Source organism: Musca vetustissima, unplaced genomic scaffold (genome assembly GCF_032173495.1).
Source record: "Musca vetustissima isolate MV318-11 ecotype Yass unplaced genomic scaffold, APGP_CSIRO_Mvet_v1 utg55182, whole genome shotgun sequence".
NCBI classification, from domain to species: Eukaryota; Metazoa; Arthropoda; class Insecta; order Diptera; family Muscidae; genus Musca; species Musca vetustissima.
The window spans coordinates 13,059-85,147 of NW_026881307.1; positions in this window are offsets into that span (position 1 = coordinate 13,059).

Here is a 72,089-nt window from a genome sequence, read left to right on the forward strand (position 1 = left end):
GTTCTATATTCTATGCCGGCATAATATTTCGCGATATATGTACCCTGCATAATGGCCTCTAGAGCGACTAGAAAATCTGACAGTAATAAAATTTTTGTTTCATTGCATCTCCTAAATATCACATCAACATCACAGATTATAGGCGTCGTTCTAGAGCATAACCGAATGTTCATGTACAATTTCAAAGCGTTCAGTGCGACATTTCCGCCCTCTAATACTAAACAATATCATAACACATGGACACGTTTAAATAGTTAATAGTTGTGGACAGGCGGAGGGACACACATGTTTACATCGACTCAGCTAGTGTAGGATGACTATTTCGCCGTGTTACAAACTCTTGGAGCTGCACAAAGCCCTTATAACATATTTATATAGGGTATAAAAGAAGTTAGGAATTTAAACTTTCCCAAAACTAATCGGGGCTAAGTAGAAAAAAAGGATATTTTTACGATCCAAGGACCCCGAATGACAAGCTGCAGGCACTTCAGAAGTAACATTTTTTAAAGCCTTCAATATACCAAGAATTCAGCGGACCATATATAAAAACATGACAGAAGAGCTAATCAAACTAAACCCCAATATCGACCATAATTAAAATTTGAGTACCATTTTGTACCTTTATTCTCTCATAGAACGTATTTTCAAAAATACCTGAACAGAAATCTAGCTCTATACTTAGCACCATTTTTTACTTTTTGTGCTCTTGTAGTTCTTATTTACAAAACTAATTCCAAATTTAATTTTTCATCCAATTCCAAATTTTGCCAAATTTATTTAGTACAAATTTTTATCCGACATCCGACATAAATTATATTTCCAATTTCAGGATTCAAAATATAATACATATTAATACGAATATCCCAATCTTCCTACATAACGCAATTTTACACCCCAGTAGTAATCCTAATTCAAAATTTTAAGATAGATTCTATCGTTTCACACACTTCCAGATCTCTGTTCGCCAAATACAAATGGTATCATATTTAGTACGGGTCATTTTTGTAGTATATTTAAACTGTCATTACCAAAACAATAGGTGTCGTCTTTGGCCAGAACCGAATCGATATGCACAATTTTTTGACCATTGGCGCGTACTTTTTTACATATTATAAGGGGCAGATGAAGGGAGACACATGTCTAGATCGACCCAACTAGTCCCATATTTGGTGGTGTTACAAACTGTTTGGGCCCAAAAAAATTATAAAATCCTGACAACATAGTTGTGTGGGATATACAAAAGTGTACAGACGCCAACTCTAACAGTATGTTGGGTAATGATTCCCATTTAAATGTAAGTACTAAAAATATTTAAATGTATTGCAACCTTTGTCAAGTGACGACGGACTCTACACGCTTGCTACTACTCTTCCCTCCGCATTGTTGGGTCAAAGAAGGTATACAAATTAATTTGCACTTCTTCTGATAACCATTCAAGTGTATAACGCAATGTGCGGATGCAAGTGGAGAATAGTGAATATGAGGAGAAGCCAAAGAGAGCATACCGAACTAGCTCTGTGTTGAATCGACGAATTTTTTAGTGCCCAATAAATAAATTGCTGGTCCATGTCCATGTATTTGATCTGATCAATTGTTATCTTCGTAATACACGCTAGCGACAACCACAGCAACAACAACAACAAAAAATGCACACGATGATAGCCTGAATAATAATAAAAATAATATGCTCGACGTAATATTGTTATTATTATGATTGTTATTGTCATTATTATTATTACTATTATTAAAATTATAGCGTTGAAAGAGTGCGTAATACACACAATGGAACGAACGTACGAACGAAAGAGACTGAGGAGTCAAGTTCATTCATTGACAGTCGAACCAATTGACATGAAAACACATTTTTGTGCTACTTGAAAATAAATGAAATGCAACTTAACCTTGAAAAGGACAACACTGCCATGGAATGATTGCAAAGTGTATTGCAATGAAAGAGTTTGTACAAATGAGAATGGTTTTACTGATGTGTATGCGTATATTTTATATTAAAAAAATAGCCTTATGACTAACGAGGATATATGTACGTGTATATATCTATCTAAGATGTACCTTATCTAAATATTGATTTAATACCCAAAGTACCATACAATTGCAGTATATTTCCAAATCATATCCGATCGGTTTTCTTCTCCTCATGAAGGTACTTCCTCCTTCTCCATTAAACAAATTGCACTTAAACCGAAGGTGGAATCTATCGGTCCACTCGTTCTAGTCCCTTCCTACAAGGAGTCAAATTTGGGAATATTCGTAAATCTATACTAATAAAAGTGTAAAGTGATTGACTGACTTACTGACTGACTGATTTAACCATTCGTCAACGAATGGTTAAATCAGTCATACTTCCTTTACTCCATAAAGTTCCTTTGCTCCATATTCATATTCTGACACCTACATAGTTCCTTTGAATCTCTCTCTTTCATCGTTCTTTTTGTTTTCTTTTTCTGAAATTTGTATTGTAAACAACAATACAAATTTCAGAAAATTGTAATGGATAATTATACCTCCAGCCTTACAGCTAATGACGGTGTATACACTTTAACACAATGAAAATGTGCCTCATCGAAATATTGGTTCTACACCCCATGTTTCTTTGGACCAAATCCGTTTCAGTAAAGTTGGATTTCATTCAAACCTCGCACATCTTATTATATCTTCCAAACTTAGTTCAAATTCGAAGATGGGGAATATCGGTCCACTTCTTCTGGTACCTCCACACAGGGACTAGGTCTAAATGCGGCTATAGTTCATTATCGAACCTTACGTTCTAATTTTTTATCTCGCTATCCTCCGCAGGTGAAATGATTATAACAGAGTCTTAGAACCAAAATTAAAACGCGTAACAAATCAGATAACTATTTTAATATAAAAAAGGGGGTTATATGGGGACTACCCCAAAAAGGGGGCGAATATTAATCATTTTTGGTAGGGAGATTTGTTACCATATACGACTACAAATACCAAATTGCAGAAAATTCGGTTGATAAACGCGTTCAAGAACCCCATAATTTTTTGTGGAGAAATTTATTACCCAATAGGAACCCAATATAGCAAATTTCAACGAATTCCGTTGAAAAACGCGGTCAAAAACCCCAAAATACCGAAAATTGAGGGGTACCGTTATATGAGGGGTACCAGAAAAAATTGACCTATATTTATAATTTTTAGTAGGTTTATTTGGTACCCAATAAGAACTCAAAGTACCAAATTTCAACGAATTCTGTTGAAAAACACGCTCAAGAACCTCAAAATACCGAAATTTTGGGGTTACCCTTACATGGGGGCTGTCCGAAAACATGGACCTATATTTATAATTTTTAGTGGGGATATTTGCTACCCAATAAGAACTCAAAGTACTAAATTTCAGCGAATTCGGTTGAAAAACACGCTCAAGAACCTCAAAATACCGAAAATTGGGGGGTATCCTTATATGGGAGCTATGCCTAAACGTGGACCGATATAGCCCATCTTCGAACTTGACCTGTCTGCAGACAAAAGACGACTCTATGCAAAATTTTGGGGCTCTATCTCAATTCGTTTAGACGCTAGAGTGATTACAACAGACGGACAGACGGTCATGCATAAATCGTCTTAGAATTTTACGCTGATCATGAATATATATACTTTATAGGGTCGGAAATGAGTATTTCGATGCGTTACAAACGGAAAAACAAAACTAATATACCCTCAATACTATGGTGGAGGGTATAAAAAGAACGATCGTTCCTTTCTTGGAATAGTTCCAATGAACTAGTTCGTTCCGGAACTACCCAACTCTTGCTAGAACTCTTAATTTGAAATGAGTTTCACTGATGGTGTAGCAAAGGAATTTTTTTGAAATTCGAACTATAAGATCCGAAAACTACTCATTTGGTAGAAATGGAGCTATAGTCTTGAAATTTGAAATTAACATTACCGCCGGAGAGTAGAATTGGAATATGACGTAGTTTTGGAAATTTTTCACTTATGTGTACGTAAAGTACTAAATCGGATTTTGGTGAACCAATAGAGCTGGTATCCTCAAGTTTGGATTTTGGTTCATTGATGGGTTATAGGACTGAGCTATTTAGGAAGTTTTGGAAATTCCCACTAAAGTGAACTAAATTTGGCACAATTTACATTTTAAGTGAAACAATGTATAAAGTTTTGGAAATGGTACAAAATTTGGATTTGTGTGAACCGATTAACTCGAATCTTGAAATTTTACTTTAGCGTCAATGTTGGAGTGTAGGATTGGGCTTTGTAGAAAGTTTAGTATATTCGTACTAATGTGTACTAAATTTGGTACAATTCAAATTTTAGGTAAACCAATTGAGCTGTACAATTTGAATTTTGGGTGAACCGATAGAGCTGGAATCTTGAAATTTGATTTAGGAAGACTGATGGGATGTATAATTGGGCTATGTCGAATGTTTTGGAAATTCGTATTAATGTGTACTAAATGGTACCAAATTTAGATGTTGGTGAACCAATATAGCTATAATCTTGAAATTTGATGTTAGGATCAATGTTGAGGAGCAGGATTGGGCTTTGTAAAAAGTTTTGGAAATTCGTATTAATGTGTACAAAATGTGATACAATTTAAATTTTGGGTGAAGCAATGCAGCTGGACTCCTGAAGTGTTGAGTTAGGCCACTGTTGGGGTGTAGGATTGGGATATGTAGAAAGTTTTGGAATTTTGTACTAATGTGTACAAAATGGTACCAAATGTGGATTTGGGTGAACCGATAGAGCTGGAATCTTGAAATTTGAAGTTAGGATCACTGTGGGGTGTATGAAATTTGTACCACTGTGTACTACATTTGGTAGAATTTGAATTTTGGGTGAACCGATAGAGTTGGAATAGGATCACTGTTGAGGTGTAGGATTGGGGTATATAGAAAGATTTGGAAATTTGTAATAATGTGTTGAATGTTTTTTTTTTTTTTTGAACCAGTAGATCTGGGATCCTGAAATTGAGAAACATGATTTTCATGCAGTTTATTTCGTTGGTTAGCTATGTACATCGTTTTTTTTACAAGAGATATTTGGGTATTTGAAAAATATTCATTCAAAATCCACGCCTGGTAAGTCCTTGAAAAATATTCTTTCAAAATCCACGCCTGGTAAGTCCTTGAAAAATATTCTTTCAAAATCCACGCCTGGTAAGTCCTTGAAAAATATTCTTTCAAAATCCACGCCTTGTAAGTCCTTGAAAAATATTTTTTTCAAAATCCACGCCTGGTAAGTCCTTGAAAAATATTCTTTCAAAATCCACGCCTGGTAAGTCCTTCAAAAAATATTCTTTCAAAATCCACGCCTGGGAGGTCCTTAAAAAAATATTCTTCAAAATCCACTCCTGGGAGGTCCTTCAAAAAATATTCTTCAAAATCCACGCCTGGTAAGTCCTTCAAAAAATATTCTTTCAAAATCCACGCCTGGGAGGTCCTTAAAAAAATATTCTTCAAAATCCACTCCTGGGAGGTCCTTCAAAAAATATTCTTCAAAATCCACGCCTGGGAGGTCTTTCAAAATCCACGCCTGAAAGGACCTTAAAATATTCTTTCAAAATCCATGCCTGGGAAACTATTCTTTAGGAAATCCACGCCTAGGAGGCACTTGAAAGAATATTTAATATTTGTCTTAAATATTTACCATACCGACGGTCTCATAATGTCAAATTATAGCCACTTTGTAATGCTAAATTATGCTCACTTCAGTTGGAAAATGTGGATTGGACCATCACGTAACCAATAACGTTACGGGGCTTTTCATATTTTTGTAGAAAGATGTGGCAAGCAAAAATTAAATTTGAGCGATTCGGTTGAAAACGTGTCTAAATTTCCCAAATACCGAATAATGGGTGGTATCGTTATACTGAGACTATCCCGAAACTTGGGCGCAATAACAATCGACATTTTAACTATAACCTTGGGCTTATCTACGTACAATACCGAAATTTGAGAAGTAACCTTATATTGGTGTATACAATAAAAAAGGAACAATATTGATATTTTTATTGGGATGATTTACTACTTATGAGAACCCAATATACCTAATGTCAGCCAAGTGATAGTAAAGAGAGTAAAGTGATTGACTGACTGATTTAATTATTCATCAACGCCCAGACGAAACAGCTGAAGCTAGAATCTTGAAATTTTGGATGAGGTCACCCTTGGTCCAAAGGTGACAGTGTATTTGGCGAACCAGTAGAGCTAGAAATCTGAAATTTGGATTGAGGGTCACTGATGGAGTGTAGAATAGATGTTTTGTAAATTTGAACTATGTACTAAATTTAGTACAATTTGGATTGTGGGTGAACCGATAGAGTTGGAATCCTAAAACTTAAATTTAGTATCATTGTTGGGGTGTAGGATTGGGGTATGTAGGAAGTTTTGGAAATTGGTACTACTGTGTACTAAATTTGGTACAATTTGAATTGTGGGTAAACCGATAGAGTTGTAATCCTCAAATTTTGATTTAAGATCACTGTGGAGGTGTAGAATTGGGGTATATAGGAAGTTTTGGAAATTCGTACTATTGTGTACTAAATTTGGTACAATTTAAATTGTGGGTGAACCGATAGAGTTGGAATCCTGAAACTTGGACTTAGGATCACTGTGGGGGGTATGATTGGGGTTTGTAGAATGTTTTGGAAATTGGTACTACTGTGTACTAAATTTGGTACAATTTGAATTGTGAGTGAACTGATAGTGTTTGAATCCTGAAAAGTGGATTTAGAATCACTGTGAGGGTGTTGGTTTGGGTTAAGTTGGAAGTTTTTGAAATTCGTACTACTGTGCACTAAATTTGGTACAATTTGTATTGTGGGTGAACCGATAGAGTTTGAATCCTGAAACATGGATTTAGGATCACTGTGGGGGTGTATGACTGGGGTATGGAGGAAGTTTTGGAAATTTGTACTAATGTGTACCAAATTTGGTACAATTTGAATTGTGGGTGAACCGGTAGAGTTTGAATCCTGAAACTTAGATTTAGGATCACTGTAGGGTGTTGGTTTGGGTTAAGTAGGAAATTTTGGAAATTCGTACCACTGTGTACTAAATTTGGTACAATTTACATTGTGGGTCAACCGATAAAGTTGGAATCCTGAAACTTCGATTTAGGATCACTGTGGGGGTTTAGGATTGGGGTATGTAAGAAGTTTTGGAAATTGGTACAATTATGTACTAAATTTGGTAGAATTTGAATTATGGGTGAACCAATAGTGGGTGGGTGAATTTTGGCACTGCTGTGTATAGTTTGGTACAATTTGAATTGTGGGTGAACATATGGAGTTGGAAACCTGAAACTTGGATTTAAAATCACTGTCGAGGTGTAGGTTTGAGTTAAGTAGGAAGTTCTGGAAATTTTTGGAAATTTCAATTGTAGGTGAATTAATAGAGTTGGAATCAGGCAATTTGAATTTGGAATCATTGGTTGCGGAGGGTACTTATGGAAATAATGTGTGCTAAATGGAAAATTTGGATTTTGGGTGAATATTTAGAGCTCGAATCATGAAATTTGGTACTAAATGGTACTCAAATTGAATTTATGGTCGATGTTAATGTGTGGATTGTTTTTTCAGACATATGCAATTTTATCTAAAAATAAAATAATATGTTAATACATTATTAAATATTTCCTACATTCGCTAACGAAGTTGCGGGCATATGCTAGTTCCTTATAAAAGTGTTCCACTGTATCTTAATTAGTAGTGAAACCATTTGTACACACATAACTATGTTCATGGCGCTGACTTCGTTATATCTGAAATGTAATCTTTGCGGATCATCCGAAGCGAAACTCGAGACTTACAACAATGTTACAGATTACAAAGGCATGGTGACTGCATAGTTCCTTTTTATTTAATTTAATTGACCGCTTATTAATGTGCAGAACGATTTATTCAGCTTTAGAATCAATTCAAGAATATTTTGGATTGCCTTGATTGGTTTAATATAAAATATAGTTCTAAAATAAAACATTCAGAATAATAAAACAAATTAACTTAAACTGTCATTAATGAAATTTATATGAGTCGAGTCAAAACAGTTTCTAATCGAATTCTGGTATTTTTACTGCAATTACTTAAATGAAGTAAAATTACGTAATTAAATTTCATGTGCATTCAATAAAAAATACCAGAATTCGATTAGGAGTTGCCTTGACTCGTCTTCATATCATGCAATACAAAATGATAAACTCGCATTAATCTCCAGAATAATTAACGCATTTGAACAAAGATCTGTTACAACAATAAATGATCCGCTAGTGAGTTTACGTTACGTTCTCAGTTTCTTGTTAACTTGATAGAAGTTTTTTTTCATAAAAACAACAGCAACTACATTATCCCATTTGCAGAATCGCCCAGCCAGACGGCCTTTTTTGTGTGTTTCGCATTCAGGAAATAATTGCGATGACCATGTCTGCAATGGACAAAAAAAAGCAAGTACCGAACAAAGAATGAGTCCAGTTTAATACATTGTTTCATTATAATTTACCATGCTCAAAGTAAACACGAAGTAAATACAACCGAGAACAAGCGTTTTTGTTTGCATGCAACGCACAGAGTTGTCAGAGTTTGCAAAAATGTTTAGTAATTGGGGATTTATAAAAGTTCTGACAAATCTTAATGTATTTTGCTGGATTGAAATAATATTCTGTAAAAATCCACACCTATATGGGAAACTACAAAATTCTTTTAAAATTCCATAAAAAAAAATTGAAAAATTTTTTAGCGAGCACATTCATGATTTTTGGTACATAGGTTAAGAAAAATATGCTGATTCGAAATATGTACGCGTTCACAAATTCGGAGGCTGTGCACAAAAGTTATAGCGGTTTTAAATCTTGTATTTCAAATATAAATTAAATGAATTCCTATTTGTTGTAATTCGTGAATTTCTTCACAAATGGTTAAAAACATTTGTTTTCTTTGCATACTTGTCAAATCACATTGCATAACGGTTAAATTGTCGCAAAAAAAAAGAAATAGAAGCATGAAGATATTTGCAAATAAAATAAATTAATTTTTTAATTAAATCGAAATGTTTTTTGAATTTTCGATTTTTTTAGTATGTTTAAGACAAAACCGTATTGCCTTAATCTTCTAAAATATGCGACGCTTTTTTCTTCAAATTCTTTTAGATGATTGTTAAATATCGGTATATTCATCTGATAACAGTTTCGACTGTAAAAATGATTAAATATATTGCAGTTGGAATACATAAAAATTATCAATATTTAAAAACATGCAATTCGCGTATTAGTTGAAATCAGTTGATGCGCATGCGGTTTTCGTATAAACAGAATCAATGTCTTTCAATAATTATGAATTTTTCGATGTTTAATTTAGCGGTCAAAGTGTGCCGCTCGATGCAGTTTACTACGCAAGAACCCTAAAAATGGCTAAAAATCACGCAACATCCATACGATTTTTATGCGCATCCGATTTCAGTTAAAGGATCGGTTACGAACCGCGGATGTGCCTCCACAATCGATTTTGGATAAAATACGCATATTATTCGCGTATCGAACTATTTTCACACAGATCCGCGAATATGATAACATAAGAATGAATGTATTTGAAATCAATTCGAAGAAAAACGCGATTATATACGCGAATTTGTCAAAATAAGTTTTTGCAGTTTTTCCCACACTCAAGGTAACTATATCCGCCGTTTTATTGTGCGGAATTGAACATGAATGGGCTCATTAGATCCGACACGTAAAAGAACTAAAATCACGCGGGGTTCCACGGAATTTGAAAGGACTTTCTTAATTTTACGCACCAAATTTTCGTCTTTGGAACCCAATTGCAAAGAAACTACGGTGAGCACATTCATGAGATATACACTAAACAAAGCAAAATCACGAGTTCTACAATCCTATAATTAGTTTAGTCCATTATCTGGATGCGCATCCTAATTATAAGAAAAATTCAAAAAACACCAAAAATCCGGCTTCAAAATGTCAGCATCCTTTTTGGGTGGATGCAGTGATTATATCGAAAAATCATACATTACAACCATATTGTCCATGGGGTATTCTGCAACTTAGTCACTGATCACATGTGCGTGCGTTGTGTAGTTTAGCCACAAATCAGGAAGGATCTGAAAAAAACTCGTTGGCTTCAACACATTTTCACCCATTTTTTTACATTACCACCATCACATCTTCCACGCAACTTATTATTTATTACCAATATTTTAAGATTTTGACAAGAACACTTCATTTTATAGAAATGAATTTAAATTATATGCAATATGTTCATAACCTTGCAAACCTCAGATTCAAGGAATTTAAAAGATTTTTGTAATTTCCCATATAAGTCATCAAACATATTTTTTAAAAAAATCCACGTCTACAGAAGTTCTCAAAAATATTTTTTTTTTAATCCATGCGCATAGAAATCCTCAAAAAGTCCTCCAAAATAATTTTTTTTTCAAAATCCACGTACATTGAAGTCCTAAAAAATATTTTTTTAAATAAACCACGCCTATAGAGTCCTCAAAAATATTTTTTTAAATAAACCACGCCTATAGAGTCCTCAAAAAGATTTTTAAATAAACCAAGCCTATAGAAGTCCTCACAAAGATTTTTTTAAATCTACGCCTATAGAAGTCCTCACAAAGATTTTTTAAAAAATCCCCGCCTGTGAAGTTCTCGAAAATATTTTTTTAAAAAATCTACCCCGTTAGAAGTACTGAAAAATATTTTAAAAAAATCCATGCCTATAGAAGTCCTAAAAAATATTTTAAAAATTTTAAGTCCTCAAAACTATTTTTTTTAATCCAAAGAAATCCAAATTCATGGCTGTACTGATAGATTTCACGCAGATGCTCGTTGAAAGGGTAATATTTTGAATAAAAAAAATATTTTGCTGTTTTTTGTTTGGTGCATTCAGTTGTGAGTTACAGGGTATTAAAAATGGAAGTCAACAAAGAGAAGTCAACATTTTACAGGTTTTCTTTGACAAGGGCGAAAATGCAAACCAAGCGGCTAAAATTGTGAATAGTGTTTATGGTTCCGATATTGTAACATCCAATTATGTGCAATTTTGGTTTCCTAGATTCCATTCAGGAATTTTTGGAGTTAACGATACACCTCACACAGGTAGGCCGGTCGTCGAAAATGTCGATAAAATTGGATAAATGATCGAAGTTAACCGACATGTTAGCAGTCGCAACATCGCCCAGGAGCTAAAAATCGACTATCACTGTTTTAAACCATCTACACAAAAAATGGATTTCTTTTTCCCCAACCTAATGTGTCACTTAAAAAAAAATTATATATACAAAATTTCATTTACAATTAATATTCCTTCATTTTCATTGGTATTCCATAAGGACGACAGCCAACCCAACAAACAGTACTGTATGTGACTTAACAAAAAAAATAATATCCTTGCATTTTAAATTCCCACAAAAGGAAGGATGATATCACCAATTATTTATTACAAAAAAAACGTATAAAAACACAATCACGATTATTTTTTTATTTTCTTAGTTTTCCATTGGACAAAATCCGTGAGAATGAATAAAATAAAATATATCTTCTACCTGACCTGCCTATCCATCCATACATCAATCCATTATCATTTAAGGAGCTACAACTAGGATTTTTCAGACATACATATCTACATTTCCTTTATGACAGGTGTATTTGATTTCTTTTATTCCCTCCCTCCTTCCCGAGTCTAATCTTTCAACTACCAAAAGATGAAGAAGAAGGAGGAAGTTTGTATCATTTTTATTGTCCTGTATAAATGTAATAATGTCCTGTGTATTGTGGCGCTGGGCCCACAAGACCATTAGAATTCTCATGTGAGTTGAATAATATAAAAGAACAACAACAACATTTCTTTATTTTTTCTTGATATTGTTCATATAATAAAATAAAAAGACACACATATCCATTTTCCTGTCCAACTGAAAATCTACACGAGGACAGGTGTAGTAGTGGTTGTTGGTTGGCTAAGTGTAAGCATCTCCGGCATTGTGTGTTTTGTGTAATCTTAAGTAATTCCAGTCGTGTTGGCAATACGGCCGCCTCTACACTCTCTCACTCACATACATAATTATTGCCTAAAAATTACAGCTGATCATGCCAATCGCATATACGGAACCGCAACAACAACAACAACTGACAACAGTAGTGTTTGCTTTCAGCAACAGAAGGTGCTACCGGAGTGGTGGTGATGGTGGTTGGTATTGGCCAGCTATCGACAGCATTCATTACCGGCATCATGATGATCATGACGACATGGCGATGGGAAAGAATAGTTTGTGTTTTTGTTGGCTTTAGAGTTATTCTGTGGAACGAACGAACAGGTTGCAGATATCCATCCATTTGTAGGAATGTGTGCGCGCACATTTGATGGTCGAAGATGGACAGACGGACGAATAAATACAGACATGCCCTCACTTAACATTGTTGGAATGAATATTCATTTAACAACCGAATCAAACGAACGAGGGTGGATTGTAAATGGTTACAGGTGGTTGGCGGTATTGGTGGTTAGAAATAAAATGTGTTAATTAGTAATGGATTTCATTAACACCACTACACAGTTACGTGGAATCAAAGTTACGCAGAACATAATTATTGATAATATAATAAAAAGGGTTTTTGATTGCATTTTTAGAGTCAGTTTTGTTTCCCTTTTGTATTCATCCCTCGTTTGGATGCTACAGCGTAGGTGATAATAATAGTTATAAAGGATGTTTTATTACTAGGAATTGTGTAGTTGAAAGTGAAATGCTTCGGCATCTCTTAATTCTGATAAGACGAGATCGCATCGTATTCCTATGGGAAATTACATGATGTTTGATGACTTTCTTTTGAGAAGTACGTAAAGATGCGTATATATATATTACATTATTTCCATAAAATACTCTATAATACTCATTATTTCTATAAAATACTCTATCTATATGATACTTAACACCACTTCAAATGGTTGGTGCATTATTTACGCAAATAACTATATCTAAATAGAACCAATTCACTATGGGTCACGAATCAAATTTTTCGCAATAAATCCATTTCATCCATTTAAAGCGTTATATATTAGAAATCTGGGGACTTTGTGCTTTAAACTGTAGAATGTTATAACATTGTATAATTTCTCATATAAACTCAAAAATATAAATTGCTTCAAAAACAAACAAAAAACATGTGAAAAAGCGAACTTTGGATACCCCCCTCTATAGATATACTGACAGGTACAAAAAGTGACCTTTCTACAAACTGATTTTGTAAAGCATAATTTCAGCAATTTGTAATGAATATTTATACCCTCAGCCTTATGTATAATGAGGGTGTATACACTTTGATACAGTGAAAATGTGCCTCGTCGAAATATTGTTTCTAGACCCATCGTTTTTTGGACTAAATCCATTTCAACAAATTTTGATTTCATCCAAAGTTTGCCTATATTATTATTTATTCCAAACTTTGTTCAAGTTCGAAGATGGGAAATATCGATCCACTCCTTCTGGTACGTCCCACACAGGGGCTAGGCCTAGGCCTAAATCCGGGCTATAGTTCATATATAGTACATTACCGAACCTTAATGATTACAACAGAGTCTTAGAACCAAACCCAAAACGCAGAACAAATCCGATAACTATTTTAATATAAAAAGGGGGTTATATGGGGACTACGCCAAAAAGGGTGCGAATATTAATAATTTTTAGTAGGGAGATTTGTTACCATATACGACTACTAAATACCAAATTGCACCGAATTCGGTTGAAAAACGCGCTCAAGAACCCCAAAATACCGAAAATTGGGGGTACCCTTATATGGGGGCTACCCGAAAAAATTGACCTATATTCATAATTTTTTGTGGAGAGATTTGGTACCTATTAAGAACTCAAAAACTAAATTACTGCCAATTCGGTGGAAAAATACGACCAAAACCCTCAAAATACTGAAAATTAGGAGGTACCGTTATATGGGGGCGACCAGAAAAAGTGGACCTATGCTTATATTTTTTGTGGAGACATTTAGTACCCAATAAGAAGCCAATGTAGCAAATTTCAAGGAATTCGGCTGAAAAACGCGCTCAGGAACCCCAAAATACCGATATTTGGCGGGTACCCTTATATGGGAGCTATGCCTAAACGTGGACCGATATATCCCATCTTCGAACTTGACCTGAATGCAGACAAAAGACAACCCTATGAAAAATTTCAGAACTCTATTTCTCTATTTCTCAATTCCATCAGAAGATAGCGTGATTACAACAGACGGACGAAGGAAATGGCTAGATCGTCTTAGAATTTTGCCCTGATCAAGAATATATATACTTTATAGGGTCGGAAATGAATATTTTGATGAGTTACAAACGGAATGACAAAATTAATATTACCTCCACCTCCACCTCCGCAAAGTATCGATCAAACAATTTCAGATTTATGATCGTTGGAAGGGTGACATTTCGTAATAAATTTTATGCGATTGGCATGATCAGCTGTAATTATATTGTTGTTTTTTATTTTGTGCATTCAGTTTGAGTTTCAGGGTATTAAAAATGGAAGTGAACAAATAGTTTTTCTTTGACAAAGGCGAAAATGCAAGCCAAGCGGATAAAATTGTGAATGATGGTTATGGTTCCGGTACTGCAACAGCCAATTATGGGCATTTTTGATTCTTAGATCCCGTTCAGGAATTTTTGATGTTAAAGATGCACCTCGCACAGGTAGGCCAGTTCTCGCAAATTTCGATGAAATCGGAGAAATGATCGAGAAATGCCAAACTTAATTTGATTAATTTAACTTTTAAATACTTGAACATCGTTTTCGATCCACCATTTTTACGTTTTTCTTGTAGAATCGTAATCAACGTCCTTTTATATGTAATATTTATTTATTTTATAAACCCACTGCTCCAATTATGGCCAAAAAATGAGATCTCTGACCCATAGTGGAGCGACAAAAATTGTGTGTGGTAATGGTAATACTAAACAATATTAGAATACGTACACCCCTGTAAATATGTATATGTCCATGCTCCGAGATGTTGACTTTCACTTGATATTTCCAGCGAATTCGTGATCCATCAGCTGGCTCGCTATAATATGCCTTTTGAGCTGGGGCATCCTCATCCATTCTCACAAAATGACCTAGTCTCTGCAGCTCGATACGTCTGAATATGTCGATGTATGAGAACAGATGGTACAACTAATGGTTCCTTTGACGACGATATTCACCGTCGATGCTGATCCGCCCATCGATCTTTCGTAGAATTTTTCTCTCAAGCAGCTTCAGCCTCTAGTAGAGTGTGATTTAGGTCTGGCAAGAAGTGGCTGTATTCTTAAATTGCTTACTCAGACCATAGCAGCAACACTATTCCTCTCCGGATTTCAAAGGTCATGTTATTAGTTTGGTTTACGGTGGTACCGAGGTATAAAACATCCTTCACTACTTCAAAGATGTAGTTTTCAAGTTCCACAGTAGTTCCGAGTCTACTAGACGTCTTGCGTGTTGATACCATCAACGTGGTATTCTCGCCATTTATTGTAAGTCCTACTTTGGCAGACTCCTAAATTCGTTCTATATGTATATCTGGAAAGTGTATATCCTATTCTATATAATTTTCATAAGCTAATGCTCCCAAAGTACATATTATAGTTTACACGCCATATTAAACAAAAACGTTGATACTATAATTTCCAGCACAACTGTCAATACCAGTAGACAACACGCTCGGGAATTTTCAATTTCAATAAAACATTGTCACTTGCGTGCATGAATTCGCAGATGGGAAGTTGGCTATGCTTGGTGGCTAGATGGATCGATGGTGGTCACTTGTGTTTTTGTTTTGTTTACTCTTTCTTCGTACGACGCGTTCGGCGCAATTCTTGTTTGTTACGCTCGTTTTTATTTTGTTTTGTTTTTGCGAAAACAAAATAAACCGCTATGCCCTTGTTTAATAGTATGGGAGTGCGTAACTTTGTGCACACCCGAACACACACACTCGGTAACCACTAACAAACTAGTTCTTATCACTCTTACTCTCTTTGGCCCCCAATGCAAACAAGAAGGCTCTCCACAACATTTTTTTTAATGCGATAACTGTGAATTCAAAATAAAACAAGTCGTGGAATTCTCTCAGCCACTCACACTCTCTGTCTCTCTAATACAAAACACACACGGTAAAAGAGTTAACCAGTTATTGGCAAAAACAGCTGCTTCATTGGATTGCCTAATCGAAAAGAAAAACACAACCGATCTTCGGCTAGCGGTCCGATCGTATTATGCCAAAAAAGAGTTAGTTTCATTCAGTCGTAAACACACACACTTTAGAACAGCGGCGAAAGGTGTGCGGCAACGTTGAATCAATCGATTAAAATTTAACGATCAGTAAACAGAACCATAATGACGGCAATCGGCAATAAACAACCTGTAACACAATACCATCATCATCCAGCAAATACTTATTGCTCTCTCAGCTGTAGGGATACGGCGCCAAACACCACGCAACACAACACAACTTCTGCTTCGAACCGCTGGTTGGAATTGAAAATGTAGATGCCAGATTATTGCTAGTGTTTTCGTTCTATACCCAGCTAGCATTTGGAAGATCGTTTTTGAAAAAATCACCGTATGGAGTCTTTAAAGAGTCCTTTGGTGATTAAAAACTGATTGACTCATTTGGACGACCAAAAAGGGACTCTAAAATGACTCCTTCTTATGATTAAAAAGAGTTTTATTTTAATTACAACAACAAAATGTATAGCAGTCGCAAAACAATCATAAATGTGTGTAAAATATGATTATTTGTTCCGTTGTTTGTCATCATATTTTGATCATCTGGAGATTGAAAAAGGCTTAATCAAAAAAAGAGCATGCTGATGTTTGAAAAGTGATAAGAATTGTATATTCTCTGATCACATTTTGCGCCGATGGGTGATTAAAAACTGCTCGTTTTCTTCCAAGTACAACGGGACATTTTTGCATTTACAGAAGTAAATAGAAAATATTTCATTTATGCTCATTTACAAAAGTTAAGTGGAGGTGTTAATATCAATATTTAGAGAAGTGAAACAAAAGTATTAAAAGGTGAGTTAATGTGATTTGATAACTAATCAGCTAAATTAATTAAAGTAACGAAATTCATTATAATTTATTTCCAGAAAGATTTTATTGCAAAAAAACGATGTGCTCAATTTCTTTGGAGGTGCAGTTCGGAAGGAGCTGCAGTACGCAAGACAGCTGAAGGGAATCTGATCTAAGGCTAGCGCTGAAAATTATTTATAGTAACGGCAATCAAAAGTAAGTTCACAATTTTCAAACAAATACGTTTTTATTAAGACCAAAAATATATATTTCCTTTCAGATATTTGTCAACGGCAACGATAAAGAGGTGAACAGTATTCCTCAACAAAATTTTCTATATGTAGAAGTCAGAGTTACAAACAGAAAACGGCGGGGTAAATTATTTGTATATGTATTTGTATTAACAATATATTTGATATATTTAAAATATATTATAAAATATATTAATTATACTACATTATTTTGCTTATTTAGTTATACAAAATTAATTAATTTTTGTTTATTAATATAAAATTAATAAATGTAATTATTTTTTCTTAAATGTTTGTAATAAATAAACATTAAAATCATATCTTAATATATTTCTTTTTATTTTACGTTTATACGGACACCCGAATATTTACAAATCACGTACGAGATTTGTAAAGTCGTAAACTCTCATATATGACTAATAAACGTCTCGAATTTTAAGCATAAATGGATCAAAAAGGGCTCCTGAATGAATATATGTATGACTTATATAAGACTACAAAAAGACTCATAAATGACACAATTAGGGCTAGTAATAGATTAAAAATTATTTATAAAAAGACTCGACTCTAAAAAGTGTTTAAAACATGATTCGAAAAAGACCATTAAAACTATTAGAAAAAAGTTTAAAATTACTCGAATCTAATGCTGAGGAAGACTCATATGTGATTGGTATAGAGGACTCGCGCCGGGTCTCACTTTTCTCCCCACGACTGAGTCAATTACGATCAGAAAATGCGCGCATATTCGAGCATTTTAATCTTCCAGCAGCATTAAAAAAGACTCGAATATGATTAAAATTTTTGAAAAATGTTAGCTGGGTATTATACGATATAATGACTAAAGAAAATTAGTTCAACATTTAATACGAAGTTCTCAATCAACCTGTGAAATTAATAAATGTTGGAATTAATTGAGTAAAAACTTACTTTCTCAATAGAAGGTGCACAATTTTAGGGCGCTGCGCATCAAAAGAAACATACAACAACGACATGAGGCAGCAAAAAACATGTTAGTTAGCTGCTTCAAGGATCTCGATATAAACATAAATTAAATTGATCATGTTGTGATAGGGGGAAGGCATTCATCCAGTGTACTATGGCTGAAGTCGCGATTTTAGCGGCATAAAATATATCCCGACAAGCTAGCTTCACAAAATTTGGAGTGTAGAATTCTAATGTTAGAAAAAGTGATTTATGAAAATATAGGCGGGCCACGCCTTCAGCGTGTTGGGTATTTTGGCAATGCTGGGTTCGTTTTTGAACCGAATTGGTTGTAATTTGGTGTTTTTGGTTCTCATTGTATAGAAAATTATGAATATTATCCTAGGTAGCAAATCCTCCTACCAAAAACAATCGATACTGGTCAACTTCTTAAAGTATTCCCCATATAACGGTACCTCCGAAATTTCGGTATTAAGGGCAGTTTAGACAAGTTTTTCAACCACGTTAACTATTTCATATTTTGAATTCCCATTTCTTAGAATGACTAATGACACAAGTAGGGACGGATCGAAACTATCTGAAGTATTTTCCAAAAATATTTGTTTAATTAAACTGTGGCCGGTTAAACCATCAGACCCTTATCTTAAAAATAGGACCGATTCTTCGACATCACAATACTTAATTTTTAAATTCTTTCTCACTTCTGGAAAGTCTATTCCACTTTTGTTAAAGAGGTAGAAAAATTCCAAGCTCTTTTAATATACATTTTCCTAATTTACTGTCAATTGCGTATGGAGTATTTCAGTTTATGTAATTTTTGATCCTTAGTATTTCTGCAAAATATTAATAATTCGCTTATGAGCAGTCGTTAGCAGACAATTTTAGCTTGACATAAAACTAGGGTTTTTTTACAAACAATTACATATAAATAGTTCCGGTAACTCTTAGTTACATTTTTAGTTTTACTCCATGGAAAATGATAAAACAAAATTTCACAAAAACACAACAACAAATGTCCGAAATACAAACATTTAGCAACATATATTTTTATTGTAAAAATACTCTACTCGAGTATTCGAATTCATATCTATCAAGATTTTTTTCCAAAAATATGTTATTAAAACCGAATTTTAATTTTACGGGTTGCCAACAGTAAAAACATTTTTCGATTTTCCTTATTAGTATGTTGTGTATTGAATGCCATCAACAAATTTTAAAAAATTGTATGTTGAAAAAATGACATTTTGCCGCTAAAATGGCGATTTCAGCCATAGTGCAGTGTATTAGACATTTGATCGATCCGAGGAGCGAATATCAATTCGGAATATCAATTCGTTGTAGCAGCCAATGGTCGCACTAGGGGTACGTAATGGATCATAAAAATCGATTATTATACTCTTCAATTTGTGCCTTGATTTTGATTCAATTTGTGAAGTTGATTTTTAGACCTTTCAATTTTTGGCTTTGGCTAATAAGTCGATTTTCGATTTTATAAAACCTGTTCAAAATCGATTTTCAACTTTTACCGACTAATGTAAAATCAAAATTTTTTATATGAATTGTTGTCCGCAGGTTTTGGAATGTGTAATTTTTGGTCACTTTGGGCTTCATCATAACACAACACGGAAACTCGACGTCGAAAAGCTTCAGGTAGCAGAAACCTACTCCGTTCAATTTACCTGTTAGTTAGATGAAAGTTATCCTTGTCCCGATAATAATATAGAAGCTCAATGAAAAAGAATTGCAAACTACCTACAAACTGCAACAAAAGCAACCCTTGAGTACCAGAGAGCACCATCAAGAAACCCGTGGTAATTGCATTCAGTATGACAATATTTTTATTTTACGAAGTCATTTTGCAGTTAAAAATATATAAGACAAACTCAGAGATATCATTTGAAAATATAATACCAAACCCAAAAATATAAATATTTTCAAATAATAAATCTGGTAACTACTATTTAAAAGGTTACTTGGGGTTTGTTGATCAAACGGGGTCTGTTGGTCGGTAGGTTGCCACTGTTTTGCTTTTATTTACTTTTTACATTCTTTTTTCGGCTTACACTACTGGCGCATTCATTCATACAGCTAGCCATCCATCCAGCCAGCCAGCCATTCGATCGATCATACGAACTCCATCATCGGCCGGCGATCACCACCAACCGGCAGTAGCAGCAGCAACGGCTGCAAGAACACTCTCTCATTGGTTTGGGTTTGGAAGACTCGTCGCCAGTGTTGCCGTTTGAAAATTTTATTTCCGCCCAAAATTTCCCCAAAAAGTGCCCAAAATCAACAATTTATGCCCAAAAATTCAAAAAGTATACACTGACGTTAAATATTAAAAGCAAGGGTCCTTTTTGTTCTAATTTTTTTCCATTTACAAATGACCGTTTGTCTGTCCAGTCATCCGGTGCGCACGATGTCTTTCGAAAGAAGTACCCGATCTCATCCAAACTTAGCACATCATCACATTTCTTCCAAATTTAAATCAAGTTCGGAGATGGAGAAACCTTCTGCGTCGAAATTTTTTTCATTCTATATCAGATGAACGGAATGTCTGATTCAAACTTTCTACCTACTTTTATCAAAACCTAAATCAAGTTCGAAGATGGGAACCCACGGGTCATTACTTCAGGTCAACATTTTAAAAGGTTGTAAATATTGATTTGATGCATTGTTTGTACATGGTAATATTTCACCAAATTTGCATTTAATCCGAATATGTGGCCTCTATGGCATAACCCTTTGATAAAAACATGTACCTTATATAAAGCAAATGTAAATAATGTGTGGTCTAAACATGAAAGACCTTAATACTTATACTTAATATAAATTTTGGTGCAATTATCGGTCACAATATAATAAAAAAGTTCCACCTTGGCTATAGAGTAATTTCAAAACCTAGATTCAGGGTATATATATGTCGAAAACCGACTGAATGACCTAAAATAATACCAGGAAGCGGAGCAGAATATTCAGACGTGGCTGACCATACAATACCCTACACACAAACACTAAATATACATTTTCAGTTACGTTTGTCCACATATGAACATTTTGGTATATCCGACTACATACGTCAAGATAGTTGAAATGATTTCAAAGTACAAATTATTTATTTTATTTCATATGTTCGTGGAAAAAACATGTCCACCATAGAATGACATGATCTTCGATGCCCATATCCTCTTTCCGGTTAAATTACATGGTTTTCAGATCATACATATGGTCTATAGAGCGATTAGAATCAAACATAAACATCCATGATTTTTTTTCCCGTGTAAAGTTTAGTCTTGTTCGGGTCATAATTGTGATCTCGAGAGCGACCAGAATTACAGACAAAAGTAAAGTTTTAGATCCATTTGAACATATAAGAGTCGTCTTTGGATAGAACCTGATCCACATACAAATGGCGATTAATCCATACAAATTATAATGGACAGGCGGAAAAACAGGTCTAAATCGAATCAGCTAGTCGAAATATATCGGTGGTCTTGGAGCAATTATTTCGCAGTTTTACAAATTCTTGGGACAATAAAATTTCTCACAACATATTTGTGTAGGGTAAACAAATATATAAAAAAATTTAAATGTACCGGAAACGAAAAAATGCCCAAAATCCGCCCAAGTCCAAAATTTTACATTTTTTATGCCCATTTTTGGGCATAAATGCCCACATTCGGCAACACTGCTCGTCGCGTTCGTTGTTGTCGTCGTCGCTGTTTCAATTCTCACAGTGTGTGTTTGATCGTTGATCGCTGAGCTCGTGTGCGCGCTCGCATTGTAGCAGTCAGTCAGTTGACGAAGCGGATACGGATACAATTGTACGTGGTGGCGGCATTTGCCAAAAACGGTTAAAACAATCGGAAAAACGTTCAAATAATCCATTCAAATCAGAAGCTGCGTTCCAAACGCAACTCCCAAGTAGAAAATAAAAATCGAGGATTCTTCGAAAGAGAGAATAGCACAAAAGTTCTAAATTTTTACTGCTTCTTGCTGTTTCAATCCAATTTTTGTGTGTGCATTTGTTTATTTGTTGTTTGTGATTTAATGATAATTCTATAAGAATTGCATAGAAATATTTTTGTTGCTGTGTTTTTTAAATTTGTTCAACAAATCAGAAAAATAAAAAAGAAGAAGTAAAGAAAAAATGATAAATAGTAATGGTCTAAAGAAATTCTAATGCAAATATCCATAAAGTGTGCACTGTGTTAAATTGTATCCCAACTCCATGATAAAACCCACTACTGTTAAAGAAAAATAAATAGAACGGATTTGTGCAATAATATCCTTAAAAAGGAATTAATTCTAAAGAAAATTAACAACGACTAATTTTTGTGATTTCGACATTTAATGTTATATTTTGGATTATATTTTTAAATATTTCTAGCTGTTTGTCATTATAAAAGGTAATAATTTATTATAATAATATTTAATAATAATAATTTATTTTTAAATTATGTTTAATTAAGTTTGTGTTTTTAAAAATAACTTTTTTAATGAATGCAAAATAAAGTTATTTTTATTTGTTTTGTGAATATTTTAAAAATGTACGATTGGCACACGTTCATGCCAAAGTGCTAAAAGTGCTCGCATATAAAAAATATATGCAAAAGAATGCAAATGCCTGAATGTGATTTATGCTAAAGCAAAATAAGATTATTTGTTTATAATGTGTAAAGTGGACAACATAAATAAAAATATTATTGGATTACTTCTAGTCTCAGATTATTTGTGATTTTGTATGTTGAGGTTTCAGCATTATACTGCAAAGATGACAAGGGGAAGCTGTAAAAATAATTCGCCAACCATAACATATTTATTCACGAAAATTTCAGAGTTATTTTATATCTGCTAAAATGTATAATTTTAACAAACGAACTATAGGAAACTATTGGAAATGTTTTCACGTGTTGGACATTTTAGTTTCATAATTACTTTTTACGGGGTTATAGCCCCCGATCGATTTTTCATTGACAGGTAGAATAGAATGGACATCCCATTGTCGTTAAAATCAACTTATTTTCAATTAAATAAATGAATTCCAAAATTAATTACAATTTTATTAGATTATTCCGATAAAATGTATGCTGATTCCGATAAAATGTTAGCAATCAATAAAGCAGCACGCCAAACTGCTTTATTGAGTGCTAAATGATTAGTCATAACCTATAACCCTAAGGACAATTGTTATACCCCTAATCATAAGGTGTAGTGTATATTAAATTTGTCTTTTCGTTTAAAACACCATCAAATATTCACCGCAAGTACATATATTCCGGATTAGAAAAATCTATGTCGATTATGTCATGTCCATCAGTATATTACAATCCATATATGGTATATATCGGTCCGGTCCACAATGTAATGGTACTCCCCTAATATTCTGAAATTTGGGAAAAATAAAAATCCGAAAATGTGATGAAAATAGGTAGATTTTCGGAAATTATAAAGTTAATAAAGCATTTGTTCCGAAATTCGGGAAAAAAAACTTTAGATTTTTTCAAATGTTTTATTATCCTTATTGTAGCTTTTCTTTCCCTTGTCTCATAGAAGGCGACATTTGGACAAACCGAAACATTCCCTGACTATTTCTCCATCCGTACGAGGTTCTCTCAAATATTTCGCTGAGAAATAGTTACTTTGACAATTTTTCAAGCCAATATGTTAAAGAAATCTAAGTATCTCTTTCTCACCTCCCTCTCCTATGAACTGATCAGAGTTGCAGCATGTGACTATACTATACCCACATTATTTGTTCGTTTTCGTTTTTCCTATAAACAAAACAAAATATCATTTTGGAGTATGTGCAGATTACTCGGACAGTAATCGGAAAATAACTGTAGAACATATCGAAAATCAAAAATTAATTCTTTGATAAAATTTGTGAGGGTTTTCTTTTTTAAATTTTCCTTCAGAGTCTGAAAACAAGTAAAAACGATTTGAAGTTCGACCCGGCTGAACTTTTTATACCTTCCACCATGGGTCAAATTGTAGTCAATAAGGATGGAAAATTTGTCTAAAATTCCCATAATACCGAATATTGGGGAGTACCGTTATATGCGGGCTGACCTGAAACTGGGGTCAATATTAACCATGAAAATCCAAAATGCCGAATTACAGCCAATTCGATTAGAACATGTGTCCAAAAGCCCCTACATACCGAATATTGTGGGCTAATGTTATATGTAGGATTCCAGAAGCTTGGATCAATATAAATCATTTTAGGTAGGGAGATGCGCTATACCATGAGAACTCAAATTGCCAAATTATAGCCAATTCGGTTGGAAAACGTGTTCCCCAAATACCGAATATTGGGGCATACCATTTTTTGGGGGCTACACCAAAACATAGACCGATATATCCCATTTGCAATACCATACATCCTAACAGTAATAGCAATGTCTTTGCAAATTTTCAGAGCTCTATATTAAATATTGCGATCTGTATCGTGATTTCAACAGACATACGGACATGTGTAAATAGGCATATCATTTTGTTCTGATCAAGAATATATATACTTCGTGGTGTCCAGTGAATATTTCGAGGTGTTGCAAACGGAATGACAAATTTTATATACACCACCATATTCCGCTATATAAAAAAATGTATATCATCTTACAGCATGCTTTCATTCAGAAAATACAGTTGATTCAATCCGAAAATTAATAGTTCAAGATAGCGAGAGATATATATGTACCAAAACATGTTGAAGTCTGTGACCAATATTGGACCTAATATTGTCACAAAGTACTTTCATCCGAAATACATCATAATCAACCGTTGCACTATGGACCAGGAATCCATCACAGGTAGAGAGGTAATAAACTTTATTTATTACAAATCTGAAGTCTGGTTCAGGGTTTACAAATCACATGACACCAAAGTCAAAATTTCAAATTTGTGTGAATGTAATTGGTAAAAAAATTAAAAAATTCCTATTCATAAACTCTTACGTATGATTTTCCAAAACCTTGGATATTTTAATAGTTATAGCATCAATCGACTCCTTGAGTTATTTTCTGTCCAGAATTTTGCGAACGTCTGCCGCCGTTAATAAACTTAAGAGTTATTGCCGATAATATGAAAATAGTCGTTCAAAATTGCCCATAACATTTTAATAAAAAAAAATTAAATTGACTTCTATTAACATGCTGGTGATAAAATTGGAAGATATTAGTCTCTCCTTCAACCAAATGGCTGTAATTTGGTATTTTTGTGTTATTATGGGGTAACAAATCTTCCTAATTTTGGTCCAATTTTAAGGGTAGCCCCATATTATAGGATCCCCCAAATGTTTGCTTTTTGTGCGCGTTTTTCAACCAGTATTTTGAATTCTCATTGGGTCCGAAATATTGACAAAAATATCGGGGTAGACCCTATATGAACGGACCCCCCAGTATTCAGTATTTTGAAGATATTAAACACGTTTTTCCACCAAATCGCCTATATTTCAAATTTAAACGTACGTACATACGTGCCTGCTATTTTGTTATTATAAAGAGCCTGTAAAATATTTAATGTTTTTTTTATGTTTGATCCGGCATTTTGGATTCATTTTACTTGATTTTCAAAATCCGATTTCGAATTTGTAATTAGTGGCAATAGCTCTACAAAACGTGTTTAAAAATAATTCGATTAATTCAATTTTTAAAGAATTTCATATTCAATTTCAATTCACCCAATTGCATTTTTACGTTTTTCTTGCAGAATTATAATCAGACTCAGAAACCCCTACATTTGCTATTTATTTCTTCCAGCACCAACTACTCCAATTGTGGCCAAAAATGGTATATCTGGCCCCTTTTTATACCCGTCACCACACTGTAGTACAGGGTATTATGTCATTGTGCATATGTTTGTAACAGGCAAAAGGAAACGAGATATACACATGGTTCCTTTTGAGAATATGCATAGAATCACTTTCTGAGTCGATTTACGCAAGTCCGTCTGTCCGTCCGTCCAAGTATTTTTGTGAACAAAGTACAGGTCGCATTTATGATCCGATTTGGATGAAATTTGGCATAGGTCACTTATTTGGCCAATGACGAATCCTATTAAAATTGGGAAAAATCGGTTCAGATTTAGATATAGCTCCCATATATATTTTCGTCCGATTTAATGTTAATGGTGCACCAAAGTCCCTATATATCTTCCGATTTGCACGAAATTTGGCACAGCGCAATAAATTAGGCCTAGAATGATGTGAGCTGAGTTCCATGGAAATCGGTTCAGATTTAGATATAGCTCCTATATGTAGTTTCGTCCGATTTTATGTAAATGGTGCACTAAAGTCCCCATATATGTTTCGATTTGCACGAAATTTGGCACAGCGTAATGAATGAAGTATGGAATGATGTGTGTTAAGTTTCCTGAAAATCAGTTCAGATTTAGATATAGCTCCCATATATATATATATTCGTCCGATTTAATGTAAATGGTCCACCAAAGTCCCTATATATCATTCGATTTGCACGAAATTTGGCAGAGCGTTCTGTATTAAGTGCAGAATGATGTGTCCTGAGTTTGGTGAAAATCGGTTCAGATTTAGATGTAGCTCCCATATATAGTTTCGTCCGATTTTATGCAAATGTCCCTATATGTCATTAGGTCTAGAATAATGTGTGTTAAGTTTCCTGAAAATTGGTTCAGATTTAGATATAGCTCCCACATATATTTTCGTCCTATTAAATGTAAATGGTGCAACATAGTCCCTACATATCTTTCGATTTGCAAGAAATTTGGCACAGCGTAATGAATTAGGTCTAGAATGATGTGTGTTAAATTTCCTGAAATCGTTGAAATCGGTTCAGATCGGGTCAGATTACTGGTTTATTTCTAAATTTCCCATATGAAGGTGTAACAATTATTATTTGATTTATGCAAACTCATAGTAAACAACATACTAAATCATTCACCTATTTTTGGCGTTCTCTAGACTTTCACAAAAAAAATCCGATTCTTAAAATTTACTACGTAGTTAATTTTACCGATTACTTTCTATTCAAGTTCAAGTTTATAAACAAACCAAAAAAAAAAACGAGAAAAAATTCATTCAATACAACAACAGATTCTAAGAATTCCGAATTAATCGAATTCGAATAGTTTTTTCTCTTTGTCTAAATAAACAAATCAGCTGATGGATGTAATGTGGCGTAGATTAGTCATTGAATGTGTAGTAGACAAAATATTGTGAAATTCTTATTATCAGATTTGGTTTTGCCAATTTGCACATTTTTCTCTGTGTGTTATCAGAAAATTCGACAAGTTGAGCATTTTTATTGTTGTTGTTTTATTAGGTAAATAACTAGAAGTACAAGGTCACCTTATCATTTATTTCAATTGTGATAAGTTGTGGAAACATGTGAAATTAATTCATCAAACATTTTGTTTGGGGAATAATGGGAAATGAGAATTTTTGGATAACCATGTTAGTCCTCAAAAAATATATTTTTTTAAATCCACGCCTATGGTAGCTAATTAAAAAAATATGCCAATGGTAGCTACGTGAAAACAATACTTTTAAAAAATCCGCACCTATGGTGGCTAATTCTCGCGTTTGGTAGCTACTTGAAAAAAATAATTTTTGAAAAATCCACGCCTATGGTAGTTACTTGAAAATATTTAAAAAACCCATGCCCATGGTAGCTACCTGAAAAAATATTTTTAAAAATTCTACGTCTACGCAAGCTACTTGAAAACAATCGACCCTATGGTAGCTGCGTAAAAAAATTATTTTTCAATAAATATTTTTCTTTTAAGTAGCTTCCGGAAGTCCACCGCAAAATATTTTAATCAACTAGACGCTTATTGTAAGTACTTCAAAAAATAAACAACACCACGCCTATTGTAGGTACCTCAAAAATTTTTTTTAAACAAATCCACGCTTATGGAAGACTTTCTAAAAAATCCTCGACTATTACTTTCTTTAAAAATATTTTTTTTAATCCATGCCTATGTAAAAATATGTTTAAACCAGTGAGCGGAGCAGTATAGTCGGAAGGGGCCGACCATATGATACCCTACACAACTTCCACGAAAATCTACCATAGATTCCCTTCACGGTGGGTTGGGTTGTGATGTTCGGATTTCAATTGTGGCCTATAGACTCAAAAAAACACCAAAAATTTAAGTTTTCAGTCCAATTCATCCCAAAATTAGTATCTGATCATCGCCAAAAATTATAGCCGTAGTAGTTGACCATACCTGGATCCTCATGGGTTACTGAATACTATATCAATACGTAAGCACCTGTAAATAGTTAAGTGTATCTCCCACATCCGAGTACATACGACAATATAATTGGTATCAATTTAAAGGTCAACCACTCCTCTTGGATATAATATAAACATCTCGGGTCGATGTCCTTCAGGAGTAAACATATACGCCATAGAATGGACAGACGGACGGACACACATGTCTAGATCGACTCAGCTAGTCGAGATATGACTATCGGTATACTTAAAGGTGGGTCTAGGACAAATATTTCGCGGCGTTAGAAACTTTTGGGGCTGCACAAAGCTATAATACCCTGACAACATAGTTGTGTAGGGTATAAAAATCACACTTTCCAATATCCTTTATTTTATTACAGTCCCAAGAATAGTTGATGAGCACTGTATTGCAAAGAAATTTTGGTATCTCTATGGTGGTGGGCAGGAAAATGATAGGTCCAGCCGAACTTAAAACCTTGCATTTTATTAATTTGTTTTTAGTTTTAATTTTTCACATTGCTTCGGTTTTCTGTAAATTATTTCTTTCGTTTGTGATTTTGTACGACAATAATTTTTTTTCACGTCATAACATATAAATTGTATTCGCTTAATTTTATTTTTAAAAATATCGCAACAAATTACATTACTGAACTACATTGACGAAATCTCAAAATATGTATTTCCAAATTCTAGGAAATTAAATTTCATATCAATTTTGAAGTGCGCTGTGGATGTCACTGTTCTGGGGTTTTTGTGTTACACAATTCGTAACAGTTTTGGATGGCTTATCATTTTAGGGTATTCCACGAATTGTCAGAAGTGTATTAATAATTTTTACAAAGAAATAAAAAATGGCTTAAAATTGGAAATCCTGAATCCTTCCAAATATGTTGCAAAAAAAATTATTCTTGTCGCATTTTCGTTCTCGTGATTGCCAATATTAATATATTAGATGGGGGAAAAGAAATCCATTATTTATTTATTTTTTTGTAAATGGTTTAAAACAATTTTATGCTCAATTTTAACTCCTGGGCGATGTTACGACTGCTAACATGCAAAATGTCAATTTCGATAATTTCTCCGATTATATCGATATTTTCGATAAAATACCATTCACAATTTTAGTCTTTTGGTTTGCATTTTCGTCTTTGTCGAAGAAAAACTGTAAAATGTAGCGAATTGTTTATTTGTTCACTTCAAATTTCAACACCCTGTAACTCACAACGTAATGCACCAAACAGCAAAATAATTTTTTTACTGCGAAATGTCACCCTTCCAAAGAGCACATTCTGATGTTTGATCGATACTTTACGAGACATTTATCAGTACAGCCATCTGCCGACAAAATAATGGATTTTTTTCTTTTTTTTCCAACCAAATATTAATTATTTTATATAAGACAAATGCAACGTCATTGTCAACAGATTATAAAAATAATATTTCACCTCTAGGCTATTAAACGAAACTTCTAGTTTTAAATGATAAGCTATATATTTCAAAACATTGATTTCAAAATATTGAATCAATATTAAAATTGTTCATGAAAAAAAGTTTTTTAGAAGATTTTTTAGTGTTGTCACCCTGGAAACATTTTAATCTGAACATTTTTTCACCAAAGTGGTTACTCTTCTAAAATTCCACAATTGTACAGATAGATATGACTAAACTCCATCGAAGAGTGTTAATATGTTGTATATCACAAATTGCAAGGCGTACAGCAATGTGTAAAAGCTCAGTAAAAATTCATCCGGGCGTTTACCGGCAAAATTCAAATAAATAAAACATTATTAGCTGAGCACACCTAAGGTTCGAACCTAGGTCCCAGAACAACATAAATGTTGACACACCACTTAACGTTCTGATCTACCAAGAACATACTTTTGAATCAATGGAAACAATTGCAGATGTGTAGATAAATTATCCATCACAACAGGATAGTCACACTTTGAAAAAGGACTGTTTCAATAGTGAAGACAAATTGTCGAACCTTGACAAAACTTTGATTTCAATTCGCAGATCCAATTCCCTACCAACTGCGACATTTTTAAAGCCACATAGACCATTACGCATTATGAGCCGCCTAACCAACGGCAAAACGCGTCGCATAATGATGGGCTTTTCTTTTCATTGCAACATTTCGATCATTAAGCTCGACTCGAAAGAAAAACCAGTAAGGAAAGTAGTAAATTCGGACTGGGCCGACTATATGATACCCTTCACCACTTTGGGTATATTGTACATATGTATCCTTACAATTGCATGTCATGTCTTTCTGCAACCTATGCTAAATTTAATTTCATTCTGATAGATTTGGAGTCATCTGCGTACCAAGGGACAAATTTATGGAAAACGATGTATAGCAAAATTTATACATGATATTCGGTACGTCGCACTGCTAAAAATTCAATCTCAATCAGACACCCGTTCGAAATGCATATGGAAGCTATGGCTACATCTACACCAATTTCAAAAAAAATGCAATAACGTCATTCTGCCAAATTTCGTGCAAATCGATGGATATATAGTGACCTTGGTGCACCATTTACCTAAAATTGAACGAAAATATATATTGAAGCTATATCTAAATCTGAACCTATTTTCACGAAATTTAACACACATTGTTCTAGACTTATTCCAGTACGCCATGCCAAATTTCGTGTAAATCGAAGGATATGTAGGGACTTTGGTGCACCATTTACCTCAAATCGGACGAAAATATATATTGGAGCTATATCTAAATCTAAACTGATTTTCACAAAATTTAGCACACATCATTCTAGACTTAATTCATTAACCTGTGCCAAATTTCGTGCAAATCGAAAGATATTTAGGAACATTGGTGCACCATTTACCTTAAATCGGACGAAAATATATATGAGAGCTATATCTAAATCTAAACCTTTGTTCCCCAATTTCGATGGGGTTCGTCTTTGGGCCAAATAAATAAGCTGTGCCAAATTTCATCCAATTCGAATTATAAAAGCGACCTGTACTTTGTTTACAATTTAACATAGACATGCATAAATCGACTTAAAAAGTGATTCTATGCATATTCTCAAAAGGAACCATGTTTCTATCTAGTTTCCTATTGCCTGTTACAAACATATGCACAAAAACTTACCCTAACACATTGTGGTGAAGGGCATAAACACACTTAACAGTTTACAAGTATTTAAAATGTACGAATGTTGTAGTAGCTGGAATAAATCGATGTGTCTCATCTGCAGACATGATCTGGGCTTAGTTGAAATATTGTTATGTAAAGTTTGAGATTTATAAATTTTCAAAATTTTTACCTTTTACCAAAAGACACCATCTTAGGACAATATTCAGGCACCTGTCAACTAGCCATACACACAGACTGACATCAAATTGTCTGAAAGTGATTTGATCAAAACACGAGGAACCTAAATCTGACATTTTAAGAGGACCTTCTTCATTCTCGATTTAAAATGTTGGCGATTTTCAACCGGCTATTAAATTAAGACTTGTAAGATTAAAAAAATAATTAACATTTTTTTGTTTTGACGTTGGTTTTTGTTATTAAAGACAAGTATTTTTCGTCGACCGGCATGATTTCCAACCACTGGACGATCAGAATAATTGTATAAGTTTATAAAATATTGACAATTTGTGAGGGAGGTAACGGAAGGAGTGGACCAATGGGACCCATCTTTGGATTTGATCTAGGCTTTGTAATGGCAATGGATTATGTTATGGTTTGGTTCAAATCGAACATTCCATTATCTTGATATTGGATTTATAAATATAAATCAGAAGGATTGGACCAATAGGTTCTACCTTCAGACGTGACGATAATAGGTTGCGCAAAGTTTCGTTCAAATAGGACATTCACTCGTCTAATATTGGATTTATAATTATTGACAATATTGACCATTTGTTAGGGAGGTATCAAAAGGAGTGGACCAATATTTGCAACCGAATTGTAACTTGAAATTTTGGGTTCGATGTTCAAACTTCCAACCAAAATTAGACAACTTTGGTATTTTGCGGTGTTTGGAGACGTTTTCCAACAAAATGGGATATACTTTGGATACCCTTCACCATAGATATACTGACCTATACCGACATTTCTACAAACCGATTATGTAAGCCATAAATGTTTTATAGAAAATTATACCCTCAGCCTTGTTATACCCTCAACAGAGTCTTAGAAAAAAACCAAAGCACGGAAAAATCAAAAATTAATATACGACTACAAAATACCAAATTGCAGCGAATTCGGTGAAGAACGCGCTCAAGAAACCCAAAAATACCGAAAATTGTGGGTAAAATGGACCTATATTCGTAATTTTTGTGGAGAGAATTGGTACCTATTAAGAACTCAAAATACTAAATTATAGCTAATTCAGTGGAAAAATACGATCAAAATCCCCCAAAATACTGAAATTAGGAGGTACCGTTATATGGGGGCTACCAGAAAAAGTGGACCTATATTTATAATTTTTTGTGGACACATTTACTACCCAATAGTAACCCAATTTAGCAACTTTTAGCGAATTTGGTTGAAAAACGCGCTCAAGAACCCCAAAATACCGAAAATTGGGGTTGGGGGGGGGGGGGGTGGTACCCTTATATGGGAGCTATGCCTAAACGTGGACCGATAAAGCCCATCATCGAACTTGACCTGCCTGCAGACAAAAGACTATTCTATGCAATATTTTGGAGATCTATCTCAATTCGTTTAGACGCTAGAGTGATTACAACAGACAGACGGACATGGCTACATCGTCATAGAATTTTACGCTGATCAAGAATATATATACTTTATAGGGTCGGAAATGATTATTGCAATGAGTTACAAACGGAAAAACAAAATTAATATCCCCTCATACTATGGTGGAGGGTATAAAAAAAATTTGTCCGCCTGTGCATTTTTTTGATATTTATTATTTCCATTACATACAAATATATTTTGTATGCATATAACATATCATTTCAAAAGTTTTAAAAATAAAATATGTTCACTTCCTTCTTTCACTAACAAACAAAAATAAACTATAATTTCGAATGACATTCAAAGAGAATGTCATTGTCAACTCATTTGCCAACCGCCCAGTCATACCCAAATAACTTGATAATAGGCTTTTCTTATCTAAATGTCAACGGAAATGTGAAATAAATTGAAAAATGACCAACGAAAAAATTTGCAACTTTATTTTCGCAAGTCTTCCTGGTCAGCTGACATAGGGTGAGAGATATTTCAACATGTGCGAGATATGCTTACGAACGTTCTTCCTATTTTCATTTATAGGATAAATAGAAGAGGCCTAAACGTTAGGGAGGCATTACAGCGTAACTTCAGTAGAGCCTTAAAAATTGTTGGTCGAAAGAAATATCGATCGTCTATTCTGCCCACCTAGATAATAAAAACAATAAATGTTTAACATGGGTAATTCAGATATACCAAACTTATAAATATTGCATATTCATTGATCTTATAAGGGCAAATATTTTATCCTGTCTCTTTGGTAGGACACCTTGTTTGAACCGATTGGTTAGAAAATATAAGTAATTTTTTTCTAGTTATCAGATCTATAATAAACAAATTTAACTTGTACAAAACTTGTGGTTTCATAGGTTACTAAAATTATGGAAAATTTCTGTTAGAAACAAATAATTTGAAACTCCCAACCACTATCGATTATTTGCAATCCGATCATCTGCTTTCTAATCAATATGTACATAAATTGTGAGAATTTATTTATTTTATTTTTTATTGGTGGCACGTTGGAATCTCATATCCCTCAGTTTAAGAATCAAATATCCCACATTATCAAATGATAATGACAAGCGCGTGTCGCAAATTTTATTTATTTATTTATTTTTTTTTTTTTGTGCAAAAATCTAAAAACAAATTTGAGAACAAATATATAGTTAACTTAACTACAACAACACATTGGTTTGGGTGTTGGTGATCGCTCTAGCAACAACAATTGACAATTTTGTTGTATCAAATTTCCGCAAAAAAGCCACATTCGCTCACAGTTTACTCTCCCCGATTGGGGGTCAATGAATTCTAAATGATTGTTTATTTTACGAATGGCGTTGTTTTTGTTGCTATTACGTATGTTTACTTTTTTTCTTAATTTCTTTATTGTTGTCGTTTGTATTCTACGGTTGTTATCACTCACTACTATCCCGAAAATTGAAAACATAAAAAAGAAGGCGAAAAAACATGAATCGCAATTTTTTGGTATTTTTATTATTAAAATTATATTTGCACAACATTCACATAAACAAATTCCCTTCCTTTATTGGAGTTGTTGTTGTGATTGTGTATTTTGGGGAAGGGGGAGAGAATCCCCCAGAGGGAACCCCTCTCCCTTTTTTGCACACCAAAATAAACATTTAATAATAATATTGTGACAGAACTTTGCGTCGCGACGCAGAAGAATGAATATCATAATGATGATGATCAAATCAAATGACAAAATTGGTATTTACTTTTATTGTTTGTCGCTCTCAGTTAGAAAGTTTTATTTTTAAAACAAGTGGACTCTCTCTCTCTCTCTTCAGCATGGCAACACTGTGTTTTGAAGAGATTTGTCCAAATTTTTATTGACTGACTCATGTTATAAACATATCTGTAGCATACCTTCGACCTTTTTTGGGATTTTCAATGAATTAAAAAAAAAATAATTTTATAAAAAAATTCAAATATTTCTGTTGAATAATTTATTTCAAAAGAATTTGAAAATGTCATAAATTGAAACTCAATATCGTGTGTAGAATGGTACAATTATACAAGGTAGCTTTTGTCAGAAAGGAGAAAATACACCTCTACCTTATGGGCAATAATTGGTTTGTTCCCGTACTGCAAGAATCTACTATTTTTTACTACGATAACACATTTTTCCTTTATGATATCGAAAAAAATAGTAAAAACTCGTAGATTCTTGCAGTACGGGAACAGACCATATGTCAGCATAAATATACAAATAATAAATATACAAATATTGTAAAATTCATCTTCAAATAAATCGATTTTCGAATATAGTTTGTTATATTTTTCAAAACATTACACACATAGTCACACATTTTGCATATGACTTTGGCATAACAAGCCACAGTAAAAAACCAGTGAGCGGAGCAGTATAGTCGGACGGGGCCGACCATACGATACCCTACACAACTATCACGGAACTCAATATTTCTGCTGATGTTTATTCCGAGCCTGGGCAATATTTCGTGATATTTGCACCCTCTTGCCCGATTAGAGGTAAACACCTCTTCCTCACACTGACATATTTTCCGAATATTACGAGATTCAGTACATCTATTGTCCAGATTCCCTTCACCGTGGGTTGTGTTTTGATGTTCGGCTTTCATTTGAGGTCTATAGATCGGCTCTAAAATAACACAAACAATTGAATTTTCGGCCCACTTCATTCCAAAATTATTATCTGATCATCACCGAAAATTATAGGCGTTGTCCTTGGCCATAACTGGAACCTCATGGAACATTTCAAAGCGATCTGCGCTATATTTCCGCTCTCTAGAGTCATAATGAGTTACCAAATAATATACAAATACAGAGACACCTGTAAATATTTAGGTGTAACTCCCACATTCGAGCACATACAACAATATAATTGGTATTAGTATAAAGGTCAACCACACCTCTTGGATATAATATCAACTTCTCAGGTCTATGTTATTCAGGGGTAAATATATACGCTATTAAATACAAATTTTGTCATTTTTCACACAAAAGTCATGGTCCATTTGACCCCCTAAATATTGACCGATCTTTATCAAAACAGGCATGCTTATTCTTTGGCCCGATCCCCTTCTCCATGCAAAATTTCACGATATTGGGGCCATTATTGCGGCTTCTGGAGCGACAAAAAAAAAACCGACAAAAATTTAGTATTTGGTCCATTTCATCCCCTAAATATTAACCGATCTTTTCCAAAAACAATAGGGGTCTTCATTGGCCAAAACCCATCCTACATGCAAAAATTCGTAAAGATTGGTCCATAACTGTGGCCTGTATCGTGTTTACAAATTATAATGGACAGACGGACGGACACACATGTCTAGATCGACTCAGCTAGTCGAGATATGACTTAAAGGTGGGTCTAGGACCAATATTTCGCGGCGTTACAAACTTTTGGGGCTTCACAAAGCTATAATACCCTGACAACATAGTTGTGTAGGGTATAAAAATTGTAATTGTGTGTAGGATATTGGTATGATATACTAATGGCTATTATAATTCGAATGACAATTTTAGTCAAATGTCAATGATTCGCTCAAAAGTATCTTCGATTGCAGTGGTCTGGTGCATCTTGAGATCTTGTGAAAAGATCAGATTTAGGCAATACTTGCAAATTATATATTATATTATTATTAAAAGGGAAAAGTCGCAGACGGAAATGTAATTGTAATCAGAGGTATCTTGTACAATCGTGCAATGGGTACAACCGTGCAATGGATACTGCAAATATGGTTAATTTATAGAATAAATAAGCCATTGAGTCTCTAGGGTGGTGGACATTCTGCTAACCTGAAAATAAGGAGGGTATGTCGTCGTAAGTTTTTGATTAGATATATCATATCTAGTTTTTGATCCGGGGATTATCTACCCAATGAGAATCAAAACATGTACGGAAACTTCAAAAGACGGACTGGTTGACTATATGATACCCTTCATCACTTTGGGTACATACAAGAGATGCTCGTATGTACAAAATACTGTACACATAACAGAACTAGCATCTTGGAAGGACCAAATTAAATATGGGAACTGCATTGGCATTTGAACTAATTAAAAAAACCCACACACATGCCAATTTGAAACCTATGAAAAAAACATAAGTTCCATTTATGTATGGGAACTCTATGGTTTTAGAGAAACGGTTATTATTCGGTGCACAATTTGCATGAATACAAGCGCTAATATAGAGGGGTTACACCTACATCTGAATATTACAAAATCCAATACACCTTATTCTAAGTTCAATTTGATACGTTGTGTACAAATTCGTCACAATCGGAAAAACTTTAGTATTTTGGTGAACCATTTAGATGAAATCGGATGAAAATATATACGGAAGCTATATCTAAACCTGTACTGATTTCAATCCAATACGCTATGCAATTTTTTATATTAGGCGAACAAACATATGCTCCTCGGTACACCATTTGCATAAAATCGGACGGAAATATATGGGAGCTATATTTAAATCTAAACCGATTTAAAAAAAAAACTTCACATACTTCAAGTTGTAGTAATTTCAGTACGCTGCTAAAAATTTTGTCACAATCGGACAAATATTGGGAGTTTTGTACGTCATTCGCATATATGGGATATATATCCAATTCTGAACCGGTTTCAGTAAAACTTCGCATACATCTATCTAAACCTAATTCACTACTCTGTACATAATTTTTTCTCAATCGGACAAATATTGAGAGTTTGATGAACCATTCACATAAAATCGGACAAATTATATATTTTCGCATACATTAATCTAGTCCTAATTCAGTGCGCCGTGCTAAATTTTATCTCAATCGGACAAATATCGGGTGCATCATTTACATAAAATCAGTCGAAAATATATATGGGAGCTATATCTAAATCTGAACGTGATTCTACGCATATTCTCAAAAGGAATAGACACTCGTTTCCTTTTGCCTGTTACAAACATAAAGTGAAGTGTATAAATAGGGTTATATAAAATAGGGCGGAGCTATGTCCAAACATAGAACCACATTAAACAGATTTAGCCTGGATTGTTTAATCCTCGTTTTAGTCCTTTAGGCCTTATGAACAATGTTCAAAATATTCTGCGAGGAAGACTTATACACACAAAGAACCAGGAAAGCCATTCGCAGCTGCTAATGCGGTTAACATCTCCAAATTTTTCCAAATGTAGGCCTATTAAAATTTTCCTTTCAAAACAAACACTGACGTTTTTCTAATGGCATTAAGTTTTACTACAAATAAGTTAATAATTTTGTTTCTTCATCATAATGCCTCTCTCATAGAAGTCCTGCTCTCTATTTGCAAAAAAAAACTCTAGTAGTCGATTTTCACAATACTCCCTAGATACAAATTTTTCATCATTAAAGAAATTTTGCAATGCCAGAAAAATATAATAATCGCTTGGTGCCAAGTTAGGCCGTTTCTGGTCAATTGCAATCTTCAAACGGTCCAGTTGTTGGCAGTAGAGATCAGAATTTAGCGTTTGGCCATATGGAAGCAACTCATAATCAATAATCCCCTTTCCAGTCCCACCAAATACAAAGTAGAACCTTCGTGCCCGTTAGTCCTGGTTTGGCCACCGTTGGAGATGCTTTGACCACGTTTGTTTTCCCACAGGGTGATCCATTTATCATCTCCAGTCAGCATCCCTTTAAGAAAATTTATCTCATTCATTGGCCAAGGCTTCGTAGATGGAAATTCGATCCATCCTTTTTTCTGTGAATTGGTGTGGCACCCGAACATCGAACTTCTTCTTGCATCCAGCTTTGTGTAAATTGTTCAAAATAGTCGATTTTTAGCACCTGGGTGATGTTACGACTGTTAACATGCCGGTCAACTTCGATTTTACCGACATTTACGACGACCGACCTAATGGATTTATTTTCTCCCATCCTAATAATTATTTAATAATTATAATTTCAAGCTGTGAAAATAAGGACATTCACTACTTAAATGAAATAGGTTAGTCGGAACACCTTATAAAGAAAAAAATTAAAGTCATGTCAACAGATAGAGATTTGAATTTTATACTGCTACTCCTTGTAGGATTTTTGGTATTAAAAATGGGATATATCGGTCCACTTTTTACAGTAGTGTACACTTTTTTCAACCTAATCAGCTGTAATTTGGTATTTCGAGTTTAGGTCCACTTTTAAGGGTAGCTCCCATATAAGCTACATCTAACATTTCGATATTTTCTGCAGTGTGTGTACGTCTTGCAACCGAATTGGCTCTAATTTAATGTTTAAGGTTCTCATGTAGTTTGAAATCTTTCTACCAAAAATTATCAATATCGGTTTACTTTTTGGTATAGCTACCATATAACGACACCGACCAATTTTCGATGTTTTTAAGGCTTTAGACGCATACTCATATAAAGATAATGCCTGGAGGGTAAAGAACACATATTTTGAAAAATGTTTTATATAGGTCCAAGATTTTGCATAGTTCCACATAAAGTTTCTGTCCTGATATCGATGTTATAAAGTTGTTAGCCTCTTTTCTTTGAAGTGGTTATAATAACCACCTTTTTACTTGTTTCTATGTTAGAAATCACTGTTGTGGGTGTATAAACATCTTTACCCCCCTTTGAATTATGTTTGTATTTGTTGTTTTCTGTGTATTGGTGTTGTACTCTCTATAGTTTAATGATCGTTATCATGTCTCATAACCTCTCCTCTTTTTTCATTTAAATTAAATCGACGTGCGAATCAAAAAAAAAAAAAAAAATACAAAAAAAATTATAAAAACACCACAAACCTCCTAAAACAACAACAACAAAAACAGCAACTAAACAATTTGCCTCCATTGTTTTTGTTCGGTTTCTTCTTTCTTTTCACATAATCAAAATAATCATAGCCGATGATGATTACGGCAGCGTCGTCGGCAACCACAACGACATCAACGCCGCTGGTGTTAATGATCATCATCATTATGATGATGATGATGGTAATGAACTTGAAAATGTTAAAAAAGGTGTATAAATATGTATATGTTTGCGGTCGTCGCTGTTGTTGTTGGTGGTGTCGGTGAGCCCGAACACATTTTCATTCACACAGCAAACATACTTACTGTGGAGTCATACCCCATTCGTATAGTTTGACATTCGTGCGAACTTAACAAATTCACGAAATTCACAGAGGCACACATACACACACACAAAGATAGACTATGATGATGATGACGATGAGACATGTTTGCAAACTTTAAAAAATGACCGAAGAAACGAACGAACATTAACACTAGATTTTGAAATCCATACATGTATGTATGTTTGCTTGTACTTTGGGGAGTCCACTTGTTGCGACATGCATAGTTAGGAAGATATGTACGAACGTGCATACGTGAGTATATCCAACACGTTCTATTGGAACAGTCATTGCGTATGCGTAATACAGAAAGAAATCTGCTTGACCCTCCATTAAAATGTTGTGGTTGTTGGTGTAAAAATTAATTGAATTAAAGAATTATTTTAACACTTTACGCTGTAAGTGGGGTGGGGTTGCACACAAACACGCGCACACACACATACACATGAATGAATGCATGTAGTGTAAATGTGATCATTACTGGTGATCACGTGAACTAGACTGAGAACGAGTAGTCCATCAAAAGATGGTACTTATACTCGTAAATGAATTTAAAGAAATGACTCCAAGAACTGCATTCAAGAGCCACGTTAAGTATAATTTATATAAATTTGTAAACTACATGAAGATGTATTGTCATTAAGATATGATTTGTCTTCCATATTTTTTTTTTTACTTATGGAACTTGTAAATGCGTGTGAAAACTAAACTAGATTAAAACGACTTTCTGTCAGGCAATGCAAATTGAAAACTCTTCAATTTCAAATTAAACTATTTGTAGGCAGGATGATTATTTATTATGATGATATATAAAATGGTATTTTCTCTCCTATTCAAAATGTGAGGGTAAATTGTTCACTATTCCATTTATTATAGGTCACAAAATAGGATAAAGTAACAAAAATAAGGGATAAGTAACAGTCTAAAATGGTTCTTTTACATAATTTTCCTAATAATATTCTTACAAGTTTTTCTATAAATAAATCGCCGGGATTACATGCGAACCCAAGAAATATTAATCGGATACGCTATTATGTGTATATAAATACCATTAGCCTTATACGTATATTTCTTAATATTACGATAGAGCTGTGCAATTTTTTTTCACATACATTGATATATGGCCAAACTTTTAGAAATAGCCTCCATATAATGAGCCATTTTCGATATTTAGAAGGCTTTCTAACTGAAGTGGATGCAATTTGGCACTTTAGATTATTGGAGGCTAAATACTTTCCTGTAGAAATTTTCCATATAGATCAATGTTTTGGCATAGCCGCCTAATAAAGGTACCGTCTCGATTTTGGTTTTGGTTTCTAGTCGAATTTTCCAAAATAATTTTCTTTAAATTTAGGAATTTTGGAGCATATCTGTCTCAGCTTCGGATATCCGGGACACAGATTTGAAAAAGTATTTTTCCATACAGATACAGAAATTTCACGGCATCGGTGCACATGGGGCGACATCAAGACCATCAATGTTTTGACAAGAACTCACGATTTTAAACACGTCTGTGGTCAAAGTGGACTGTGAGTAAACACTTCACATTCTACCAAGCAAGTTGGGGTTTTACTTATCCAAAAGGATATTATCATTTTCCTTTCCTTCCCTGAGAAAGACTTTTTAGATTTTGTTCTGAAGACATTTGGTACAGTGAAGAGGAGGAAGTCAAATAGTTCACTAAAATATTTCCTTCTCCTTTCAGAGAGATACCTTGGAGGCCCTCTGATCTTCGGGTCCCACTACTTTCGGTTTGGTTCCTTCTATTTATACCCTACACAACAATGTTGTAGCTTTGTGTTACCCCAAGAGTTGGTAACGCCGAGATATATTGATCTTATATCTATTAGATGAGTCATTATAATTTCTAAACACGATACAGGCATAGTCATGGACCAATCTTCACGAAATTTTGCTTGTTGGAATGGTTCTGACAAAGAAGATCCCCATTGTTTTTGGTAATGATTAGGGGATGAATTGGACCAAATAATTTATTTTTGTCAGTTTTTCTAGTCGCTCGAGAGGCTACACATATGACCCGAACGCAACGCAATTTTACACTGGGAAGAGGATCTGACCAAGTAACATTCACGGTTCTTTTCATGATACAGTAGTTTTGACTTACATGCATAAACAACACTTGCTGCTATTTCTGTACAAGAATGTCAAAAGTACAGATATATTTACCTCTCACTAACTAAAAATGTTAAGTAGTAGTAAGTAGTTAAGTAGTAGTGCAAATATGCTGAGCTTTTATCATGAATATGCAGGCATGAATTGTGCGCTTAAATGAAATATTAGAGAATGAATCCGAGAAAAGTACCAAAAGTGTATTTTGGGGAGCTAAATCCAAAGTGCAGCTATTTATAAAAAACCTACAGTAAAAGGCCAATATGCAGCGGTTCAAATGGACCCAGACTTTTGTTTGAAAAATTACAAAAAATGCATTCTCTGGCGCATATATTTAGTACTGAAGAACATAGACGCACAGCTCATTTGTTTGGACCAAGAACGAACCCTATTGAAATTGGGAAAATCGGTTGAGATTTACATATAGCTTCTGTATATAGTTTCGCCCGATTTTAAGTAAATGGCGCACCAAAGACCAACATATGACCGATTGACCCACAATTTTGCAAAACGTACTGATGTTGATGTTGAAGTCGTAAAGAACACCTTTCTCAAGCCTCCCATATATTCTAGAGTTGGGCAATCTAGTTCCTTGAGCGGTTCGATCTATTTTGGGCCGCTCCGTAAAAGGAACTAGGTCGTTCCTTTAGTTATATAGTTCCTTTTAGTTCACTTGTTCACTAACACATGACCGTTTGTTCGGTCACATATATGAGTTGTTGGAACTAAATAAACAGCAGGAGCAAAAAGAACTGGGAGAGCAAGAGCAAAAAAGGTCGACGGAGCAAAAGAAACTAGGTGAACGAGAGCTAAGATGAACGAGCCAACAAATGTAACTAGCTGAACGAGAGAAAGAAAGAACCACTCGAACAAAAGAAACAAGGTGAACGAAAGATCCAGGACTAATTCCGATCGTTCCTGGTTTAGAGTAGTTCCTTTGAACTAGTTCGTTCCGGAACGACACAACTCTAATTTATTCCCAAGTAGTACTTTCTGCAGAAAACTCGTTGGCCCATCATCCTAGGAATATCGAATCCATTTCCTCGGCAATAGGTTCGATCGTGAACTCATTGTCCTATTCTCTTACGATAACCGTAGATTTTTTAAATTATGAGATTTATTTACTCGGAAATTATTAATTCAGGAGAACTTCGTTTTTTAATCGTGCTGTGAAATGTATACTCAGCCAGATCTCACAAACTATTTATATATTCTTGCTAACCATATTCTTTGGTTTGTTGCCAGAGCGCTATTGGTATCGATCTGTACATAACAGAGTTCGTTCCTATCATCTCATGATTTCTTTGCTTTTTTGTACTGCCCATTTTTCTTGCTTTGATTCCCCGAGTATTTCATCTTGTCCGTAATCGATCAAGGCAGAATGTGATATCTGTATTTTTCGTAGCATTTGTGTAAGTACCAAAGAAATATATTGAATATTGAAAATCCAATGGATTATTGTATGTGGACCATTTCGAAACCCATAAATGTGTCAGGCTAAATGTAGTACAATATCCGAAATGTTCAAAACGAACCATATTCTTATTTTATATTCCCACCTCACTGTTAAATAGTGTTAAAAATCTTCCAGAGAAATTGAATTTGCCACTTATTTATCTTCATTTCAAATTCTTCTACTCCATCCAATACTATTGAATCAGTATTTTATAACTTTTCACCTTATTAATTCGACTTTTCAAAGACAAGTTCGTTTTTAAAGGAAAACATTTCCTTATGCAAACAAACAACAGTGTAAATTCTCAACGACAAGTTAATACCGCTGATGAACAATTACCACGGTAGCGGTAAATGCACTTTCATTGATCATCGTCATTACAACATCACTGATTTTTGTGTTGTTGTTTTCGTTGTTGTATTACAATTCGTAAGCTACCAGAATTGAAACGATGAAGTGGAATTGATATGGCCTTATCGAATTGTACGATCTGTTGTTGCCTCCCTCTATCATTTGGTAGCTGAATATGGGATAAGTCATACGGCCTGGCTTCATTGAATGCAGGCAGTAACGAGTATTTTGACTTTTTGTAATGAATGGTCGGTCGCTGGGTTGGTTGAATGGTTGTTTCGTCTGTCTGTCGTTCGATCACATCGTGTGTAATTTTGTTAATGTACAACTTGTTGTTATGTTGCCGTTTTTTTTTGGTACGTTTTGCCGGTTTCGGTTCGAATGTTAATAACCAAGCCATATAATGTGTTCTACAACACCAACAAAAGCAGCAATAACTGATTTGTGATAAATATATATGTAAAAAATACCAAAATTGAAAATAAAATAATTTTTAATAATAATAGCATGCGGACGTGCTTCTGTTGTGATTGCCCATTATTAGTTATTACTATTGTAAATTATAATTATTGGCGTTTTTTTTTCTCTTGTTTCGTTTTTTGCTTCATGTTATTGACATTTTATGTAGGTATTCCTAATAAATATCCATATCATTTTTTTGTTTTATATCGGCCTATAAATCAAGGCAGTTGCCAGTTAATTGAACCAACTTGCCGTTGTTGGAGTTGCTTGCTTGCTTGAGGAGGTGTGAAGTTATGTGCCCGTTGTCCATCACCACTGCGGCTGTAATCTTAATTGTTTAATATTATTATCAATTTTTTGTTCATTATTTACATTGACTTACACGTTTCATTTATAATTATCACCTCCATGCATGGGCGTCCCTCCTCCCCTTTATTGGCGCTGATATGACTGTGAGTAGTTCATACAATGCGTATGAGATAACCTATGTGTACACGAGTATGACACTGGCCACCATTTGGGGAAAATACTACATAGTCCACACTTGAACTTGAACATGTAAGTAAGTAACCCATCAACACATGTCTAGTTGTTTTCTGTTGTTGTCGTTGTTGTTGCGTTTGGGATTGTTGTCGTAGTCGTTATTGTAATGATGAAATGGTGATGATGACCCACTGCCACTTTGCTTGTGTTGTTAATAAAAAAAAATATATTTTTTCTGTTAAATGCAATTAATTACACTAGACAACAGAGAATTTTGTTGTTTCTTTAATGTAAAGGGAATTCCCCCAAAATACTTCAGTTCAGAGGGTACAGTTATATAACGTGCGCAGGTTTTATTAGGGAGGGTTGGGTGGAAGCTGCTGGTTCAATATGAATATTGTCACTACAGAAAAAAATTGTTCGAGTACATCCCTGGAGGCTATACCTAAAGCGGGGCCAATATTGATTACATTGTAGTTATCATTATATTGGGATTGATATAGTCCAGTATCGAAACTGACATTTTTGCATCACAATACTTTCCTTTAAAAATATCAAAAATTGGTAGGTATCCTCCGCAGGTAGAATGATTACAACAGAGTCTTACAATAAATCCCAAAAAACCGGAACAAATCAGATAACTATTATAATATAAACCAGTAAGGAAAGTAGTAAGGTCGGACTGGGCCGATTATATGATACCCTTCACCACTATGGGTATATTAAAAAGATGCATCCTAACAGAATGGCCAATAAAATGATATTGGATTAACTAAAATATGTGACCTTTATCTACATCTGAACCGATTTAGATTAATCCACAAACATGTCATTCGTTTATTACAATGAGACAAAATTATGTAAATCGATTTAAAGCAAATGTCAATCGGGTACCCGTTGAATATTTGGAACCCAATAAACACGAAGTCGGTCGGTCATATATATAAAAATAAATCGGGCAAAAATATATGGGATCTATATCTAAATCTAAACCGATTTTTACGAAAATTAACACACATCATTCTTGATTTAATTCAGAACGATATGCCAAATGTCATGCAAATCGAAAGATATACGGACTTTGGTCCACCATTTACATTAAATCGGTCGAACATATATATAGGAGCTATATCGAAATCTGAACCGATTTTCAAGAAATTTTACACACATCATTCTGGTCTCAATTCACTACGCTATATACAGGGGCTTTGGGACACCATTTACCTTAATTCGGTCAAACATATATATACGATATGACAAATTTCGTGCAAATCGAAAGATACATATAAGGACTTTGGTGCACCGTTTACATATATATGGGTCGAACATATATATGGGTCGGACATATATATGGGTCGAACATATATATGGGTCGAACATATATATCTAAATCTAAACCGATTTTCAACAAATTTTACACAAATAATTCTAGACTTAAGGGAACCCCCCCCCCCATTCTCGATTTTATTTTTTCAAGATTTTCAATGGGCTGGTAAATCAATACCAATGCTTGTTGAGGTTTGTAACTTTGCACATATATAATTGAAGATTTAAAAGAGAAGAAAAATAATTTACAACAAAATTTTGTTATTGTTTTGTTGTTGTTTTTTGTAATTAAAGCAAAGTCCTTATTTTTGATGGCGGGCATGATAACTCCTCACTGGAACATCGGAATCCGAAAATAGGATTATTGACTTCGCTCTATAATTAACAAAATGGTGGACCTTTGAAAAAATATTTTTGGAAAATCGCCGATTTTTGACAAAAACCAAGTTAAAAAATAAGGAAGATCTTCACCGATTGGCTTTATTCTAGTTCATACGAGAGCTATACACTCCCAGAGAAACGTTGCAAAATTTGGAACCGATTGGATTATTAGTTTTTGAGTTATCGTGCCCGCCATTCGCAAAAAATGTTTAGAGAAAAACGCGTTTAAAGTTTGAGAAGCCCTTCAGCCGTCACTTGATGCGGACACAATAAATCGGATATATCTTCAAGAGTTCTTGAGATTTTCACTTGAAATTTTGTAGAGACATTCCTTAATCAGTGTAGATTCGAATTATGTCAACAAAAATTTTGACCCCGAGAATGGGGGGGTCCCCTTAATTCAGTACGCTGTGCCAAATTTCGTGAAGATATGTAGGGACTTTGGTACACCATTCGGACGAAAATATATGGGAGCTTTATATCTAAATCTGAACAGATTTTTCCCAATTTCAATAGGGTTCGTCCTTCAGCCAAATAAGTTAACTGTGCCAAATTTCATCCAAATCGGATTATAAATGCGACCTGTATTTTGTTCACAAAAATACACGGACGGACAGACGGAAATGCGTAAATCGATTCTATGCATATTCTCAAAAGGAAGGACCATGGGTCTATCTCGATTCCTTTTGCCTGTTACAAGCATATGCACAAAGACATGGGGACTACCCCTAAAAGGGGGGCGAATATTAATAATTTTTGGGAGAGAGACTACGACTAAAAAATACAAAATTACAGAGAATTCTGTTGAGTAACGAGTTTAAGGACCCAAAAATACCGAAAATTGGGTAATACCCTTATATGGGGGCTATCCGCAAAAATTGAACTATATTTATAATTTTTAGTGGAGAGATTTTCTACCCAATAAGTACTATTGGGTAGAAAAAGTACTAAATTATAAATTATATTCAGTCAAAAAATGCGGTAAAAAACCCCAAAAACTGAACCTATATTTATAATATTTAGTGGGGAAATTTGGTACCCAATAAGAACCCATTGTACCCATTGTACGAATTCGGTTGAAAAACGCACTCAAGAACCCCAAAATACCGAAAAGTGGGGGTACCCTTATATTAGAGCTATGCCTAAACGTGGACCGATGTAGCCCATCTTCGAATTTGAGCCGCCTGTAGACAAAAGATAACTCTATGCTAATATTTGGCGATCTATCTCAATTCGTTTAGAAGCTAGAGTGATTACAACAGACAGCCGGGCATGCTTAGATCGTTATAGAATTTTAAGCTGATCATAATATGGTCGAGGGTATACAAATCAGAAGTTGAGCGCTAATTACTTCAATCTTCATAGTTTTTAATATTTGTTTTTAACATGCAAAATTACGAGTATACTAGGCAGAACCATAGATGACTTTTGAGGGTATTCTTAGAACTGTATGTGAATCAATTTATGCGAGTACGCGTCCTGTCTTTCATGCACTTTTGCACCCAAGTACAGACCATTTTTATCGCGCTAAGCTAATTTCTTGGTGCAAGGACAATTTCATATTAATTTTGCTCAACCACATATCCGACCAACAACAAACATTTCACATAAACCCAAGTTCAACGTTTTATGTTTAGCTCTGCTCAGCTCGCATATAGAGGAGAAAAGACCTTGTAGCGGAATATTTTAAATATTGGTTTATGTTTGGGCATAGACGCCAATCAAAGTGACTCTAATTAAGAACTCCGGGCTCTATATTGGTATAAAACTCCTTCACACTATTTTTGGTTAATTATTCAACCAAACCCATTAAATCGTTATCCGTTTTAACATGTTAGGAAATTTGATTGTGGGTTAATTTTTTGTTGCACAGTGTCATCGTGCAATTTGTTTTCTGTGTGATATCGTATTAATTCCATTGTGTCTGATTGGCTTTAACAATGTAATTTTTTTATCGCATATCGTAGTTAAATATTTATTAAAGTATTTAAATCACATTAACGTTCACATAAATTGTATTTTATTGTTTATATATGACCATGACCGTCAGAAGCCAAGAAAAATTTCCCCAACTTTTGTCTGTAAATAACATGGAGGGTATATTAATTTGGTTATTCCTTTTGAAACAAAAAAAAATAGCTTAAAGTGGGTGTTTTAAATTTTTCTGAACCACTGCAAAAAATTAAACAAATTATTTTCAAAGATTCTAACTTTGAATTTTTTGAGCACAATACACCCTAAGGTATTTACTACCATATATCTAAGAACTATAAGAAGGGCTTTGTTAATATGATTTTGTATAGTAAACGCTATCCTCGTTGCACAGATGGAGTATATAAGTCGAGTAATTTTCCTGAAGTCGGTGTCGAAGTCTGAAAAGAAAAAATTATTTTCTCCTACTGCGAATATAAAATATTTTAATTTAATATATGTTCCATATTATATTTTAAACGCCAAGTATAGCTCGAAATATTCGTCGCATATTTTATATAGCTTTGAAATTTCACAAATTTCAGTTCATGTTTCGGTATGGCTCCCATATTTTTGGGATTTTGGGATCTTATTGTTTACCAAATCTTCTTACAAAAAATTGGACAAATTTAACTGTATCATTTTGAAATTTGGGTTTTTTTTTTTTTTTTTTGTTAGGTCACGTTTTTATATCGAATTGGTTCAAATCCCATTCCTAAGAAATGATCAATATTCCTGTGCATCCTCCATACCATTTGGGGACTTCCAGCACGTTATTAATTAATTTGATTTCTCATTTTCTTAATAATTACCAATATCGATCTACGTTTTGGTATTTCGTGAAATTTTTATCCGCAGTTTACCACCTAAGTGGCGGTAATGTGGCATACCGTATTCTTGGATGGTGAAACTAATTTTTGGAGAAAATGTTCTATATAGGTTCAAGTTCTGAAAAAGCCCCCAATTAAAGCAGAACTTTCCCACTGAGGTGGTTGTAATTTAGCATCCCCAATGAAATAATTTTGCATTACGATTTCTTGAAGGAGAAAATCTTTAGAGAAACTTGTCCTTCAAAGTTTTAGCCGCAGTTCCCAACGAAATGACTTTAGTCTGGCATTCCGAAATTCTGGTGGATAAAAAACGTTTTTACAGAAATTTGTCAAAATGTTTTTAATCTACTTCGCTTCTTTCGACTTTTCGAACAGCATATTAAAAAAAATTAGGAATGAAAGGGTAAAATTTAAAACAAATTTCGACAAATATTAAGTCGTAACCCCCTTGATGGTTGGGGTCAATTTGTGAACCCCATATTTTGGATACTTTTTTTTAATTTTAATAAACAATTAAAAAACCAGTGAGCGGAGCAGAATAGTCGGACGGGGCCGACCATATGATACCCTACACAACTTCCACGAAACTATACCTTTCTGTGGTTCTATATTCTGTGCTTTGGCAAAATTTCGCGATATTTCACTCTCTTGACCGACTAGAGGTCAACAAATATTACAAATATTCAGTACAGCCCTTCTAATTCCCCTTACCGTGGGTTATGTTGTGATGTTCGGCTTTCAATTTTGGCCTATAGATCGACTCGAAAAAAAAAACACTAAACCAGTGAGCGGAGCAACTTCCACGAAAATCTAATTTTCTCTGGTTCGATATTCTGAGCTTGGACAATATTTAGCGATATTTGTACCCCCTAGACGTCTACAAATATTACTAATATTCAGTTCAGCTCTTCTAATTACTTGTCCAGATCCCCTTCACTGTGGGTTGTGTTGTGTTGTCCGGCTTTCAATAGTGGCCTATAAATCGACTCATAAAAAACACAAAAAAATAAGTTTTCGGGTCACTTCATCCAAATATTATTATCTGATCATCACCGAAAATTATAGGCGTTGTCCATCACTATACCTGTATCCTCATGACAAATTTCAAAGCGATCCGCGATATATTTCCGCCCTCTAGTGTGGTAATGCGTTACTAAATAATATAGGAATAGGTAAGGACTTGTAAATATTTAAGTGTAACTCCCACATCCGAGTACACACGACAATGCAATTAGTATCAATGTAAAGGTAAACCACTCCTCTTGGGTATACTATCAACTTCTCGGGTCTATGTCCTTCAGGAGTAAATATATACGCCATAGAATACAAATTTTGTAATTTTTTCACACAAAAGTCAGGGTCCATTTGACCCGCTAAATATTGACCGATCTTTATCAAAACATGTATACTTATTCTTTGGCCCAATCCCCTTCTCCGTGCAAAAATTCTCGGTGTTTGGGTCATAATTGCGGCCTCTGAAGCGACCAGAAAAACCGACAGAAATAAAGTTTTTGGTCCATTTCACCCACTAAATATTAACCGATCTTTACCAAAAACAATAGGGGTCTTCATTGGCCAAAACCCATCCTTCATGCAAAATTTCGTGAAGATAGCTGTGACCTGTATCGTGTTTACAAGTTATAGAGGACAGACGGACGGACGGACACACATGTCTAGATTGACTCAGCTAGTCGAGATATGACCGATATATTTAAAGGTGGGTCTAAGACCAATATTTCGCGGCGTTACAGACTCTTGGGGCTGCACAAAGCTATAATACCCTGACAACATAGTTGACTTTTCGAAATTTTGAACACAATTTTTTTGGAAAACGAAAAGTCGCAAACATAATCCAAGTACATTTCTGACATCAATAGACTATTAACCAAAAAAAGTAATATTTGTTGTTCATTCGGAGACTATCCAAAAAAATTCGTTACCACAATCTTGTTTTCATTAGGTGTAAATTTAAGGCCCATGGCTAATGGACGGTTTTTAGAAAAATTGAAATATACGCATAAAACTTGATCTCTATTTTCTTTTGCTCTAAATTCCGATAAAGGATTTAGGTAGCAACGAATCCTTTATTTCCGTTATAACTTTGTCTCTTAAAGTATCTTTCTTTATATATGGCTTTTACAGTATTGGATGGTCCGGTTTATCTTACAGCTAAATTCAGATACATTGGCTCTAACTGACCTAAGCTCCCGAATAAAATATTCATATTACAGTCGATAATTTGACTCATAAGACTTATGGTTGGGGATCTGCTCAAACTATTTTTCACGGCTTGTTGGATATTTTATCAAAAAAGTAGTGCGTTTCGGAGATCTGCACTGCTGTAGGCTCTCTACTAACTACTACCCATACTTTCTGCAATTATCTTGAAACTTCGTAAAGGTGTTATATAACCAGTTCTTACTTTTCATAAGGTTATTTTTATTTTAATTTCTATCTTGTCGAATTAAAGCCTAAATAAAAAAAATAATTCTTAACATTATTTCATAAATTGATAAAAATAAAAAAAATATTTATGCTTAAAATATATTCAAAAAAAAAAGAATTGAAAAAAAATATAAAACTAAAATTTGCATACGAATTTAAACCTACGTGATATATCAAATGTTTGCCAATTTGAAAAAAGGCAAAGTTATTTTTAATTTTTATTTGTTTTTTGCATAATTTACTCTGCTCATCGTGTATTGTTTTGCTGAATCATTTGAATGTGGCGAGTTAAAGTTCACAAACTTTAAATGACCCTTTAGAAATAACCGGTTTTAACAAACCTCATACACGCCCTCGTCAAATAATTAAAATCGTTTTTCATCCATTTTGCCGGTGAATAAAATTAAAACAAATATTTGCAAACAACAAGTTATGTTAATTAATTGATATTAATACATAAACCACAAATTTTAATTGTAGGCATATTTATGAAAAATAAACAGATTTGCTTCCGTTTCTATGGGATTAAATAACCGGCCCAAGCAAATTGTGTCTTAACTTCCGTTAAATGCAAAATTTATGTTAGAAATTAAATTTAATAGATACGATTGGTTTCCTTTATCACAAAAAAGGTTCCCCGAAATTCAGGTTTATCTATTTATTTTTTTAGTTTTTAATTTTTGCAATCCACAACATAATCCGATGTTCTTGTATAGTATTATTATCTCTCTCTCTATTTCTCTAGATCTCCATTAAATTAGTTAATATTAATAATTTTTAGTTGTGACTTTGGTTTGAAAATAAACCAAACTGGTTAATGTTTAAATGTATATATATGTACGTATATTGACAAACGGCTTAAACAAACATAGCACACAGCAAACAAATTCACTTAAATATTTATAAAGTACATTAAGGCCCGAACAAACAAACCAACAAACAAATAGCTACCCCATTTATGACAGGTTCTTCTGCTGGTTTGTGATGACGTTGACCTTGAACGATAATTAGGAAGTAAGTAAAAGCCGGTATGTGATTTCGTTTTGTTGCTGCAACAGTTAATGTTTAAAAGAATTGCTTCTGCTTTGATGACCGCATACCCGACTGACACACTGACATTTCCACTGTGTACGTGTGTGTGTGCGTGCTCTTTATCGCCAGCACATTCTGATAACCAGAAATAAGTTTACGATAAGCTTTAAAATCTTTTTATTTAAAATTATAAATGTTTTTTTATATAAGATTTATTTGTTAAAATTTCTTTATACGATATAAGAACAAAATCTTGTTTTTAACAAACCTAAATATGTTTTAATAATTGTCCCTTTTTAATTATTTCAGGTATGCACAAAAATCACATTCTTTCATATTTGGGTAAGAGCAATCTTTTCAATCACAAAAAACTTATATTTTTGTCCACATATTTTAGCCGAAATTTCTAAATAAATATTCGTCAGCAACAATTGAATTAAATATATTAAATAGACTCACGTAGTATTCTAACACTGCAACAAGATTTTTTTGGGTGTGGAAAAGTTCCTCATGGGAATGAAAGTCCCTGACTAGTATATTAAGAACCCAGATAGACAAATTGGCAATAGGAAACTTTTATAAGCTATGGCGTGATGACATTTTTGCCAGCAACTCTAACATTCTTTTGCTGGTTTTTTTTTTTTCACGATGACATTTCTGCAGTCAAATTGAATGAGGAATATTCTTATAAAACAAAACCAGTGAGCGGAGCAATATGGTCGGACGGGGCCGACCATAACTAACTTTCGGTGGTTCTGTAAGTTAGGGTCGATTTGACCCGCTAAATATTGACCGATCATTATCAAAACAGGCATGCTTATTCTTTGGGCCGATCCCCTTCTCCATGCAAAAATTCGCGGTGTTTGGGCCAGAATTGCGGCCTCTGGAGCTACCAGAAAACCCGACAAAAATACAGTTTTTGGTCCATTTCATCCCCTAAATATTAACCGATCTTTTCCAAAAACAATAGGGGTCTTCATTGGCCAGAACCTATCCTACATGCAAAATTTCGTGAAGATTGGTCCATAACCGTAGCCTGTATCGTGTTAACAAATTATAATGGACAGACGGACGCACATGTCTAGATCGACTCAGATAGTAGAGATATGACGATCGGTATACTTAAAGGTGGGTCTAGGACCAATATTTCGCGGCGTTACAAACTTTTGGGGCTGCACAAAGCTATAATACCCTTATATATCTACTCCTTCTTCTTTCCGAATCCTTATATATCTTTTTCGTCCTTATTTTCTTGTGATTAGCAGCTAAAAATAGCTTTTAGTAAAAATTTTCTAACCCGGATTTTTCTCGTGAAGCAAACCCCGGTACCTATTTTGCTAACTTTTCCATACGAATCCGACAGCTCTTCTAATCTACAATTTATGCGAAATTTATTAGTGTACATAGATATGTGGTTTCCTGAGCAAGGATAAAATGAAATCAGTGCTTCCAATTTTAACCGACGATGAAGGCACAACAATTTGTTGTCTTTTAGGACCCACTCTAAAATCTAATGAACGATATTATAGTAAAATTTTTGAAGGTCAAAAGATCCGTGTTGTTGTATTTAATTTTAACTCAAAAACTTGACCCAGGGCCAATTTCGCGATTTTTGCACAATGTGGACGATTATAGGTCAACAGATACAGTTTTTAACCCTGGCCTATTTTCCAATTTTGCTATTTAAGATTTGGTTGAGTGATATATGTATGTGATGTTCTGCATTTGTCCATAGCGACTAGAAAAGCTGACAAAAAAGTTTTCGGTTCATTTCACCTCATAAATATCTTCTAAACATAACCGAAAACTATAGTCGTCGTCTTTATCCATAACCGGAACTTCATGTAAAATTTTAAAGCGATCAGCCAGACATTTCCGCTCTCTACAGGAGTAATAATACTGGGCAATATCTTAACACATACTCTTCCTCATGCAAAATTTGGTCCATAACTGTTGCATGTATCGTGTTTCCAAATTATGGACAGACGGACAGGCACACATGTCTGGATCGACTCAGCTAGTCGAGATATGACGATCGGTATAAATACTCATGATAGTCCCATTTTTGAATGAATTACATCACTATCTTTGGAAATTACGCCGTAGACATCAAATGTCTTTAAATTGGACGGTACCTCTATATGGGGGTTATGGCGGCTGAAAATGTGCAAAAGCTTATATAGCGTATACATAAATCCGTCAGATTATTTTTAAACCAACCACTATTTTCAAATATGCTACTTGTTACTCCATCGAATTCATGGTCTTCCCCTTCTGCGTGAACCATCAGTTGTCTCGCATTTATATGGACCTGGGGCACCCTCATTCATTCGCCCAACATGACCTAGCCACCGTAGTCGCTGCAGCTCGATGCATCTGACTATGTCGATGTCCGAGAATAGACTAATGGATCATTCGACGACAATATTCAACGTCGACGATAATTTGCCCATAGATCTTTCGGAAAATCTTTCTATCAAACACTCCTACCAATGTGAGTTTGGTCTGGTGAGAGATGGCATTGTTTTTGGCATAGTGTCATAGTGGTATCTGTTGGCCAACACTTTTCCTCTTCGGATCTAATAGCTAAGTTTTATTTATGGCGGCGCCGTGGTATATAAAATCGTCCGCTACTTCGAAGCTATAGTTTACAAGTTGGGCCGAGTCTACTAGACGTCTTGCGCGCTGATACCATCAGATTGGTCTTCTCGCCATTTACTGCCAGTCCCACTGTGACAGACTCCTTCTCAATTCGTTTAAAGTTGGCTATTACCGTTCGCAATGTTCGTCCCATTATGTCGATATCGTCGGCATAGGCGAGTAACATATGCTGTTTAGTGTACAGTGGGTCATTTCTGCTCACCATTACATATCGGATGAACTTTTCCTGCACGATGTTAAAAATGCCATACGACAATCTGTCACTTTGTCTCGTTCGATAATGAAGGACTTCGAGAGGTGACTTAGTGACCTTAGTTCTGACCTTGTGTTAGTTAAAGATATCCTGCATAGCCGTATTAATTTTGCAGGAATGCCGAACGCAAAAATGGCTTTAAACACATCTGAGCGGATTGGGCTGTCGAATGCTGCTTTATAGTCGACGAATAGGTGGAATGTGTCGATGTGTTTTTTGAGGGTCTTTTCTAGTATTTGGCGCAGTGTGAAAATCTGGTCTATAATGGATTTGCCAAGTCGGAAGCCGCATTGATGAGATCCAATAATATCATTGACCATTGGCTTCAGTCATTCACGCAGCACGTTGCACTTTATATGGAATTGGAAGGAGACTAATTCCACTTTAGTTGGTACATATCGTCTTGTACCCTTTTTTGTGCACGGGTCACAGGATGATGAGGTCCAAATCATTGGGCATGCATTCCTCTGGCCAAATTGTACTAATCAGTTGGTACATGCTCCTGATTAGAGTCTGGCCACCGGTCTTGAATAGTTCCGCTGGATCGCCTTAATGGCATCTGCTGCTTCCTTATTCTTCAGTCGATTAATTGATATTCTGACCTCATCTTGGTATATAGGAGTTTAAAATCTATACCGTCATCTGTTATTGCTTCTGGGATATCTTCTTCACCTTTATAATTTGATACCAGAAGCTTTACAAAATGTTCTTGCAGATCCTCAATACACTGTTTATACCCTTCACCACACTGTGGTACAGGGTATTATGTCTTTGTGCATATGTTTGTAACAGGCAAAAATAATCGAGATAGACCCATGGTTCCTTTTGAGAATATGCATAGAATCACTTTCTGAGTCGATTTACGCATGTCCGTCCGTCCGTCCGTCTGTCCATGTTAAATTGTAAACAAAGTACAGGTCGCATTTATGATCCGAATTGGATGAAATTTGGCATAGGTCACTTATTTGGCCCAAGGACGAACCCTATTGAAATTGGGAAAAATCGGTTCAGATTTAGATATAGCTCCCATATATATATTTAACCGATTTAATGTAAACAGTCCCTATATAACTTTCGATTTGCACGAAATTTAGTACAGCCTAATCATTTAGGTCTAGAATGATGTCTGCCAAGTTTCGTGAAAATCGGTCCAGATTTAGATATAGCTCCCATATATAGTTTCGTCCGATTTCATGTAAATGGTGCCCCAAAGTCCCTATATATCTTTTGATTTGCACGAAATTTGGCATAACGTACTGAATTAAGCCTAGAGTGATGTCCGCCAAGTTTCGTGAAAATCGGTCCAGATTTAGATATAGCTCCTATATATAGTTTCGTCCGATTTCATGTAAATGGTGCCCCAAAGTCTCTATATATCTTTCGATTTGCACGAAATTTGGCATAACGTACTGAATTGAGTCTAGAATGGTGTCTGCCCAGTTTCAAGAAAATCGGTCCAGATTTAGATATAGCTCCCATATATAGTTTCGTCCGATTTCATGTAAATGGTGCCCCAAAGTCCCTATATATCCTTCGATTTGCACGAAATTTGGCATAACGTACTTAATTGGGCCTAGAATGATGTCTGCCAAGTTTCATGAAAATCGGTCGCGATTTAGATATAGCTCACATATATAGTTTCGTCCGATTTAATGTAAATGGGGCCCCAAAGTCCCTATATATCTTTCGATTAGCACGAAATTTGGTACAGCCTAATCATTTAGGTCTAGAATGATGTCTGCCAAGCTCCGTGAAAATCGGTCAAGATTTAGATATAGCTACCATATATAGTTTCGTCCGATTTCATGTAAATTGTGACCAAAATCCATATATATCTTTCGATTTGCACGAAATTTGGCATAACGTACTGAATTGAGCCTAGAGTTATGTCTGCCAAGTTTCGTGAAAATCAGTCCAGATTTAGATATAGCTCCCATATATAGTTTCGTCCGATTTCATGTAAATTGTGCACCAACATCCATATATATCTTTCGATTTGCCCGAAATTTTGCACAACGTACTGAATTGAGCCTAGAGTGATGTCTGCCAAGTTTCGATAAAATCGGTCCATATTTCTATATAGCTCCCACATATAGTTTCGTCCGATTTCATGTAAATGGTTCACCAAAGTCGCTATATATCTTTCGATTTGCACGAAATTTGGCATAACGTACTGAATTGAGCCTAGAGTGATGTCTGCCTTGTTTCGTGAAAATCGGTCCAGATTTAGATATAGCTCCATTTTATTATAGATTGATTTTATGTAATTGACGCACCAAGGAACCAATAGGAACAAAACGTTCTAAAGTTAGTATAACCTAACCTGTGACAAGTTTGTTTGAAATCGCTTAATATGTGGATATAGCTTACATATATTTTTTCGCCCGATATCAAGCAAATTGGGCATCATACTCCTCATGTTAGTCAGATTGACATCAAATTTTGCACAACGTACAAAATTGAGCATAGATTACGTAGTTGCGTTTTCTAGAAGTACAGACATAGTCAACCGGATGACCTATTTATATTTGTTTGAAGTCGATTTACACACTTTATGGACAAATCTAGGTAGATTCACATTTAGATAAATATCACATATTTTATTTCATCCAATTTCATGTTAATAGTCCTGTTTAATGTACCCATAGTGGTGAAGGGTATCCTAGAGTCGGCCCCGTCCGACTTTACTACTTTCCTTACTGGTTTTATCTGTCACGAGGTTTCTTTCTTTACCTCTAAAGGAGGATGTGCCTGTACGTTACTCATCCCTCCTTTTCTACCGATACTTTTCTTTCGCATTGCGTGTAGCTACTATTTGCAGTGTTGCCCTATACTCTGCGTGTTTAACCTCAGTAGCAGTACGACACTCCTGATCGTACCACGTGTGTTGCTTTTCCTGCAGTTTGTAGCGAATTGGCAATTCTTTGCCATATTATTATCGGGTCTAGGAGTTATTTCGACTAGCAAGTGGGTAAGTTGAGCGGAGTAGGCCTCTGCCACCTGTTGTTTTTGCAGCTTTTTGACGCAGAGTTTTCGTGTAGTGTTAGATCGCACCTTTGTTGCTACATTTAGACGAATGTGAACCTTGGCTGCTAGGAGCGAATCGAGCGAATCGATATTCGTTCCTAAGATCGATCGAACGTCAAAAACACTGGATGAATGCCTTCCCTCTATCATAACATCATCGATTTGATTTGTCGTTGTTTGATCGGGAGAAATACATGTGGCATTGTGTATATCGCGAATCTGGTGCTGCAAACTACCATGTTTTTTGCTGCCGCCAAGTCAATCAATCTCATGCCATTTTCCGATGACCAAAACTATTTTCCCTACCGATTTGTGCATTAAAATCTCCATGCAAAATTTTAATGTTATGGCCAGGACAGCGGCCATATGCTGTTTCTTGGCTCTCGTAAAGTATGTCTTTGGTCTGCTTGGAAGCATTTCCTGTAAAGCAATAACAACGGATTTGTACATCCACCAAAGCGAAAACTGCGCCTGTTCTGTACAACGTGCAGAACAATGTCGAATTCCTTATTGACCGTACGTCCATGTGGCAAGAATTCATAAAGCACCACATCATTGTAGTGTAAGAAAAGCGTGAGCAACACATTCACATTGGGTTGGAGACAAATTCTGAATACTCTTGTGGAACCGGCTGATGTTTTACTGATTAAAGTCTACCTACCTTATGGGGAGGTGGCCACTCGGTCGACAGGGGTGGATAAGAGTGGCGTCTAAATAGAATATTTTGTGATAAATTAAATTTATCGATATTAGACTGCATTGCTAAAACAATTAAAATAGAACGCCAGTGCCGATTGTTTATCTATTACGTAAAATAAGCCTGTTCTACACATACCTGTTTAAGCGTCTTCTCACTTGAGATCAGGTGTATGCACAGATTTATTTGCATTTAAATGAAATTTTAGATAAATATTTGGTTTTCACATACAAATTATAACAACGCTAATAATAATAACAATAAAAACTCAAACTCATGATGCATTCATTTAGTCATGGGTTAATGACATGTAGTCAGTGACAATGTTGTTGTTGTTGCTGTTGTCGTTGTTATTTATAATTGTCATAAAAAAACGCACACACAAATCTGTTAATTTTGTGTAGATAAACAGATAAAAATCATTTAAAAAAAAGCTACCGATTCGCACGCATTGAGTGTGGTTATGTGGCGCTTAAATCTATTCAAACTTCCCACAGCAACGGCGACAGCCAGCCAAACACAAAAAAACACTAAATTTAAAATTGCCATTTAAAGTGTTCCCCCCTTTTGTGTTGGTTTGAATAGTTTATTTTGGCGATGCATAAATATTTGCATATAGCAACAAAAACCTGATACGCTTTAACGCCAGACAAAAACATTATTGTTATTGTTTTTTGGTCGGTGGATAAATCAAAAGTTTTATGATTTTTTTTAAAACATATAGATAGCAACTGATATGTGCGGATTTTTGTTTAATTTTATTCTATTCAGACGGCCAGTCATTTCGTTTTCAAACAATCGCCAAACAATAGGAAAGTTCCATTTCTATACTTTTCCAATCTTATCAGACAACGATTTATATGTGAATATCTACTAATTTATGCCTAGATAAGGCAATTGGGGAACCCGAAAAAAGCCAGCCTTGCCATGTGGACTTCACACGTACTGTAGTATTGGATATTTTGTATTAATTATGCGCCAGGGAAGCAACTACCTTCACGTACATATCATAACATATGTATGTAAATTTTAATATTTTAAAAGCCTAAGCCTATGACATTCTACATAAACGGTACCCTCGGTTTGAAATCCTCAATGTCTATTAGGCTGGCGAATAAAATATATAACACATTTTGCAATGTCATTCTGGCAATGTCAATCATATTTAAAACTAAATCGATTTTTTTGTTTAAATAATTATTTATTTTTTTTTTAATTTGGGTGTATCTAAAAATAGGAAACCCATTTGGCAAAACAAAGTGATTACAAATTCATCGATTGCAAATCATAAAATTGACGCTGGCTATAGAATAGGAAATTACCTTGTCTAATTGTTTTGTTGTCTTCTAGCAAATTCTGGTTACTGAAAACGTTTAATATTTCTAACGTTTTTTGCTGTTGTTACTGTAAACATAAATCCGCAAGAATGAACGATTTTTTTTTAATACAAAACGTGATTTCAATTTCGATTATTGAAAGTAAATGAACCTTCAAAGTTTTGCATATTTGGTAGGAATAATTTTTGGTATACCAAGCGATATTTAGAATTAATAAGCAAATGCTGAAATTGTACTTAATTCTGGATTCTGTTGTTTTCTACATTTTGTGTAGCCTCTACATTAAGGTGGAGTGTATATTAAATTAGATATTCCGTTTGCTGCGCATTGAAATATTTTTGGGAGACCTCTCAGAATAACAGAGTAAAATTCAATGTCAGTTTTGACATTTCCGCCTGTCACATGCATATATGTAGCACATTACTCGTATGATGTTTGGTGTTACAAATAACGGTACTACCCTCTTTTCGGTACATTGAAGATTTTAGCTACATGTTCGATTACAAATAGCCAATATTTTATGGTTTTAACATACCTTAGTAGTTTATTAGGTCCAATCGCACCTTTGAAAAAAAGAACAGTGACATTTTCTGGATGTAATGGCCTCTCTTCAATTAATTTAGGATTCTAAAAACCCTGTATACCACTTGTATTTTGTTTTTGCAAAATTGTCAGGCTGAATCCCAGTTTGTTGTTTTTATAAAAAACAACTATTTATTAGTGGGGAAAGTATGGCATTGTCCGCCAAGGGGTAAGGCGGGGAAGACTATAGTTTCGGATCTCGCCACTGGTCCCCATCAGTTCCCTTAGTTTTTTGATGGGATATTCTACCCAGAATCTATTTATAACTTCGTTACTAAAAACCTTTCATACCCAAATGTCTCTTGTAAGAAATCGAGGTACTTACGTTACCAGCGATATCAGCGTCTTGTAAAGTGTGAGTTTGGTCTGTCGAGAGGTGTCCTTATTCTTAAATTGCTTACTTACACTATAGTATCATCTGTTGGCCAACACTAATCTTCTCCGGATTTCAAAGCTGATTTTATTAGTTTTGTTTATGGCAGTACTAAGGTGTGTAAAATCTTTGACTACCTCAAAGCTGTAGTTTAAGTTCCACAGTTGTTCCGAGTTTACTGGATGTCTTGCGCGTTGTTGTCATCAGCTTTGTCTTCTCATCATTAACTGGAAGTCGCACATTGGCTGACCTCTTCTCGATTCGTTCAAAGGTGGATATTACCGCTCGCAATATTCGACCCATTATATCGATGTCATCAGCGTATGCGAGTAACACGTTATATTTGGTGTGCAGAGTGCCATTGCTGTTCACTTTTGCATCTTGTATAAAATTTTCCTGTAGGATGTTAAAAATTCCACACAACAAACTGCGACCTCGCCTGAATCCTCGTTCGGTATTGTAGGGCTTCGAGAAGTCTTTTCCGACTTTAATTGCTGGCCTTGTGCCAGTTAAAGTTATCCAGCTTTGCCTATTAGTTTCAAAATCAAAATTCGCCAGGACTAAACTCGCATCCATAAGATCCAATAGTATCATTGCTGCTGATCAGCATCTACCCGGCACATGCTGCTTTATTATTCTTCAGTCGATTAATTGTTATTCTGACCTCATCTTGGCCACTCGTTATCTGTACCTGTCACCAGGTTTCCTTAATCACCTTTACAGGAGGATGTGCCTTCGGTTTAGTGTTTTACTCGTTGGTAAAATTGAAGGACTTCATTCTGACTCCTGTACATCTGGATTTGTTCACGCTCACGCTTACAAGGTAATGATTCGCATCAATATTCGCTAGCCAGAACGATCTAATGTCTAAAACGTCTTCATGGAGACTGAACTCCCCTAGCAGAATTTGTTTCTAGGCGCTCGTAAAATATGTCTTTAGTCTGCTCATCTTTGTCTTCTGTCGGAGCATTGGCGCAAATATGACTGATATATCTACAGTAATCTACTGGAATGAATCCGGAGATAAGGTATTTTAAACATAAATCCGCACCCAAATTCATATCTCGTTTCGTGGCAGCTATGTCCCTTTCTATCGGATTTCATATAAGGCAATACTTTCGACTTTGTACGTCTTAAATACATCCGCCAAAGCGAAAACTGTGTCTGTTCTGTTCAACGTGCGCAAATTCCAAGTACTGATTCGTAGATCGTGGTCCTTTATAAGTTTGCGGTGGTCGTAAACATTAGGGGGGTTGATCCCTTTTTTGATGTCTTTTTCCGATACCTCAACCCTTTTATAGCTTTCATGGGTGAACTCGCGGCTATTTCAACGGGTTTTAAGAGTAGCTGTCCCAGGTGGCACCCCGGGGAAGGCAGTGTCCACAATTGAGATGAAAGAGGGGCCAAAATAAGCCTGGGCTTTGCCATGTTAAAGCCAATCAGAGCCGTTGCTTGGCATCTACACCACTTTTTCCTTCACTTGACTTAAAATCTGTAATTTCATTTAAGTGAACTTCAAGGCCGGTAAGTGATTTTAAAATATCTGCACTTTTGACTTACCAGCACTAAAAAAATTAAACTGTTGTGTGTGAACGTTAGTCAAAACTACTGTATGGGTTTGTGAGATATCTTCACAAACTATGGTTGTTTTGGCATAAATCGCGTTGGTTTTAGCGTATCAATTCCTATTGGAAATTGTACACCCACATTGACCTATTTAATTTCATCTTCATTATGAACACGATCGGCAAGGGTCACCTTCTTTTTGAAACTTATGTTAGAAGCAGAACCAAAAAGATTGGCTAGGCTACAACTCACTAATGTAAACGATAATTATCGTCAAAAGCTTTATGAAAAAAAATCGAAAGTCGGTCTTGAAAAGTCGACTTGCGATTATCCAAACAAAAAATCGATTAGTCGAAAGTCGATTTACTTATCCCTAATCTTTAACTAATAGATTATATAATATTTAAATTTACTCACACTAACATAAAGGTGCATTTATATACCAGCATAGACTGAGAAGTAGTGCTCCTCCGGACCTGGTAGCCGAGATAATCATGAATCGCGGAAAATTTATGTTTGCAAAATTTTCTGTAAACCCTGATGAAATTGCAGTCCAAATGTAATTAAAGCGTGCTACACCCTATGACTTTTGAATGACACTCTTGCCCAAATCATGCATGTTTGACAATCATTAATCGTAAAAGAGCTGACAGTCCAAAACGATAGTGTGTACTCGCCTTAAGGCCTACTACTATATATACTACTAATGATAGATTATATAAAAAATCAAAATTATATATCTATCATCATGATTAGAACATTGAAATTTCAATCTAATGAATAACCATAGCTTATAACCATTCAAAACCGGCACATTGGCAACAAGTTTATGTTTTCTAAATATCATCTTAACTAACCATGATTATGTCACTTTTTCTATATTTCTCTTCTTGTGGTATTTAATTTTTTTATTTCTTTGTTTGTCTTTTACTTTTTGCGTCTTGTTAATTTCAGCATTTTTTCTATCAAATCTCTAAGCTTTCCCTCTTCACTGCTTAAGAACACAGACGCTCACCCATCTTGATGATGGCCAAAAAAAATGCTAAGCCAAGCTGCTTAACTTATGATTGGGGATTTTTGCTACATGGCCTGTCTGTCGGTTGGTCGGTCGGTCGGCCGGCCGTTAGTTCATTGTACGATTCTTGGAGAATATATTTCTGTTTATACAGCAATCAGCCTAAGTTAGACATTAGATAACTCTTCCGCCTTCTCCAAAGACCACTTCCATAGAAAGAGATTTTCCTAAGCTGTAAGCTGTAGATGAAAACGATGAAACCAGGAAAAGCCAAACAACAAATGTTAGAAAAAATATTAGAAATTTTCTTTTATGTTGTTGTTCTTTCCATTCAAAGATAGCCAATAGAGAAGGTGATCATGGCTAATGAATGGCAGGCCACATAACAGAAGTTAGGAACTCGATTCTGTTCTGGACATTCTCGAATATGAACGATCAGCAGCAGCAGCTCCATCATCTATGTCTAGAATCATTTCTGGTGTTGTTGTTGTTGGTTTCTTGTTTTGTTTGTTTTTATTTTCTTTCTATCACGAATTGTGGTGGCTATGCTGTATTGCTGTCTTAAAACGAGTCATTAATAATTCATACTTTTTCTTCTATCTGCGTCTTATTTGCCGCGAACGAATGAACCACCGAAGAACAACATTGCCTCATACAGTAACAACACCAACAACAAGTTGTTGTGTAACTTTTACTGTAAACATTGTTAGAAAATGATAGTTAGAAAAGTGAAAGAATTCTTCTGGCTTTAATGTTGGCAAATATTCAAGACAAGACCATACAACCACATACATGCATACATACATACATATAATGTATGTATGTGTGTTTGGAATATGAAATAGAATGGTTGATTATGGCGCATGAGGTGCTATGAAGTTTTAATTTTTGGCATGGTTGACTGAGTATTATTACCGTGGCAAATATTATATAAATTTCAATCTTTCACTTATGGATCATCGTTGCATTAGACGGCGGAATGGAACGATGTTAAACACGTAATCGGTCATTAATGCTAGCGCCTAGACTGGCAGATTTTCTTTTAACTTCTATTTACAATTTTTAATTAATGGCAAGATAATAGGAGTTATGAAATTCGAATTAAAAAAAGCCATTGGCAGCTCTAAATTTTGAAATGGACTCTTTTTTTATTATATCCCAATCTAACTCAACTTGACTGAGAATATGATCTAAATTTGTTATATTCGAATTATTCGAATTATTCGTTGAATCCTATAAAATATAAATATTATCGATCTCTCGATATCGATTGAACCAAATTCAAAAGGAGTATCCATATTTGCAAACCAAACTGTTCAATTTGGAATTCCGGAGTCATTTTGTTATAGCTCTAAGTCCGTCTAGTTAAAATTTTCAACTGGATTTGTATGAAATATATCCCCTATTTAAAGACACATCTCCATTATAAGGTGACTATCTGTTGTAACTGGCTGTCATCTTTAAAAGTTATGTCCTCTATCTGTCATCTTTTTCTATAATCTGTCATCCATATTTTTAAACCCTTGATTAATTTTTGGACAAATTAATAAATCTTATGAAATTTCAGTGCAATATTTAGGAAAGGTATTTTCAGAATTTTTAGACACATTTTTCAACCGAATTATCTATTATTTTATATTTTGCGTTCTAATTGCGTAAAAAATTTCCATAAAAAGTATTAATTATAAAATGTTGGTGTTGTTAGGGTTTCTAGGGGTTTAAGGTTTGCAACCGAATTGGCTGTAATTTGATATTTTGATATTTTGGTTTGGAAACCCACCAGAAAAATGTAATTTGCTATTCCTTATGGCAAATGGATTGCAAAATATCCTTGGAAAACAAAGTCGAAATAGGTCTACTTCTTTACTAAGTAAATCAAAATCTGGTCGCCTTACCATTATGAACCAGTGAGCGGAGTAGGCGTTGTCCTTTGGCCCAATCCCCTTCTCCATACAAAAATTCGCGGTGTTTGGGCCATAATTGCAGTCTCTGGAGCGACCAGAAAACCCGACAAAAATTCAGTATTTGGTCCATTTCATCCCCTAAATATTAACCGATCTTTTCCAAAAACAATAGGGGTCTTCATTGGCCAGAACCCACCCTACATGCAAAATTTCGTGAAGATCAATAACTGTGGCCTGTATCGTGTTTACAAATTATAATGGACAGACGGACGGACGGACACACATGTCTAGATCGACTCAGCTAGTCGAGATATGACGATCGGTATACTTAAAGGTGGGTCTAGGACCAATATTTCGCGGCGTTAAAAAATTTTGGGGCTGCACAAAGCTATAATACCCTGACAACATAGTTGTGCAGGGTATAATAACACTGGGCGACAAAATCGAGGACCAACCAAACCAAAGTATAATTCCTAAGTCCGTCAAATTCAAATATTCAACTGAGTTTTTGCCGACCCTATTATACTTTGAGTGGTAGCATTATATGTATTCTGTATGTATTTTTTGCGATTATATTTCTTCAGGAAAATCGAATGAGGAATTTTGTCGTCCTTCTAACTCAATTCCTTAGAGTGTTCTTTTCATCCTTAGTTTATTGAACCTGTCTTTAAATATCACAAGATACGTTTTTTCATCCGATCTCTAATTATCACAAGATGCGATTTTTCATCCTCGATATATTGTACTAAAATGTTGCTCATAAGACTTTAGGTGAGGTCCTCAAAAACGAAAAATCGACGTTTGAACGTTTTAATGGTATATTCTTAATTTTACCCGTTTCTTGTCACTAAAATCCCATATTTACATATATCAATAAATTATGCATACGTTCCTTATTATGTAGAACTGTCGTATACGCCCGAATTATTTTCTAAAAATTCATTTTTTAAATGCGCCAAAAAATATTTTTTTAGGAAAAAAAAGAACCGGGTTTCTAATTGTTTGAACCGGATATTCTGATAAAATAAAACCGTTTCCAATACCTTAGTAAACAAACGTGCTAAATTTATTGAACCGAGCAATTATCGGTTTTATTATCTAAATATCCGGTTCAAAAATTTAGAAAACCGGTTCCTTTTTTCTCGATTTTTTACGTATTTGGCGAACAATGTATATTTTTAGAAAATAATTCGGGTCTATAGATCTCTCGTAGATATGTATGGAACATAACATTTTAATTGTAATACCCGAAATTGTATTTTATGATTTCTCCTGTTAGAGGAGAACTATATGAACTATACGATATTTGTTCCCGCTAGAATTTGTAACTTCGTATGTCTATAACCCCCTGTAAAAACTATAAATATAGACCATATGTTTGATATGATCTCCAAAATATTGCGTCGATTTTTGTTAACCGATTTATTTCCATTTATTTTAACGATTTAGTTAATTTCCCGAACGAATTGGTAGTAATGGAGTTTTTGCAATTCCAAATTGGTAGGAAAACGATATTTGCCGATTTTGCGTATTTTTAGGATTTTTTCCATGTTTTCGAAATGAAATGATTATAGTTTGACATATTTTGTTCGGAACCAAAGGCCCTTATAAAAGTACCACCAATATTCTGTAGTTTGAGAATATAGTTTTGATATTTTGGACACAAATTTGAAAAAATTGGTCCTCCAGAATAAAGCCGCTTTTGTAAAAAATAGCTGTGTCGGTCCACTAAATTTCAGACTAGGGACGATGTTTTACATTGGAATGGGAGGCAAATCTTTTCAGTGATAAATATAGAAATTCGAATTCTTTAAATAACAATAGCATAACTGCCTCTAAAATTTACATAAAGTCATATATAGCAAGGTGATTTTTTGTATTCTAATACAATATCCACCAAATTAGAAACTAATCCAGATAATCCAAAGTTGTATGTATAAATTTTATTTTTAATGAAATTTTACATTATAAATAGATTTCAAATAGTCGACCTCATTTAATTCTTTTTTGATAACCGGACACCTAGTTCATATTTTACAATTCAATTCACATTATATAGTCTTTTTTGTTGTATTCCAATAATGACCTGCTATTTTTCAGACAGAACATAAGAACTCATATCTAGTCTGTAGTTAAATTTTACAACCATTCACCTAGGGTTTCCGTATTGACATTTCCTTGACATTCAATTCAATACAAAGTGTCTATTTTGTTTTGTCATCTTTCATCAATTTTTATGAATACCATTTGCAAAATTTAGAATTGTAAATATTTGCATGCACCATTTATTTCTTTCCTTTAGTATTTTATTGTATATTATTTATGCAATAAAAATACTGAATGAAATTTCCATTCCCATATTGTAATAAAATGCGAGTTATAATAAAAAACGGATGACGATAACAAATACTCACATATGGGGTAGCCCTTGATGTTGAATTAAATAATAGCGGAAAAGTTTCTTTCTGTTTATTTTTTATGCAATGCCCTACTGAAGCCGGTGAAGGTATATTCAGTTCAGATATATTCAGTAAATAAACCCTTTTTTTATTATAGAAAAAAGATGGGTATTTGATAATTTATAAAAAACCCTACACGTTAAAAACAATATCTATATGTAGGATTATTTTTCCACCATAACTAAAAATTTAGAAATAAAAATATGACGGACACAAATTGTTACAATATTTCCGGGAGGATATGATCATGATACGAAATGATTTTGAAGGGCGTACCGGCTTTTCCCTGACTGACGCACTTATAACATATTTGATCGCAGAAACCTTTCTGAAAATAATACAATGAAGAATCTATAGATGATATTGTTTTCAACAGAATATCACTTTGGCATTCGCTTGTAATTCATTGAAATAAGCTTAGTCGATAGACCCTCCATCTGTCTGATTGGTGTGCACGATAATTTTCAAAGGGAGTAACTGTTTTAATCCAAACTTTACACATCTCAATATTTGTTCATAACTTAAATCAAGTTCGAAAATGGGGAATACCGATTGACTCCTTTTGGCATTATAAACATAACTCCCCAAAAATGTCCTAAATTGTTACGGAAATGAATTTTATAATCTCATGCGACTCATCGGTCCACTCCTTCTGATACCTCCCTTACAAAGTGCCAAAGTTTTTAAAACATGTTAATCCAATATTAACTGAATGGAATGGAATGTCCGATTACATCCAAACATTGCAAAATGTAATATTTTTACCAAACCTAGAAAAAGTCCGAAGACGGGAACCATCGACCCACTCCATTTGGTACCTACCCCACAAAGGTTCAACATTTTAACAATGTGTAAATTCAACTTGAAGCGAATTTAATGGACGATTGTATCCATTGTGGATACATCGTTAGCAACCTCCCCACAGCGGTCGCAAAATTCCGGACATACGACATATAAAGTTGTCGAAGGATGATATAAACATTAAAATATCCTCCAAAACAGCTTGGTTCTGAAACTCTTAAAAAAAAAAATCCCATTGAAGACTTTAAAATACAACTAACACTGTGCGACACGAACATTTTTCAGGGTGCACAAAAGAAATCCATTATTTATATATGAAGTATAGGACGTTATTTAATATGCTTCGGAATGTTCGATTTGGACCATATATGCACCATTTTGTTGAGTATTTTTTTTTGCCATTTTAAAGGTAACTTCATAATGACTCTCTTATAGAAGTCCTGTCCTCTATTTGAAAAAAACTCTAGTAGTCGATTTTCACAATCCTCCCTAGATACCAATTTTTTATCATTAAAGAAATTTTGCAATGCAAGAAAGAGATTCTAATCGCTTGGTGTCAAGTCCGGACTGTATGGCGGATGTATTAAAACTTCCCAACCAAGCTCCCGAAGTTTCTGGCGAGTAAATGTGGACGTGTGTGGTCCAGCGTTGTCCTGTGGTGGAACACTCATGTTGGCCAATTCTTGCCGTTTCTGGTCAATTGCTATCTTCAAACGGTCCAGTTGTTGACAGTAGAGATCAGAATTTAGCGTTTGGCCATATGGAAGCAACTCAAAATAAATAATCCCTTTCCAGTCCCACCAAATGCATAGCAGAACCTTCCTGGCCGTTAGTCCTGGTTTGGCCACCGTTTGAGGTGCTTCACCGCTCTTTGACCACGATCGTTTCCGCACATGATTATTGTTTATGATCCATTTCTCATCTCCAGTCACCATCCGTATAGGAAATGGGTCTATCTCATTCAGTTTGGCCAAGGCTTCGCAGATGGGAATTCGATTCCTGGGCAATGTTACGACTGCCAACACGCCGGCCTAATGGATTTCGTTTTCCCCAACCTAATATATAAACCATGGGCAACAATGTTATAAAATTTTACTCGTGTACAGCTTAAAAACCCTAGATTTAAAATTTTCTTTCTTCTCCTCTCAATTTTTTGTCATGTACCTTGGATTCCTGGCCGCCAATAGTGCATACGTAGAATGCAAACCTTCTGTTAATATCCTAAATATAGCTATAATAAATGTATTCTATAAATCTTCCTCTGATCAAATATACCGGCCTTCCTCCATAAAGCTTTTTGAAATCGAATCGTACCTTTGGTTCTATTTCCATCTGTGGCATCTGTGGCACGATGGCAATAAGGCAATAATTTTCTATCTTCACACTAAATCTCTTTACTACGGTATGTATATCTATGTGTTTTGAAATATTTTTTTTTAAATAATTCAAACGAATTGAGAATTTGTAAAAAAATGTTACAACAGATCATGTTTTAATTATGTGACCCCCACTGTATGTGTTTGTATTCAATCAGTCAAAAATCTAAATCAACAAATAGTATATCATCTTGATCATACATGTTGCGTTCAAAACTTCATACAACTATGAATGATTTATGTTTCCCCTGTCATAAACCACAAAAAAAATGATTACAATGTAAATGTCAAAACATCGGCACGTGTCTAAAACGGGTTACAATGTCAAACATTGTCAAAAACCTTTGCGGCTAATCAGCACTTGTAATATAAATAGCTATAAGCATTATTATTATCTGGCACGCTTATTTATTAAACCACAAAGAGAGAACAAGAGAGGAAGAGAATCAATATGAGCGTATAAAATAGGGCAATATACAATTCGTTTCAGTCTGACATAATACTATGTTGATGCGGTTTTCTTTGTTATTACTCTTTTAGTAGTTGTTGTCGTTTCTGCTACTGTTTTGTTTGTCGTTCTTGTTGTAACTTGTGTTGATATAATATGATCACATATACATTCACACGTACATACAATGTTCTGACTGACCTACCCTAATGTTAATAATATGTGTTAATATAATAAATATTTATAAATGTCGATGAAAAACATCAACAAGAACAGCAACAACAACAACAAAATTTAACACAACACCAACTATGAGATCGCCACGACATGAGAGTAAGAGTTATATGAACGAGTGAGCGAGGGAGGGAGAGCAAGCGTTAATAATCACTAGAAAAATGCGTATACGAATGAAAACAACAACAACAAC